This window comes from Lycium ferocissimum, chromosome 12 (genome assembly GCF_029784015.1).
Source record: "Lycium ferocissimum isolate CSIRO_LF1 chromosome 12, AGI_CSIRO_Lferr_CH_V1, whole genome shotgun sequence".
Taxonomy (NCBI): domain Eukaryota; kingdom Viridiplantae; phylum Streptophyta; class Magnoliopsida; order Solanales; family Solanaceae; genus Lycium; species Lycium ferocissimum.
Window position 1 is genome coordinate 7,635,109 of NC_081353.1, and position 72,089 is coordinate 7,707,197.

The window sequence follows — 72,089 nt, forward strand, 5'->3', positions numbered from 1 at the left end:
CGAGAATCATGAGTAACCAATTACGATTTAAAACATGTTCAAAGACTCGGTAGGTTAGTCAAAACGAGCTATCATTTATAAGTCAAAACAGTAGTCAAATCATATTTTCTTCCGAACGTCACTCGGGAACATACTTCAGAAACCATTGTTATGTATCAAAATCATATGCGTGAGATCATTATCATAGACTAAAAAGGTAAGTAAACTGATCGTACTTGAAATCGGGATCATACTCATATAATATTCTTTCAAAAGTAGTCAGAAGTACATAGGGAAAGTCGCGGGACCCACGAACGGGTGTCGACCCGAGCCGGGCCCGCCTATGGAAAACATAATAATCATACATCATGGAATCATTTTTGAGCATATCGAGGCGATCCGGTTACGTACGTGAAAGTTACGGACTTTCGTAGTTTTGGAATCATTTAGGAACAAAACTCCTTTAAAAACCAACTTTTTATGCAACTTTTGAAACTTCGTCATACAAAAGACATAGGGGCCAATATTTCATCATATCATGCATACGAAGACCAAGGAACAAATAATAATCACAGACATGGTCGGATCGCGAGAGTAGAATTTCCTCGAGGCTCGTGTCATAGCCTATTTACGACTAAGGCATGCCAAAAGAAGGAAGGGTTGTGCTTTACATACCTTGATCGCTCTCAACGCTAATCCAAACTCAAGCTAATTCCAACCTACGTCTCGGGCTGTCCAAGGTCTACAAATAAATCATAATATGCCAAACATTAGCTATAGACATTTGGGCATTTTAATTCCAAATTAGCCGTTAATTCTCTGAAATTTGGGCACATTTCCCCAATAAAATAGACCAACCCCGAGAATTTAACTCGGCCAAATCAACAACAACAGCAACAACAACCAACCTAGCAACATTAATAATCAATCCGAAAGGCAATATAACATTTGTAACCCTCTTTTACATCATTCAACAACATTCATAATATCCAATTCTGCGGCTTACATTCAAGCCAACATCAACGCTTATACATTCAAATACTAACCCGAACCCATACCAACAATATTCAAAGACATTTTAAACAATTCATACAACATTTCAAACATCCCAACAATTGCTCCAATTTACAAAAACAGTCCCCAAACCCGAGAACAATATCCATAACACATTTTTAATTTCCGAATCATGATTTGCACCAACAATCCACACTCTAACAATGTCATTTCCATAAATACACAAATTACATCAAATGCACAATAGTCTCCAATTCAACCCACAACACTTACGATATCAATTTGAGTCATTAAACTCTTATCGCCAATATAGAATTTATAACGACGACAACTAAAATATTAAGCGATATTAATCCATTCATTGCCATATAATATGACCCATTTTCGGCCAACACTACATATATACATATTGATGATTCTCATCCATCTCTTCACTCTACAACATTCAAAACATGCTAACTAAACTTCAATTCATTACTTCAACACAACACAACACACACACACCACATACACGCTATACACTACACACAACCTCAACTCCAACATGCCATATTTCATGAATTTCCTCCATTTTAACATACTACAACATACATACACCCTTCATAACACATAAAATATGATTAAATCTTACCTTTCTTCCTTCAACTTCACAACTAGCTAGGGTTAGCTAGGATGAAAACTAGCGGTTTGATCGCTCCAACAACACTTCCACGTTACTTAGGGACCTCCAATTAGTGGATTTGCATCAAAGAAATATTTTTGGGATGGCTAAAATTGGACTCCAATTTTTCCCCTCTTGGCCGAGAGCTCCTTCTTGCTCTTCAACTTCTTGTGTTTTTTTTTCTAAGTGTTGGATGAAAATGAATGACTTAGAAGTCATCTTTTGTGCTAATATAAGACTTGTACATGTGTCCCATGGCCCACACATGTGTTGGGCCAATTAAAATTGGCCACAAAATGTGTGGGACCATCCCAAACACCACACGGCCAAGGGCCACAATTTGCATGATTTCCAACTTTCAATTATACCACTTTTGGTCTCAAATTTTCCTAAATGTTCCATGCCAATAAATTCATGAACAACTTAAGTCCCAAAATAAAATCAAAGGTCAAAAGTCTCGACTTCGTATCCCGGAATGGTTTTGACCCTAACTTATCATAGTTAATCCGGACTGTCCCAATGCATAAAATACGGGATATAACATTGATATTATGGGTTGTTGTGACAGGGTGGTAGTGCCATATTATAGGGGAAACTCTGGCGAAATTTTTGTAGAATTCCCGAGTGCTTAACATTCGAGGACGAATGTTCTTAAGGGGGGGAGAATGTTACACCTCAGAAAATTTTCCGTTGATGCACAGTGTATAGGCTAATGAGGAATATGAAGTATACGATGTTTCAATAAGTAAGGAATAGAAATTGACGATTCTAAATGAGATTTGAAAGACATTCGATATTAGATGAGAAAGTTGCCAAGAGAAGGCCATGTACGCGATAAGTATCGGAAAGAATTTACGAGTAACGAGGTAATGGGGACTTAGAGATATTATGAAGAAGAGTTATAACGTCCCTTAGATTGGTATTGAGGTATTAGACAAGTGCCAAGAAGGTTCCATAAGGATTGGAGATCAAACGAGTCGACGAAAACAAGATCGGAACCTTTGGGCATTATACGGCCGGACATGCGGCCGTATAAAATACACGGACCGTATGTCCGGCCATAGGTTCGACCCGGAATGGCATGACTCCTTGGACCAAATATACGGTCCGGAGATACGGTCCGTGAAAATTATACGGACCGTATGTTGTCCGTATATCAAGTCGGGACGGTTGTGTATTTAATGAGGGTTCAAGTTTTATTTTATTTCATTTCATATCACTTCCCTTCTGTCTAAAACATCTCTCCATATTTATCCCACAAGTTTTCAAGAGAATTAGTGATCAACTTCATCAAACCAAGTGAATCAAGTATAAGAAACCCATTAAAGTTCATCCAAAGCAAGAATCCAAGTGAGGGAAAATCTAGGGTTTTGCTCAAGCGAGAAAATCGTACCCGAGGTTCAATCCTACGCCATCTAAGGTAAGTTTTATGATGTTTTCATATTGTTTAAAGTATTAGGAAGTTGAAACACTTGGATTGCATAAGGGAATAAGAAATGGGCCATGAATGTGTAAATAGTATCACTTTTGAATAGATGTTGGAATGAGTTATGATTCTTGATACATTATGAATATGATTATGTTATACATGCTATGGAGAGTGTGGGAAATGACATTGTATGTGAATGAACATATTGTCAAGTTATGACTATGGATATGGAAAGTTAAAGCGAATTGTGAAGCAAGAGTAATGTGGATAATAAAAGGCTATTGTGAGGACATTGTGAGCGTTATTATTGATGTTTGGGAGTTGATATGTAATACGAGGAAAGTCGTATAAATAGAGGAGATGCTGTCCGATTTTCTCTAGAATTAGTCATGAATGCTAAATGCTATCCATCATCTAATATGAGTACGCACTTCAATGAAGGTAGAACGTGAGCTTTGAAGAAGCACGTACAAGCGATAGAATAGTTGCACAGAAAGGTATGTAAGGCTAACCCTTCTTTCATAAGGCATGGTTCTTTGGCCGAATGTTCATCTTCTTGTGAGTTCATGATACTCTCTAATGATCCTAGCTCGAGAAGCTATTAAGCTAATGATACTCAAATGATATGATTGTGCTAAGTTCCTTATGTGACGAGTAATACCCCAAGGGTAGAAGGTAATGAATGGCGATAGTAGAAAGGCTAAAGTTAGATACGAGCTTATATGTATGTGTGCCCATGAGAAGCTATTGTGAACCCCGAGCTTATATGGCCGGGTAGAATATAGTAAGTATGTATACACGTATATCTATATGACGATGGGCGCACACCATCCACGGTTGGTGAATAACACCGAGCCTTGGTAGGGCCGGAGTACGAACAACCCTGAGCCTTGGTAGGGCCAGGCATTGAGCCTTGGTAGGGCCAGGTACGTGAAACACCGAACCTTCATGGTCGGGTACGCTATGTAAATGCTATGTATATGACATCTATATGAGTACGAATAAGCTATGTATATGACATCCATATGAGTACGAATAAGCTATGTATATGACATCTATATGAGTACGACTACGCTGTGTATATAACATCAATTAGAGTACGAATATGTTAGGACCAGGTAAGTGCCAAGTAAGGGCTATGCATATGATATGAGCATGAGCATGAAAGGAGTTACGAGTACGAATACGAAAATAGATACAAAAGGTAAATGAGCAAGAATATGAATGTATGTACGCGAATACGCAATAGAAATGGAACGTCCCTATGAAAGGCAGGTAAGTGCTATGATGACGATGCTATTATCTCCCATCTTGTGATATTTCATATGTTATCCATTATGCTTCTATATTGATATTGATTATGCTTTACATACTCAGTACATTCTTAAATGCGAAAGCGTCCTTTTGTTTGTGGATCTTTGCGTCATGCCCGCAGGTGGCCAGGGAGACAGATTTGATCTATTGCTGTATTATCCCAGGGACTACATAGCAGAGCTCCACTTCATCCGGAGCTATAGCTTTTGGTATAGATTCTTTTGTGTATATATTTATGGGCACGGCGGGGTCCTGTCCCGCCCATGTGTTACGATATGATGTACCCTTCTTAGAGGCTCGTAGACATTGTGTATATGGTTAGATTGTTCGGCCTTGTCGGCCTATATTTTGGGATGTTGTTTTGATCGCCTTGTCGGCGCATGTACATTTATGTGGGCAAAGATGCCATTGATGACATAGATATGTTGTTACCCAAGGAGAGTAGAACGATGAATTAAAAGCGTGATATAATTATGTGGCTCACCTAGAATGTGATGTATAAGTATGTTAAGGGATGCCCGGGTGGCTAGTACCGGGTGCCCGTCGCGGCCCTCAGGTTGGGTCGTGACAGTTTTAATCCCAACAGGTTCAATGATAACAGATTAGGCAAATCATAAGTTTCATTAAAACATTGATAGGGCCCCAAAGTAGTTCATGCTTAGTTCATTTTGCAAAATTTGCACAGAAAATACACAAGTATCAAGTAGGGGCTTCAAGAAGCATAGATGGGGGGAAGGGGTAAATGACAGAACCAGACTTAGGTTTCATAGATGGATTCCAAAAGGAAAAATGTAGACATCATAATTACCTTTTTAAATTGATCCTAAGCCCCTTTCTGGGTATTCCACTTTCTAAGTGAATAAAAATGCACAAATGAGTCTTTAACAGTAAAGTGAGTATCAAAGCACAAATGACACACAAAATAGTGTTCAAATCAACAGGTAAACACTAAGGAAGTAGCGAGATCTTAGAATAAGGAACACGACCGATTCTTGAAAGGCGGTTGGCCTTGTTTTTTTTTTTTTTTTTTTAATCTTTTGTACTGGTTTTAATAACTTATGGGAAGCAGGGGATCAACTACACTAAACCTTATACTAGTATAAAAGCATAGGTCAGAATAGAAAGTTTCATAGACAAAATAGTGAGTGAGATACAAGGAAACTTTAAAGATTCAGAGGTGAAATACATGCAAAACCACTTATAGATCTGTTTCCAGCTTGGCTGTTTCAAATTTTACACAAAAGAGGCTAAGTTTCTCATAAACTTCTTACCCTTATTCCTTTTGGCAGTTTCATGAAATGAAGACAAAAAATACACACAACATCCAAGACACTTAAACTCTTCTAGGATTAGAATTTTAACTACAAATCTTACAACTTTCATATTTTTTCTAACTTTCCATCTAGACAGTCTCAAATATATCAAATAGGTTTTAGGAAAGACCACTCTTATCTTCATATACCTACCAAAGTCTAGAAGTAGCAAGGCAAGATAAACATGCAAGCAAACAAATGACTAGTTCTAACCTCAATCAAAACAAGCAATGTCACATGATTTCTAGAAAATTCATCTTTTAATCATTTTTTAAACTGACAAAGTATCACAGAATCAAATAGCAGGTTTGAGGTTGTGTCTTCTAAAACTATTTTAGTTTAAGCAAACTTAGGGCCATATCACAGGTTTACTGCCATTTTTAGACTTTTAAGCTTTTGATTTTGGCCTATTTTAAGTCATAGGGGTCTCAACTATCCATTAAAATCATTTTAGATCAAAGTCAGCTTCATAAAGCATCAACAGGATTCTCAAATGATGATTTACACTTGGTTTTATTTAAGACTTACATACAAAATCCAAAACAAAGTATAGCAATCAGCACAGGACTGAGGGTGCTCAGAAACTACAGAACAGTAATCAAACAGTCTCAAAGATGAAGATATCACCCCAGCCCCTTAAAACTAACAAATGAAACAATAAACAAGAGACAAAACCATCACCTCCTTCATTTTAACTTCATTCTAACCTTAAATCATCCAGTTAGTACTTATGAAAAAAAAATCCTTTTAACCTCATCATAGTAACATTATAGCATAGCAGCTTTACCAAACCAACATACAAACTACTAAAGCAACCTTTAAGCAAATGTTAACCACATTAAATGCACAAATAGGTCAAACTCTATGAAACAACAACTAGAAAACTTTCATACTAGCATAAATGGGACTAGTACATGTATACAAGCTATGCTCTAAGAATAGTGACTTAAAACAATCTTTAAACAAGTCTAGTCAAGTTAATGCATAAAATGCACTAAAGTAGTTACAACAAAACTGAGGATACTTAGAAATCACAGAAACAATAATTGAACAGTCACTAAGAGGGAAGAATAGCTCCCCAATCCCTTAAGATCAACTAATGAAGCAGTAAACAAGAACTTAAGCTAACACTTGACTCATTTTACTTGTTTTAGCCTTAAAACCTTAACAACTTAACATTTAACAACTCCTAACTCCACTACAACTGTTATTATAAAATAGTAGACCAAAATTTCAATGAATCAGTAAACAACTAGAACCAACATTTACTTCTCTCAACTTGTTTTAAACTTGTTACCTAATAATTGACACTTAAAATCCTTTTAAGCCACATTATACTAGCATTATAACACAGCAGTCTTAAAGTTTCAATAAAACAGTAACCAATCAGCTCTTACATTAACATGAACAATACTATTCCAGGTGTACAAACTATACTCTAAAAACAACAACTTGAAAACAACTTTAAGATCAAATATGAACAAGACAAGGCATCAAATAGCTTGAAAAAACAGGAAGAAGATGAATTAGTATCGGGTATTGCCTTTTTGTAGGGCAGCTAAAAGATCAAAGAGAGGGGTTAGATCAACACACTTCAACACCAACACTTATCCTTTGAAAAAAACAGCCCTTGGTTTTCGATCTTTTGCTAGTATATTGATCGTATAATGTAGTATATTGGTATATTGTAGTATTTCTTGGTATAATGATAGTATATTGATCATATTTTGATAGTTGAAGGCTTAATTTTTCAGAGAACCCTTTTTAAATCCTCCAGAAAATTTCTAAAAAAAAAAAAAGCCCCTTAAATGGCAAATAGACTCTTCTATTTATAGCACTAGAATAGGGTTTAGGGATAGAAATGGAAAGAATTTCAGAAGTTTTCCCCCAATTCTTAAAACCTAATTCAAACAATTTCAAAAATCAGTAAAAGACAAACAAATTTTCCATCAAATTGTACTAATTCACCCATATCCAACAAAATAAGACAGCTATAATCTCACTAATTGTACCCTAAAATTTCAAATAAAATCAGAAAAATAGGATAGTATGCCTTGTCATTAATAAAACAAAAAATGCTACATTCTAACGGTACCACAGTACAAACAAGATAGAATCCCCTCAAAATCGTACCCAACCGCTAACCCACGTAGGAAATTCCCCCTTAGGTTCCTTCCTTAAGTGTTATGGGGCACAAGATGGCAAAGAGCTCGTGGCTCTGCCCAAGGCAACCATAGCACGAAGGAACCTGGAATAACTTCCTAAATTAGGATTCAATTAGGTATAAAAACACAGATTCGAGGAAAATGAACCTGGGAATCACGAAAACTCGTGATAAGGAACAAAAACCCTCAAAAGTCCTGCCAAAAATGGCCATAAATCGCCGTTAATGGACTGCCAAGGGCGGAACCCTAGTATCGCCTTTCAAATCGTCTGAGAAGAGGAGAGGGTAGTCTGGTGATGGGAAAAATAAAGATTGGGGGTGGAAGTTTATTTTAATCCATTATTTTTTATAAACTCCCCCCCCCCCCCGCCCCCTAGTTTTGAAGAGTTTTAAATTAGCCCTATTCCCAATTTAAATCAAACAATGACTAAGTAATATAAATGCATATATAACTAAATAAAAATAGTTATTTAGGCTAATAAAAATTTAAAACTCGCAAATTTAAAATATTATCTTCAAAATGAGCCTAATATTGATATAGTTCCGGAGGATATTCAAGAATGTGAAAAACGCGGTCAAAATGAGTCGTAACTTATACATCATTTTTAATTAACAATTTTCCAAGTTAGACGGAGCGGGATATGTCTCATCTTTTCAAATTACGTTTGCGAAAGCAAATAATTTGTAATTTCTTGTAATTGTTAATTTTTTATGGAAATAATAATTAAACGTCAATTTTTGCAATTTTCTCAGGATTTTTAGATTTTGATTTTTTAAGGGCATCCTTACCCCGTCTTGGACTCGAGAAATTTGAAAATTAAAATACGCGTTTTATGAGGTGGAAATTAGGTGTCAACAGTGGCCCAAATATTCAACGGATTTTTGGGCAAACGTATACTTAGAACGTTTAGCAAATAACTTGTTAAGTCTCAGAATGTCAAACAGAATTTCTAGGTGTACCACATGATCATCCAAGTTTGTACTATAAACAAGAATGTCATCGAAAAATACCAAGACGAATTTGCGCAAATGTGGGCCAAAAATCTGATGCATCAAGGCCTGAAACGTGGCTGGTGCATTAGTTAGCCCAAAGGGCATAACTTTGAATTCCCACAGCTCATGATGGGTTTTAAAAGCTATCAATTTTTCATCACCTTTTCTCATACGAATTTGGTGGTAACCGAAGCGTAAATCCAATTTAGATAAACAACTCGCCCTATTTAATTCGTTTAACAAGTCTTCCACCACCTGAATGGGATATTTGTTTTTAACCGTGATTTCATTAAGTCGTCGATAATCCACGCATGATCTCCACGTTGCATCTTTCTTTTTAACTAATAAAACCGGGGATGCAAATGTGATATACTCGTGGACACGGTCTGAGCCTTAAGCATTTCAGCCACAATTTCTTCAATCACATTCTATTGTTCAAATGAATAACGATAAGTTCTCAAATTAACTGGCTTTGACACGGTAATAATTCAATATGGTGATCACAGGCTATAGCAGGTGGAAATTCTGTTGGTTCTTTGAACAGATCATCATAATGGCCTAATAGATCCATTACCACTCTTGGAATTTCAGCCTCTGGGCTAGTGGTCACTGTTACCATTAACAGTTGAGCTATGTAGCTGCATTGGCCTTTTTCAATTACTTTCTTCATTTCCCTTTCTTTAATTGTTTCTAATTCAGAAGAATCAGTAAGGCCTTGCAACGTTATCAGCCTTGAATCTCTAAAAAATGAAATGCTTAGGGGCATTGTGTGGAGTATAATTGGAGCAACAGAATCTACCCAATCCATCCCTAGGACTACATCATAACCCCCAACCTTGAGCAATGTCATATCAAATTTAAATTCATTCCCTTGCATAGACCAAGAAAACCGTGTACAAACTTTATCACAAAACACAAATTAGCCATTAGCTACCTTGACTCGTAGTAAACGAGGTAAAGACTCAACTTGGGCCTGTATGTTCTTTACAATTTAGGGATCCACAAAACTATGGGTGGACCCGCTATCAATTAAAATGACTAGCTTTTGTTTCTTGGCCCAACCTTCAATTTTGATGGTCGAAGGGGCCTTGTCATGGCCCAATAGCGCCAACAGTGACATCTCCCCTTCCTCATGGGCTTGTTGATCCTCTTCCACGATTGGTTCTAGCACATCTAGAGCATCCAAGAATTCTTCTCCGTCCATTAAGTGTAAGGATTTGGGCTTACATTTTTTCATATGCTACCCAAAACTCTCCTCTCTCCTCCCAGCAAACCCTAATTTGAAAACCCTAAAATTTCTATGGCCACTCTGGGCACTGGCCAGCCACCGCATCTAGTGGTTGGTCAGCCTCTCTCTCATTAAGATTTCCCCCCTCTCTCCTGTCCAAAGAATCCTCAACATCCAATCACAGCAACCCCTACGAACACTGAACATAAATATCTCCATACCCTTATGCATGATTTTTAGAACCCGTATTTTTGTACATTGGAACAATCCGGATTAATTATGATAAGTTAAGGACAAAACTATTCTGGGATACAAAGTCGGGATTTTTGACCTTTGATTTTTTTTTTTAAGACATAAGTTGTTCATGAATTTGTTGGTATGGAATAATTAGGAGAATTTGGGACCAAAAGTGATAAAATTGGAAGTTGGAAAAGTCATCCAATTCCATGGTTGGCCGTGTGGCATTTAAAGTGGTGCCCACACCATTTTTGTGTCATCTTTTAATTGATCCAACACATTAATGTGGGCCAAGATTTTGTACAACTCAAGGGGGGATTAAAAGATGACCACTAGTCATCTTTAGTTCATTTTAACACTTAGAAAAAAAATTGAAGAGTGAAGAACTCCACAAGGGGGTTCTCGGCCAGCCAAGGAGAAAAATCACCTTCTATTCAAGTCACTCCAAAATTATTTTATTGATGCTAACCCACTATATTGAAGTCCCAAAGTAGCGTGGAGGTGTCGTTGGAGCGATCAACCCATTATTTTTCATCCATTGGAAACCCTAGCATATTGTGGAATTGAAGAGGATAGGTAAGATTTGATCTTGCTTTTGTGTTATAAAGGTTGTTTGTATCTTGTAATATGAAAAATTGGATGAATATCATGAAATATGTAATGTTGGAAGCGAGTTGTGTATGTGGAGCTTGAGTCGTGTAAATGGGTGTTTGTTGTGTTGTGTGGAAACTATGAATTAATGGCTAGTTAGTTTGTTATGATCATTGTAAGGTGAAGAACGATTGAGAATCATCCATATATGTATATGTGTAGTGTTGGTCGAAATGGGTCATATTATATGACAATGAACGAATGAATATCGCTTAATGTTTTGGTCGTCGTCATTATGGATTCTATGTTGGAAATGAATGTTTATTGACTCAAATTGATGTTGTGATTGTTGCGGACTGATTTGGAGATTTTTGTACATTTAATGTAATTTGTATGTTGGTGAAAATAGCATTGTTAGAATGTGAATTGTGGATACAATCATAATTTGAAAATTAGGAATAAGTTGAAGTGAGGTTCTCGGTTTAGGGGCTGTTTTCGGCCAAATTGGAGAAAAATTTGAATTATTGGAAATGTTGTATGAATTGCTTAGAAGGTCCTTAAATATTGTTGGTATGGGTTCGGGTTAGTATGTGAATGTATAAGCGTCGACGTTGGCTTGAATGCAAGTCGTCGAAGTGAATTTATGAAAGTTGTGGAATGATGGAAAAGAGAGTTATTATTGTTGTATTGTCTTTCGGATTGGTTGTTGATGTTGCTAGGTTGGTTATTGTTGTTGTTGTTGATTGTTTTGGCCGAGTTAAATTCTCGGGGTGTCCTATTTACAGGGGAAATGCTGCCCAAATTTCTGTAGAATTAAGGGCAAATTTGGAACTTAAGGCCAAAAAGTCATTAGCTAATGTTTGGCATTTTATGACTTGTTTGTAGACATTGGGCAGCCCGAATCGTAGGTTGGATTTAGCTTGAGTTCGGATTGTATTGGAGAGCGTTTGAGGTATGTAAAGTAACCTTTTCTTTTGGCATGCCTTAGTTAAAATAGGCTATGATACGAGCCTCTAGGAAACTCTATTCTCGCAATCCGAGCTTGTCTATGATTCGCATTTGTTTCCTTGGTATTCTTGTGCTAATATTCCATAACATTGATCCTTATATCCTTAGAATTCATAAGTTGCAAAAGTTACATGAAAGCTGCTTTTTTTTAAGAGGTTATTCTTTAACGATTCAAAAGCTACGAACGCCCATAACTTTCACGGAAAAGCTCGGATTGCCTTGAGATTTTCGTAGAAGGTCGTATGATGTTAGACGAGTATGTTTTCCATAGGCGGGCCCAGCTCGGGTCTACACTCGTCCGTGGGTCCCGCGACATTCCTTTATGTAATTTCGACAACTTTTGAAAGAGAATGTTGTAATTATTATTCCGATTTCAAATGTGACTATTTTTACCTATCTTTTGGAATTATGACAATGATATTATTCACATGATCTTGGTACGTAATTATGATTTATGAAATCTGGTGTGAGATGTTCCCGAGTGATATTCGAAAGAAAATCTAATTTGATTTTTGTTTTGGCTTATAAATGACGGTTCGTTGTGATTAACGTATTAAGTCTTTGAAATCGTTTTGAACTGTCTTTGGTTACTCACGATTCTGTTCGTATACTCTGTGGTTACATTTTTCGCCAAGTCCCGGGCCGGTTATGTTTTCGCACGCACTATGTTGTATTCTGAAATATGATGTGCATTCCGAATCATGATATGATGGTCTGAATTACCGATGCGCATATATTCTGGTGTTATGATATGACCGGTACGCCGAGCCCCTTTCGGTCGGGTACTGTGTATGTATGCTATGTTGTATGTGATGTATATGGATTCGGAAATATGATCGCGGTTTCAGATCCGGTGGTGGGGCAAACCCAATGGTGGGGCAAACCCAGTGGTGGGGCAAACCCAATGGTGGGGCAAACCCAATGATGACGCAAAATTCCACATTGGTTTAGGCAAATCCCACATTGGTTTAGGCAAATCCCACATTGGTCTAGGCAAATCCCACATTGGTTTAGGCGAATCCCACATCGGTTAATGTCAGCTCGGATGATAAGGTATGATGTTAAGATGTGCTTCGATATGTATATGTATGATCTGTAATTCAGGAGTAAGCGTATTGACATTCTGATCGTTATATTTGTTTTCTGTACTTCTGTTGCATGACTTGCGTGTCGGATGACAGCATTTTGAGATTCTGGTTATTATGTTTATTTTCTACATCTCTGTTTCGATCATGGCTTAGATTTGTTACTATATCTTCTGCTTTGCATACTCAGTACATATTTCGTACTGACCCCCTTCCTTCGGGGGCTGCGTTTCATGCCCGCAGGTACAGACACACAGCTTGGTGATCCGCCAGTTTAGGACACCCTCTTCTGCTATTTGGAGTGCTCCTCTCATTCCGGAGCTTATATTTCTGGTATATATTCGTTTGTGCATTTGTATATATATTCATTCAGGGGTACGGCGGGGCCCTGTCCCGTCATCTGATTCTGTCTGTCTGTTTAGAGGTCTGTGGACATGTTTGTGGGTTGTGCCTACTTCCGTGCAGTTGTGTTTGTATATGTTGTGTCTGGGCGATTCCATTCGCCGCGGCAGCCCCCGGCCCGCATATGTATATATATATTGCCTGTTATTGGCCCCGTGTGGCCTTTGTTGGTATTTTCTGCGTGCATGGTTATTTTGGATAGTCCGTAAAACAAAGGAAACTCTGCCGAAATTTTTTTGGAAATTATATAAATTTGAAACACAGCCTTGTCGGCTTCTGTTATATACCGGGATGTGTTTGATATAATCTGAGGCAGTGTTTGGTAATTGTGGCTGTATAAGCCATCTGTGTGTGGCCTCGTTTGATTGGTGTGTTTGGGTGCCCAGATCGGGCACTAGTCACGGCCTACGGGGTTGGGTCGTGACAATGATACTATTGAAAATCCCATGCAGACGTGTGAACCCATCCCTATGAAGAAGGTGGAGATTATAGATGGTAAACACGTTGTAAGATGGTCCTCCTCTGAAGTCTTACGAATGGAGATGATTGAAAACCTACAAAATGGCATAGTTGGTAAGTTTTCGTATGGATGGCCCGAGTTAGATAAACTGACAATTATTATACCTCAACAGTGTGGTGCAAAGGGTAACTGTCGTGTAGGCTTTTTGAGAGATAGGCATGTATTAATAAGATGTGATTTAAGAGAAGATTTTATTGCTATCTCGTCAAAAAGTGTTTTTTGGTTGAAATCAAAGGATGGTCATTCTTATCAAATGCGACCTTTGATATATGATTCTAAGTTTAGTATTGAAAAGGAGACTTCAATTGCTATGGCTTGGATATCATTTCCAAACCTTCTTCCTACTTTTTTTGTCAAGGAATCATTGTTTACATTAGCATCAGCTGTGGGCAAGCCAATTCAACTAGATGCTGCTACTATAAACAAAACTAGGCCAAATAGTGCAAGAGTGAAAGTGCAAGTACATTTGCTTGCAGATTTGCCTAAGTCTGTGTGGATGGAGATTGAAGTTGATGTTACAAAGGATATCAGGTCTATTCAAGTTAATATTCAGTATGACTACCTACCAAAGTATTGCACAAAGTGTTTTTTGCAAAGTCATTCCAATGAAGATTGTTGGGTGCTTCATCCAGAACTGCTAGAAAATGAGGTGGAAGACAAAGAAGAAGTGGTTCAGAACAATGGAAAGGCTATAGTTGTAGCAGAAGAACCTGGAACAAGTAAACAAGGGCCGAAGCCCAACAAAGAAGATATAGAGGATATAGGGGTGGAAAAAACCAATGCAACAATATCTACCAAAAGTTTTATCCAAGGTATCAGGTAACATATCCTGGAAACAAAGGGCAGCACAAGAACAAAATGATTCCAACTAGGAAGGATGATGGAAACAAAGAAGTTACTGTGTCAAACAAATTTGAGGCTTTGAACCAAGGAGTAGAGGATACTAAAGTTAGTAAGTTGAACAATGATAATAAAAGTAATGTGGAGGATGTGGTAGAAGATGATGTTTTTGTAGAGCAAAGGGTTGCAGTTGCATTTGTATATGACATGAAGGATCATAATTTAGTTAATAATATGCATAATGGTGTAGAAGCTGTAATTTTGTCTCAGGACAAAGATCAGGCTAAGAATAGGATCATTTCTCTGGAAGAGGGTGAATTTGATGAGAATAAAGCTGATAAGGTGCAAAATAGTGAAGCTGATAATCAAAGTGTAGTAGCTATTGACAAAACACAATAGATTAATAGTGATCATGTTAAAAAAGAGATTAATAATCAACAGGTGGACGGTAAAGCAGAAGCTCAGGAGGTTAATGTGGATTATGATTCAAAAGAGGCTTATGACTGTCAAGAATAGGAGAATAATGGAATATCTGATGAGGTACAAGAGTCTGTAATGGTGCATGGAAGAATTGATGAAGATCCTAATGTTGGATAAGGAGTGTCTGAACCCATTGATCAATATGGGGGCAAATATGAAGTTGATCAGATAAAGGTGTTTTGGAAGTTATGCATGATCCTGGGGATGGGGTGAATAATCTGATTAATAAGGATCAAGTACAAGTTAACAAAAGATACCAAAGACTTGCAGATACAAATGATCAACAACTAGGAGAGAAAGATAGGGGTGTTAGAGATGAAGATGAAGATTTTACTCAGATTTCTGATGTACTTAACAGGCATCATGATATAAAGGAGGTTTCTAAAGCTTCTTAGGAAAATCAGATGTCTGAATGTACTCAAGCAGGTAAGTTGAATATGAATTAAGTCTCTAATGAGGAAGTTCAAGGTGAGATTAGAAAGTATTCAATTAGCCTGGAGAATGAAGATGAAAGGGTTATTGGTTGCTTTCCAAGTAAAGATCGGATCCATGGATCGGAGGCTTCGCTCAAGATCTAATTTCGAAAGATAATTCTAATGTAGTATCTACACAGAAGAAACCTTCTCCTCATAAAGAATTACATGATCTGGTGTCATATAATTTGAAGGATTTGGAGAATAAATGTTGCTTTACTGAATGGCAAGATGTGATCAGTACAAATGGTAAGTAAGTTTGAGAGTAATCTAATATTGGAGGAGTGTTCTTCACATGAGACTAAAGGTAGTAAGAAAGGGAGGAAGGGTAATCCTAATATTGAATTGGTGGTTACTAGATCAGCTTCTAAAAGAAACACAAGTGTAAGTAAGAAAACTGGAGAATAACCATCCAGGATTCTGTCAAAGAGGGGTGCTAGTTCTAAATTAAGTTCCTAATGATGAAGGCATTCTTTTGGAACATAAGATCTGTGAATACTCGAAGCCATTTCATAGAGTTGTGTGTTGCATAGACATCATAAATTCTTTCTAATAGCATTCATGGAGCCTTTTAAGATTCTAGACACATTGACAAATATAAAAGGAGATTGGGTATGCGTTATGGTTTAACTGCAATGATAAAATCTGGTTTTTTGTTAATGATGGCATTGAGGTGGAAGTATTGATGAACTCTGATCAGCAGGTTACTCTCAAGCTTACTTTCCTAGACAGCGGCAAAATGTTAGTCACTACCTTAGTTTATGCAAAGTGTGATGCTGTGGATAGATTGGAACTGTGGGATAATATCTATTCTTTATCAAGCAGCATGAATTTTCCATGGTTGGTAGGTGGAGATTTCAATGTCATTTTACATGAAGAAGAGAAGATAGGTGGGTTGCCTGTTCACCAAACTGAGGTTGAGGATTTTGCATTTTACAAAAACTCTTGTGACCTGTAGGATATTGACTTTAGGGGCGGCCTTTCACTTGGTGGAATGGTAGAGTTTGGGGAAGATTGCATATTCAAAAGATTGACAGATCTTAGTCAATAATCAGTTGCAAGAATGGCTTGGTAATCTACAAATGGAGCATTTATCCAGTACTGGATCAGATCATGCACCTCTTTTGCTTACAGCAGGAGAACAAGTTCAACAATTCTCCAAGCCTTTTAGATTTCTAAAATTTTGGGTAGATCATGAGACTTTCTTGCATACAGTGGAACAACATTGGAGTACTGAGTTTGTTGGAGATGCTTTTATTACTTTCAAGTTGAAAATGAAGAAATTGAAAGCTGCTCTATCTGTATGGAGTAAAGAGACCTCTGGTGATATCTTTAAGCAATTAACTATTAGAGAGGATATTGTTAAGATCAAAGAGCAGTTGTTTGAAGAGGATCCTTCGGGTTAATAGAATGGTTTTGCAACAAGCTCAAGCCGAATTCAAAAGATATATGCATTTTGAAGAAGAGTTTTGAAACAAAAGGTCGGGGTGTTAAATGGCAATCGAAGGAGATAGAAATACAAGGTTTTTTCACAGCTTGGTAAATGGAAGAAGGAAGAGAATGCAACTTAATAGAATACAGAATGATGAAGGTGCATGGTTGGAAGATAGGGATCAGATTTCAGCAGCAGCTATAGACTTCTATCAACAACAATTCTCTTCTAAGCCAACATCATTAGACTATAGCATCTTAGAGCATGTGCAGAAAGCTACTACTCAAGATCAGAATGATTTATTATGCTCTATGCCATCTGTCACGACCCAATCCCGTAGGCCGTGACTAGTGCCCGAAATGGACACTCGTATACACCTGTTAACTATAATTGGCTCACAATTAGCATAATAAAGAACTTATATAAAAAGGCAAGACGTCGTCTCAAAATTGTCACATATGTATATATATCAAGACAACTCCGTCTCCGTGAGTCACAACTACCAACGTATAACATCGTACATAAGCCGGCAAGGCTATCACAAATGTGGGTACGCCCCAACTAAACATATACGCAAGCCGACAAGGCTGCCACTACATTCATCATTCCCAATATATATATATATATATATATATATATATATATATATATATATATATCGCGAGCCGACAAGGCCGCCACTACGAATGGGAACGTCCCAAAACATAAGTCATACGTACACAACCGAACAACAACTATATACAACCCACCCATATGTCTACAGACCTCTAAGAGTATCAACAAGAACATATGACGGGACGGGGCCCGTCGTACCCCTAGATAAACATATACAACAAAGGTTCTGTACCAAAAATATAAGCTCCCGGACAAGGGAGCACTCCAAGATAACGAGAATAGGTATCCTAAGTTCGCGAATCACCAAAATGAGCGTACGTACTGCGGGCATGAAACGCAACCCCGAAGAAAGGGGGGTCAGTACGAAATATGTACTGAGTATATAAAGCATGAAATACAGTAATCCAGATGATAGCCGAAATAAGAAGTACAGAAAACAAGTACAATGACCAGAATACCGAAATGCTTACTTTTGAAGTACAAATCATGCATAGTAATATCATATATATATCCGGCCCTTTATAGGACTCGGTGAACATGGTCGCCGCCGTCTTGGCGCCATAACACAAAGATACTCCGTAACACGGCATAACTCCGTATCACAAAGATACTCCATAACACAAGATACTCCATAACATATATATACCGTACCAGCCTCTAGTGAGGGACTCGGTGAAAGATGTAATAACGAATGCACAAACGAGTAGTCGGTAATCATATGCATATAAATCATCTTTTTGAGACTCAATAGATAAGTAGACTAATCAACGCTCGAGTATTAGGACGAAATTCATGTTCGGATTTTGAATATTATTATGAACTATATCAAAATAAGGCCTCGGGGATAATAGACATGTATTAAGTTATTAAGTCGGTTATGAAAGTTATGGACATTATTCATTATAGAATCCTTTAAGAATAGGAACCTTTATGCATCATTTACGATCTAGTAATACAAAAGACTCGAGGACAATAGCTCGACTATATTAAGAATTCTAATATCAAGAAGTGAATAAGGATCATAAACATGCTCGGAACTTATGAATAGAGTTACCCCGAAGCTCATATCGTATCATGCTTACGTCTAAGACATGCCAAAAGAAAGAAGGGATAGGCTTTACATACCTTTAACGTTTATTCGCAACACAACCCGTAATCGCCGCCCAATAGTACTTTATCCTATATTAAGATGTTAAGAACTACGATTAGGTTACGAGGGAATTCAAAACGTATTCTAACGTTAGTAACTCCTTCCTAACCAATTGACGACATTTCCTTTACATTCAAGTCAACCACATACAACCAAGCTAATACCAATGATTATGCGTTTAAGTGCTAACCCGAGACCATTCAAACAAGACTCGAGAACGCTTCGGACAACCCGCACAACATCTCAAACAACCCAACTAACATACCATACCACCCGCAATTCCAAACTCGACAAGAATAACAACAACACATTCTTTTCTTTCAATTTCATGAACTATACCAACAACCACACGTTGACAACATCATTTACATAATTACAACAAACTATATTAACATCATATTAACTCCCATAACAGCCCACAAACAACTACAACTTTAACTTGAATCGTTGAACCTTCATTTTCACCATACAATCCATAACAACAACAATCAAATACCAAATAAAATCAATTCGCCATTTTCCCCCTAAAACAGCCCCTACACGGCTTGGACAGCTTTTCCAACATCAACATACACAATATTTATACACATCTACACATCACAATACGTTCAAATCATCCACAACACATTTAAGAGAAGATTGAACCTTACCTTTAACACTTGGCTTTTCAACTTGGCTCCAACTTGTGCCTTGAATTTATACTTGTTCTTGTTACTCCAATGACTACTCCACGGTTTTATACACCTTCTCTAGAGTTGAATTGCTATCAAAATTTATTTTTTTGATCAAGAACCATGGACATCACTCTCGGCCAGCCATGGCCGAGAGTCTCTCTCTCTATCTCTTAAACTTTCTAAGTTGAGTGAAGATGAAAAATGGTTGCTTTGTCATCATATTAGTATTTATATGGCACACATGATGGTGACACATGTCCAACCTTGACATGTGTCCCATTATCCTCCATCAACCAATCCCATTTGGCCACATGTGTTGTGGGGCCCACTTTGTGGTCTAATTAAGCTAATTAATCATAATTAATCACTAATCTCCACTTAATAATTTAATCATGGTTAATTAATCCCCAATCTCTAATAATATTTCTATACCAAATAAAATTTATAAGCAACTTGTGCATTGAAACAAAATCGAAGGTTAAAATCTCTACCTCGTGTCCCAAATTAGTCTTGTCCTTAACTTGTCGCGATTAGCTTACGAATAATCCGTCTTATAAAAATATGGGGCATAACATCCTTCCCCCCTTTAGAACATTCGTCCTCGAATGTTAAACCAGTCCCATAAGGTCTTACAGAGATTTCAGGGGAGTCTCTTTTATTGCGATCACACATGGTCTCATCCACCAATTAATATAATCAAATGAGGAATTTAGATTACCAGTAGGCAAAGGAAACAAGTAAGGATACTTATTCTTCATCTCCTCCTTGGCTTTCCAGGTCATCTCTCCCCGATTATTATTTCGCCACAATGCTTTGACGGAAGCCACATTTTTAGTATGCAATCTCCTCACTTGATGATCCAGTAGCTATAGGGTCCTCCTCGTACGATAACTTCTTTGTCACTTGGATATCATCCACGGGGAATATCCTGGAAGGATCACCAATACATTTGCGAAGGATAAACACATGAAACACTGGATATACTGCTTCCAAATTAGATGGTAGGTCAATCCACAGTAACCTTGCCTCCCACTTTACAACCGATAAGGCTAATATATCTCGGGCTAAGCTTCCCCTTCTTGCCGAATCTTATTACACCCTTCATGGGACCTTCAAGAATACCCAATCGCTAATTTAGAACTCTAAGTGTCGACGTCGATTGTTTGCATATGACTTCTGTTGACTCTGAGCTGCTAATAACCTTCCTCGAATAAGTTTCACCTTATCAATAGCTTGCTGAATCATATCTGGGCCGATTAACTTAGTCTCTCCAACATCGAACTCACCCATAGGTGACCCGTACTTCTCGCCATACAAAACTTCGTACGGTGCTCTCAGAATGCTAGAATGGTAGCTATTATTATAGGAAAACTCAATAAGTGGCAGCTGATCGCTACCTTTGAAGTCAATCATACAGGCCCATAACATATCTTCTAGCGTCCGAATAGTATGCTCGGCCTGTCCGTCAGTCTGAAGGTGAATTGCTCTTCTAAGATTCACTTGTGACTCCAATCCTTTCTGGAATGATCTCAGAGTTAGTAAACCGAGCCCTCTCGTTTCGAGATCATAGATGTGGGAACCTCATAAAGTATCACTATCTCCTTGATATATAATCTTACATAGCCCTTAACTGGATAAATAGTCCTGACTGGAAGAAAGTGAGCTGATCTTGTCATCATATTTACATTAACCCATATAGAATCATACTTCCTTGGAGTGCAAGGTAAGCCTGTAATGGAATCCATATTCTGGGATCTTCAGTCTCATGTATTACTTCTCAATTTCTTTAAAAGGCTTAAGCTGTCACCCTACTCCTTAGCTCTTAATCTCAATCCTTAGAGTTGGCTATCAAGTAGTGCTAGAGTCCCTTCATATAATAACTTTACATAGCTTCTCTGTGCTTTAACTATCATTCACTAGTATAATTCTATTTTTTTTATTTGACATATAAATTCACTGTCGTCCAGTAACCAGCTTGTTCTGATCGTCTCGCGTAGATCATTTCACCATTTCCCTTAATCCAACTTGTAATACTTTAGGCACATTATCTCGTGTCATTTCTGTATCTTTAATTCAAACTTTTCTATTGCCCTTTTTACTCAGATTCTGCTCTTAGTTTTTTTGTCACACATTATATTGCAAACTTTACAAGAATATGTGAAGGTGCTTAAATTAGCCCGAGAAATACCTTAGCGTTGTTTCACTAATCTTTATGCTTTACCTTGCCTTCTCTTCTCTTATCTTACAATTGGTATCAGGATGAACCTTCGACTCAACCATGGCCATGTCCTATTGCCCTTAGTATTAATTCTATCTTGGTAACTTAACTTAAACCATGTTTACATCTTTTCTTAATGTATCCAAAATATCACAATCGATTGTTATTACCGAATCCTTACTTTCCTTATCAAGTACTACTTGGTCTCATTCTTAGCATACAAATATTCGCAACAGATAACTATTCTGTATAACTTGTATGAAATATACCCAATCTTTGTGCATAGTCTTTTCCTTCTCCCCGGTTCATTATGCTTTTCATAACTCATGCATACTAAAACTCGTTCGTAGCCTATCCTGGTCATACTCCTTTCCCTTTCTTTATTCACCCTTGATCTTCTCGCTTCCTACTATAGGAGATTTTCTATTCCTTCACCTTTGTTACTCATAAGTCGCAATATCATTAGCGAATAATTCTATTGCTAATATCTTAGCCTCGAACTCGCATAACATTGCATCCTTTATCATATCTCCTTAAGTTACTCGATACCATTCTCTTGTCGTACTCTTTCTTCTTATAAGCACCCACTTTTTAATGGCATATCATTCAAGGCCTTTACAATTAATTCTCAACACTGTCTCCATCACCATCCTGACTTCTATCCATTTATTGCTGGCTTTTAGATCTTACTAGCTTGTCTCAGCAAGAGATCTCGCTTAAAGTTTAAGCATCCATATCAAATATATTATCGTGACAATTGTCTCCATCTTTACACTTGCATTCCTCGCAGACCGCTTTCCCCTCTTAAGGTGTACTTATACCATTATCTATTTATATTCTGGGCTTATGTGTCACCGTTTTCCAATTTCAAATTCACCTAATCTCTTTTTTTCTTTCAATTCACTTGGTATACTGTACCTTATCCATGTCTTTTCCTTATGATGTATAACTTGATTATCCACGTACAAAACCTTAATTAATCACAAAGCGAAAAAACCTTTCGTATATAGTACAAAATCTCATCCGATAATCCCTACGAGTAATGCAACCAATGTAGCAACTCATTCAAAGCATATTCCACTTACTCCAAATAATAATTAATTAGTACTTGTAGTCGCTCCAACCTCAATTAGGGCAAGATTTTATATTCCGCGATAAGTGTCCAAAGTCTTCTTGTAACATTATCTTTATCCCAATTTATATCGTCTATTTCCTTTGATAAGTTTGTAATACACCATTTGTTCCTCAAGTCTACCGTCTTTGTCCTTTAAGGATTCCACTATTTTTGAGGTGAAGTCGTATACACACAGTACTCCTTTATGCCTTATGCCCTTTTTCCCTTGTTGTGTGCTTAGTATCGACTTCTAACTTACTCAAAGTCATATCAAGTTCATCTTAATAATAGTCTTATTTTATAACCTTGTCATTGTACTATACCTTTAAGTTCATAACTATATGCTTCCCTTTCATCCTATACTCGTACTCAATTAATTACGTCTATCTTGGGTGCTTCCGTTAGAATTCCCTTATCATTTCTCCCGTCTATGTCTATCTTTTATTCTGCACACGAGGAATCTTATGCTACCTCTGTATCATTTGGAACACATTACTTTCGCGTAATCCTTTTTCTCATTTTCAAAACGTATTCTGTTCACCCATTTTTATTCGTATCATACCAGTCGTTTTCTAGCATTCATTCTACCTCGTTTCTCATCTTTCTATAACTTGGTCGTTCATGGCCTCCGCTTTCTATAGTACTCATGTCCTCAACTACACATACGGACCTATCGCTACACTGTTATTTCGCTTTCTTCTCATTTCCTTCTTTTAATTAACTCCTCCTTCTCTGGTGCTCACTGTTATATCCCTTATTTTGTACGTTGGAATATTTTAAGTTGGTTGCGACAAGTTAAGAACAAGGCTACTTTTCGACTTTGTTTTAAGGCATAAGTTTCTTATGATTGTATTGGTATGGAATATCAAGGAATTTGGGGTTAAAAGTATTATGGAAGTTAAACATTTCATGAAAAATTAAGGGCTAGAAGTGAAATAAATATTTCATGAAAATGGCCAAAAGGGGCCAAGTGGCCGTGCATAGTGAAGTGGGCCATGGGCCACATGTGCTAATTGTATAAGTATATGAAAGGTGAGTAATTAGTCACATTTATCATCTTTACCTTAAGAGAATTCAAGAAGCTTGGAAAAAAAAAAAACATGGAGGACCATTCGGCCAAGCTATAGCCGAATTCCATGTCCAAATTTTTGATCAAGAAAAATTATTTCCTTCTAGCTTTTCTACCAATTGGAAGGTCCTTATTAACATGGGATGGTTGTTGGAGCAAGCAAACTCTTCTTTCTTGCAAAACACAACTCTAGCCGAGTGAAGAAGTTAAGTGGAAAAGGTATGGTTCAATCTTCTTTTTCATATGTTATGCGTGGTTTGTGTATGTTGTGGAGTGTGTAAATGAATGAAACTCATGAAATTATGTGTGTGGGGATTGAGCCGTGGGTGTGGGTTGGCCGTGTATGTGTTGTGTGGTATAGGAGTGAAGAATCAATTTCATTTAGTATATTTTGGTTGTTGTGTTGTGGATTATGTGACGAAAATGAAAGTATTAGATGATACAAGTTGAAGTTTGGACCGTTTGTGAGTCAATGTAGAAGTTAGTATATTGATAGTATAGTTTCTTGCATTTACATGAATGATATTGTAATATATGGTTGTTGAGATAGTATATGAATTTGGAAGAAAGAAATGTGTTGTTGTTGTTTTCTTGAACTTGGGAGGTTTCGGGTTGCATGGTATGTTGGATGGGTTGTTTTGGATATTGTGCGGATTGTTTGAAATGTTCTTGAATCTTGTATGAATGGTTTTGGATTAGTAATTGGACGTGTAGGCATTGATGTTGGTTTGAATGTATGTAGTTGAATTGAATGTAAGTAGAATGCGTTTTGAATTACTCGTCGATGTTGCTAGTATGCTTGTTGAAGATTTGGTAGGAGTTGAATTCTCGAGGATGAGTTTATAGGGGAAATGCAATTTATTAAATAAGCGATATAATTGAATTCTTAAGTACTTTATGGCTAATGTTAGTACTTGATGATGTTGTTGTAGATCTTGGGAAGCCCGAGACTTAGGTTTGGATTAGCTTAGGAAGCGGACGAGGTATGTAAAGCTTACTCCTTCCTTCTTTTGGCATGTCCTAGACGTAAGTAAGGTATGACGTGATATGTGCCTTGGGGGAAATTCCATTCTTAAGTTCCGAGCACGTTTATGATTCTTATTTACTTCTTGATGTTGACATTCTTCACATGGTCGGACTGTAGTCCTTAAGTCTTATGTATGATTGCATTTCAAATGTTGCAAAAAGGAATTTTTGTTCTCAAAAGCTTCTGTGTCTACTAATGGCCGTAACTTTCTTAGACGAAACCGGATTGCTTTGATATGTTCGTAAACGATTCTATGACGTATTATGACTTTAACTTTCATTGGCGGGCCCGGATTGGTTTGATGCATATCCGTGGGCCCCGAGATTTTCCTTTGCATAGTCCTAACGACCTTTTTTGAAAGAACTTGATAGATTTCCGTTTTAAGAACTTACTTATCCATTGAGTCTGTAATGATGATGTGTGTGCATATGGTTTCTCACTACTCTGCTCGTGCTAGCTGTTATTATATCTTTCACCGAGTCTCGGGCCGGGTATATATTCGTGCATAGTTCACTGCATTGTTCACCGAGTCCCTCATTAGAGGGCCGGGTACGGTATATGATGATATGATGATGGCGCCGGGGACAGGATCCCCTTATATATGTACATGATGGAGACATGATTTCCTCCACCGAGGTCCCGGAATCGTTATTCACCGAGTCCCCATCACTGTGGGGCGGTGTATTGCATATGATGACATGATGTTATGATGACATGATGACATGATGATTTTACTTACCGAGTCCCTCACTAGAGGGCCGGGACACGCTATGTATGTATATGTACAGATATGATATTGGCATGCATGATTTATGTTTCAGAGTCAAGCCTTATGATTTTCTGTACTCCTTATTCAGTATGACCCCGTTTATCGTATTTCATGCTTTACATGCTCAGTACATATTCCGTACTGACCTCCTTTCTTCGGGGGCTGCGTTTCATGCCACGCAGGTACACCCAGATGAGTAAAAGACGTTAGTAGAAGATGTCCAGCTGGATTGGCGAGCTCCATTTCCTCCCGGAGTGCTGCCGAGTCAGAGCGCTTTTGTTATGGCATGCAGGTTATGTTAGAGACTTTGCCGGACAGGTGTCGTGTATATAAGATGTCGGTTTGTAAGCGGCTACGTAAGCCGATTTATTATTATGCATTGTGTTACAAGTTCCATATGTTACAAATTTTATTTGATTTGAGAAAGATGAAAAGCGTATTGTTCCTCGAAAAGCTTTCCTTATGCATTCTGTCATGATTTAAGGGCCCAACATGATTATGAGTATAACGAGAGTCCGCGGGTTCGCTCGGCCCTAAATAAGGGTCGGGTGCCCATCACGCCTTACCGAAAATTAGGGTGTGACACTCGCTATCACTTCCGTTACCACATAATCTTTATTCTGAACTTCCCCTATAGAAGAACTTTATAAATCTTTCTTATTTGTTTTACAGCTCGCTTTTATACCTTAGTCACATAGATCACGTCATACCTTTTAGTCACTTCCTCACTAGGCTTTACTCATTTTCATGACAATTCTCATTATAATCGCATCATATCCTGTTCGTAATCAATCCTATAGTGTAACACCTCTTAACCCTTTACTCTTTCTGGTCAATTTTATCCTTAATATCTCACAAGCTGTCTTATCAATACATTCATATCCGTCACAATTCTTTTCCCTCTGTACTCTTGTCTCAATCATACTATTACTTCTTTTGACTATAAACTCGTCATAATTTATCCTTGCTAATCAACTCAGTTGATAACTCGATGTAACTCTCTATTAAAATTTACCAGCCCCTTTTTTTTTTAAAATAATCTCTTATTATCGCAAGCCCTTTTCAAATTCTTCTTTTTACCATATCGATATAGACCTCCTAATTGCTATTAATATCAATTCAGCAGTTAACTTATTTCTCGAGGTCAGCCGTACTCGCAACTTAGTCAAATCCTATCATTACTATAGGCACGACCTTTCAAGACATATTGCAAACCTATATCTCATTCTCTTTTTATTTCTAGAGAAATTTTGCGAGTTTCATCTATATTCTTACCATCTCGAAGCACACTTGCAGAAATACCAACGTTCACGGGCCAACATATATATATATATATATATATATATCATATCATATCACTGTCACGACCCGAGCTACGGGCCGTGACGGGTATCCGGGGCTAACCACCGAACACCACTCGTCCCATTACCCATAACCTTTCATACATAATACATGCTCAAATTCATGGAAACATATCATTATTGGAAACTTAATTATTTTTATAAACATAAACCCTTAGGCCATCAAAATAGTATATATATACATATACATATACATACATATACATGAACATCCTGGGACCATATCCCCCACACATGCGTATCTACGAGCCTCTGCTAGGAAGACATATGGACGGACAGGACCCCGCTATGCCCAAAATATGAATATCTATGTACCAAAAGAATAATCGGTAGCACCTCCGGATAATGGAGTGCTCACAATGGGCTCTAGGGATCGGACTGCCTCCCCGCCTACCCCAGACACGAACGTCCGAAGAAAAGGACGTCGCACGAACATTGTACTGAGTATGTAAGGCAGAAATGAAATAAACATAATATGGAAATCATAGGTTCGTATGAGGATATAACCTGTGTACTCCTTACATATTGTCACACCCCGATCTTGATCAGGGTGTGATGGGCACCCGACCCCGTGACCGGAGCCGAGCGAACCCGCTGATCCTTACTACGTAAAATTTTTTTTTTGAAAACCTTTAAGACAAATAAACATAAATAGATGACTGAAATACTCTTTTGTTGCCTTTAAATCAAGTAAAACATGTAACTGTACAGAACTTGCGTCGTAGTACAAGGCCGACTCCGAACCCCACGACTCGTCTCCGCAAAGTCTCTAACCGTGAACCGAAACCCCGGCACGTGTGCTATGACTCGGCTACACTCCGGCCAAATGGAGCTTGCCAACTTCGCCGGAACATCTTCTATCCCGGCTTCTATCCGTCCGGGTACCGCGTGGCATGAACGCGACCCCGAAGAAGAGGTCGATTTACAATGTGCCGAGTATGTAAGACATGAATAATAATACGAATAGGAACATAAGTATGAACAACAATATCACGGGATTATGAAATCGTGGTGAGATCGTGATAACTACACATGGACGGTAGAATCGCATAGAAATATAAAGCATACCACAAAAGGTTGACGTAACCGGTACACGTGCGTGCCGCTGAGGGCGGATGCCATGCATGCCTAGCTTCCTTTTTTTTGAACACGGTATTTCTTAGTTTTGTACATAGAAAACAGTTACTTTTCGGAAAACGGTGCTTTTTGCTTGCAGATACAGACGCCGAATTCATCGGCTCTCCCACCCCCCCCAACAGTGTCCCAACTATATCATAGTATATTTATATATATCACAGAACAGACGCCGCGTACGGCTCTCCCATAAATCCCGCGTCCGGGCATCCCGCGTCCGGGATGATTAGCCAGCTGAATCAGGTGGACACAGTTGCCCTCCCCATTCCCCACACATATACAGTCAACAATATTATGTATCATAAACATTCATCAATATCAAATATTATATACATTATCATAAAAACAATTAAATCGCATGCATGGGAGCCCAAGGAAAGTCATGTGCCTATCGGAGTGACGTAAGGTCGGTGACCTCCGATTGTATTATAGAATAATTAAGGGCGCTTATCTCACCTTGAAGGGATGATTAATATAAGGCGAGACTATTAGTGGAGAGCAATATCATGAGAAAGTATGACATAGGATCATAGGGTATCGTTTGTGTACTTAGAATATTTAAAGGAAAACACTATTCATGAGTAGAGCCGAGGATTCAAGAAATAGTTTAACGTTCTCGTCTCAAGACCGGAATCATAGACTTGGAACCCTTCATCATAGAATCATTAAGGCTTGCAATATTATAAAACTTAGTTTTTGGAGAAGAAGAGTATTTTGGAAAACACTTGTAAACTTTTAGTGAGGAAAAATCATGTTTTGGGGTTAGGGGTTTAGTTAAAATAATTCTTATTTAGTAGTCGGAAATAATATCCAAAAGTTTCCTTAGCTATAGAATGAAAATAGGTCAAATGGGTCAGTAAGAGAGAATTCGGAAATAGTGGACCCACCTCGAGTCTAATGAGGCGGCATATCAGTTTTACGTATATTACAATTCATGACGTCACTTGTGAGGTTCTTAGGGTATTCGGGTCCTATTTGTATAGGTTCAGGATGCTTAGGAAGTTTTTCCAACATTTCGCGCAAGTTCTAATTCAATTTCACTGAATGAATAGTAGTTATTTTCAATCTCGGATTTCTGGGAAAGGAATTGTCCCCGAGGCCCGTGTTCAAGCCTACTATATCTAGGACATGCCAAAGAAGGAAAGTGAAGTCTTGCATACCTCTTGCCACTCCTTCAGCCTCTCCAAATTCGCGTTGCAAATCCACCAAAATCTACAAATTGGTCACATTTACCCAAATTTGATTAGAGTCTTTTAGAAGTTCAATCTTGAATTCACATTTGTCTACAGAAATTTTGGCAAACATTTCCCCTGTAAATGTGCCATCCCGAGAATATGGCTCGGCCCAATTTAACAACAACAACCCGAGAATGGAACTCGGCCACAATATCAACAACAATACCAACCATCTTACATACAACATTCCATTTACACACAAGTAAACTACATACGATCGTTTCAATACCAACGCCCTCAAGTTCAAATACCAATCTAAGGTCATTCAAACACAATTTAAGAACATTCCAAACAATACGCCATAAAACCCGAAACCACCCGTTTTCATAAGAACAACGACAATATCTTTCTTTATTCCAAATTCACATACTTTGTCAACAATTCCGTACGTTTATATTATTATTTCCATCAATACAAGAAAGCATATTCAAATCATGTTATGTTCCAAATCAGCCCATAACCACTACAACTCCCATTTTAATCACCAAACTTTCATTTTTATCACCTAGAATCCATCATAACAACAACTAGAATACTAACTAACATTAATTCATTTTTTCTACACCATGGCAGCCCACTCACGACCACCTTCAACATGCATACATTTCATGAATTTCATCCCTTTTTTTTTTTTTTACACTACAACAACAACTAACATGCTACATACACTTAATCCATTTTTCTACACAATATAACACATACACCAACCACTATGCATGCACGGCTACACTTCAATTAACAAGATTCCATGTTTTTCATTCATTTCTCCATACTACAATATATACCAAGCATTCACAACACATAAGAAAGGATTAAACCTTACCCTTTTTCCTTCAACTTCTTCACCTAACCAAGGTACGGAAACGATGAAACGAATGCCCTATCTTCCGAAACAACTATACCACGTTGTAGAGGGCCCTTGAATTAGTAGGAATACATGAAGAAACTAATTTTTGGAACAAGATTTCAAGGGGGCAAAATTGCTCCCCTTGGCCGAATACTCTTGCCCTTCCTCTTCTTTCTCTTCTTTTTTTTTTTGTTCTTATTTCTCTTGAATGAAATGCTACCTCTCCTATATTTATATATATATCCCATAAGCATGTGAGGGGCACATGCCCCTCTCTAGAAATTTCTTTAAATTTCCATGGAAAGATGACTTATTTTGTCATCTTTTTTTTTTTCATTCTTTCCTTTTTCTTTTTAATCACATGGCCAATATGGCCCTCTTGGAGCATTCAAGAAACTTATGTGAAATTCCCGTTTTACCCCTCGACTTTTCTCAATATTACCATTTTGTCCCTGACCTTCCGCATTATTTCCACGGCCCATTTTGCGAATTTCTCTTCTTGCCCCTAGCCTTTCTCAATATTTCCGTCCAACAATATTCATAAATAATATTCGTAACCAACTTATGCACTAACATCACTTGGAAAATAGTCTTTTCTTCCCAACATTCTACGACCGCCTCGAAATATCCGAACGTGCGAAGTACGGGCTATAACATCCTCCCCCCCTTTAGAACATTCGTCCTCGAATGTTCAATTGACCTTATGGGTGTCATAATACTCCGGGAGGGTTCCTTTTATAGCTGCTCCTTCCCTTATGCCCGTTCCTTATCCTTTACCTTATTTTCCTCTTAATCAAACTCCTCAGCCTCCCCCCCTTTAAGGGGCTCCTTATATGCCGATAGTCCTTTTATGAAGTCTTTGTTGATACCTTATTCCTCGCCTTCCTTCCAATCCTATGCCTCACATATCGGGTACTCTTTACTTTCCACCCTTTTTCCGGCATCCTGATCTCCTTATTTTCCAGCTGCTCACTCTCTTTCTTTTCCAAATACGGTACACATTTTTTATCTCTTGGCATACATATATATATACATTTACCATCAACTAACCCACAAGGTACTTTCCAACGCTATTCAAGCCTATCCTAATCCCCGAGCTGTGACACACTTCCTGTCTCTTTTCCGAACTAATTCACCTCGGCTTTCGCGTCCTCTTAAGGTCTCTATCCATCCATATATCCTAGTTTTCCTTAGGTTACTCTTAATTGTTCATTTGTCCCTTATATCTCAATTTGTAGGACTTTTGGTTTATTTCCCAGGGGGTCACCCATCCTGAAATTGTTCTCACCTGAGCACGCTTAACCTCGAGACTTTGGTGGAATTTGGTACCTTAACACTGATATTTTTGCGTCCACTTTCTCACATGGCCTTTACTACTCGATCTGAAGCCAATCAAAACTTTACAACTTCCGAGATATTTTCGTAATACGTCCTTTCTTCTACAATGACCGTTTTGCCCTTTTTAATTCCCCGATGTTCACCTTCCGCCCGCATGTATAACTATTTTTGTCCGGCGCCCGTACCTCCACATAACAGAACAAATATATCAGTCCGGTCTTACCTCTCTCGACTTCCATAACGTCGTTCGCCTTTTTCCGTCGATACCGGGCGCCTGCGGAAATCAACGATGAGTACAAGGGATCTTGTTTCCTATGACTTGGCTCTATCGCACGATCTAATGACAGAAGGAGGGTCAATAATTCCTAGATGCCCCGCAGCCTCCTGTTTATAAATGTGGCCGGCTTCACACTCATAAACAGGACTCTACCGGACACGACTTTGCAGACAACCCTTGGACCGACCTCGCTCGATACCACTTTGTCACACCCCGATCTTGATCAGGGTGTGATGGGCACCCGACCCCGTGACCGGAGCCGAGCGAACCCGCTGATCCTTACTACGTAAAATTTTTTTTCTTTTTTTTTTGAAAACCTTTAAGACAAATAAACATAAATAGATGACTGAAATACTCTTTTGTTGCCTTTAAATCAAGTAAAACATGTAACTGTACAGAACTTGCGTCGTAGTACAACCGACTCCCCGAACCCCACGACTCGTTCGCAAAGTCTCTAACCGTGAACCGAAACCCCGGCACGTGTTATGACTCGCTTACACTCCAGCCAAATGGAGCTTGCCAACTTCGCCGGAACATCTTCTATCCCGGCTTCTATCCGTCCGGGGTGTACCGCGTGGTACGAACGCACCCCGAAGAAGAGGGGTCGCACGAGCAATGTACCGAGTATGTAAGACATGAATAATAATACGAATAGAACATAAGTATGAACAACAATATCACGGGATTATGAAATCTGGGTGAGATCGTGATAACTCACGTTAATACGGGATTCGTGAATCGCATAGAAATATAAAGCATACCACAGGTTGACAGATCTGTACACGTGCGTGCCGCTGAGGGCGGATGCCATGCATGCCTAGCTTCCTTTTTTTGAACACGGTATTTCTTAGTTTTGTACATAGAAAACGTTTACTTTTCGAAAACGGTGCTTTTTGCTTGCGGATACGTACGCCGAATTCATCGGCTCTCCCACCCCCCCCCAACAAGGTCCCAACTATATCATAGTATATTTATATATATCACGTAACGTACGCCGCGTACGGCTCTCCCATAAATCCCGCGTCCGGCATCCCGCGTCCGGATGATTAGCCACCAATCCACACGCTTGCCCTCCCCATTCCCCACACATATACAAATAACAATATTATGTATCATAAACATTCATCAATATCAAATATTATATACATTATCATAAAAACAATTAAATCGCATGCATGGGAGCCCAAGGAAAGTCATGTGCCTATCGGAGTGACGTAAGGTCGGTGACCTCCGATTGTATTATAGAATAATTATGGCGCTTATCTCACCTTGAAGGGATGATTAATATAAGGCGAGACTATTAGTGGAGAGCAATATCATGAGAAAGTATGACATAGGATCATAGGGTATCGTTTGTGTACTTAGAATATTTAAAGGAAAACACTATTCATGAGTAGAGCCGAGGATTCAAGAAATAGTTTAACGTTCTCGTCTCGGCACTGGAATCATAGACTTGGAACCCTTCATCATAGAATCATTAAGGCTTGCAATATTATAAAACTTAGTTTTTGGAGAAGAAGAGTATTTTGGAAAACACTTGTAAACTTTTAGTGAGGAAAAATCATGCATTGGGGTTAGGGGTTTAGTTAAAATAATTCTTATTTAGTAGTCGGAAATAATATCCAAAAGTTTCCTTAGCTATAGAATGAAAATAGGTCAAATGGGTCAAGAAGAGAGAATTCGAAATAGTGGACCCACCTCGAGTCTAATGAGGCGGCATATCGCTTTACGTATATTACAATTCATGACGTCACTTGTGAGGTTCTTAGGGTATTCGGGTCCTATTTGTATAGGTTCTCGATGCTTAGGAAGTTTTTCCAACATTTCGCGCAAGTTCTAATTCAATTTCATATAGTAGTTATTTTCAATCTCGGATAAAGGAATTGTCCCCGAGGCCCGTGTTCAAGCCTACTATATCTAGGACATGCCAAAGAAGGAAAGTGAAGTCTTACATACCTCTTGCCACTCCTTCAAATTTCTCCAAATTCAAGTTGCAAATCCACCAAAATCTACAAATTGGTCACATTTACCCAAATTTGATTAGAGTCTTTTAAGTTCAATCTTGAATTCACATTTGTCTACAGAAATTTTGGCGATTTCCCCCGTAAATGTGCCATCCCGAGAATATGGCTCGGCCCAATTTAACAAAGAACAACCCGAGAATGGAACTCGGCCACAATATCAACAACAATACCAACCATCTTACATACAACATTCCATTTACACACAAGTAAACTACATACGATCGTTTCAATACCAACGCCCTCAAGTTCAAATACCAATCTAAGGTCATTCAAACACAATTTAAGAACATTCCAAACAATACGCCATAAAACCCGAAACCACCCGTTTTCATAAGAACAACGACAATATCTTTCTTTATTCCAAATTCCCATACTTTGTCAACAATTCCGTACGTTTATATTATTATTTCCATCAATACAAGAAAGCATATTCAAATCATGTTATGTTCCAAATCAGCCCATAACCACTACAACTCCCATTTTAATCACCAAACTTTCATTTTTATCACCTAGAATCCATCATAACAACAACTAGAATACTAACTAACATTAATTCATTTTTTTCTACACCATGGCAGCCCACTCACGACCACCTTCAACATGCATACATTTCATGAATTTCATCCCTTTTTTTTTTTTTTACACTACAACAACAACTAACATGCTACATACACTTAATCCATTTTTCTACATACACGACCAACCACTATGCATGCACGGCTACACTTCAATTAACAAGATTCCATGTTTTTCATTCATTTCTCCATACTACAATATATACCAAGCATTCACAACACATAAGAAAGGATTAAACCTTACCCTTTTTCCTTCAACTTCTTCACCTAACCAAGGTAATGAAACGATGAAACGAATGCCCTATCTTCCGAAACAACTATACCACGTTGTAGAGGGCCCTTGAATTAGTAGGAATACATGAAGAAACTAATTTTTGGAACAAGATTCCAAGGGGGCAAAATTGCTCCCCTTGGCCGAATACTCTTGCCCTTCCTCTTCTTTCTCTTCTTTTTTTTTTTGGTTCTTATTTCTCTTGAATGAAATGCTACCTCTCCTATATTTATATATATATCCCATAAGCATGTGAGGGGCACATGCCCCTCTCTAGAAATTTCTTTAAATTTCCATGGAAAGATGACTTATTTTGTCATCTTTTTTTTTTCATTCTTTCCTTTTTCTTTTTAATCACATGGCCAATATGGCCCTCTTGGAGCATTCAAGAAACTTATGTGAAATTCCCGTTTTACCCCTCGACTTTTCTCAATATTACCATTTTGTCCCTGACCTTCCGCATTATTTCCACGCCCATTTTGCGAATTTCTCTTCTTGCCCCTAGCCTTTCTCAATATTTCCGTCCAACAATATTCATAAATAATATTCGTAACCAACTTATGCACTAACATCACTTGGAAAATAGTCTTTCTTCCCAACATTCTACGACCGCCTCGAAATATCCGAACGTGCGAAGTACGGGCTATAACACATATGAACCAGTTTCATGTACATACATCATGCATAAGTATATCATATACATCATCATAACATGCAAGCATCATCACATCAATCATACATCAATCATACATCATCACATCAGTCATACATCATCACATCGTTCATACATCATCACATCGTTACCCGCGTCCGGGTAACCATCCCATGCAGCCCACTAGTGGTGATCATGTCCCGCCCTTTCGTGCGGTGGAATCATAGCAGCCCGCCGTAATGGACGTGACATGCCCGGCCAATTAGGCGCGGTGGAATCACATCATCATGTATATCATACATTTCATACATTTATTGTCATGGACTTGTTATCGTTCTATCCTACTTTAGCATCCTTAGTTACATATGCATATACATATCATCAACACATTCACTTGAACGTAAGGGCAACTATACCTATGTTTCCAAGGGTGACATAAGGTCGTGAACCCCGATCATATTATAGAATAAGCATAAGCGTCATATCTCACCTTGAAGGGAATTACAATTTAAGCTAATCCAACCTATGATTCGGGCTGCCCACGATCTACAAACATGCCATAAAATGCCAAACATTAGCTAATGACTTTTAGGCCTCAATTTCCAAATTCGCCCTTAATTCTACAGAAATTTGGGCAAAGATTTCCCCCGTAAATAAAGCCACCCCGAGAATTTGACTCGGCCATATCAATCAACAACAACAACAATAACCAACCTAGCAACATCAACAACCAATCCTAAAGCAATACAACAACAATAGCTTTCTTTTCCATTATTCAACAACTTACATAAATTCAATTCGACGACTTACCTTCAAGCCAAAATCGACGCTTATACATTCACATACTAACCCAAACCCCTACCAACAATATTTCAAGACATTCTAAGCAATTCATACAACATTTCCAACAATCCATAAATTTTCCCAAGCTACCCGAAACAGCCCCTAACCGAGACAAATTTCCTCTAACGTTTTCTTCATTTCCAAATCATGGTTTGATCCACAATTTACATTCTAACAATGCTATCTCATCAATATACCAAATACATTAAACATAAAATAACCTCCAAAAACAGTCCGCAACATTAACAACATCATTTTGAGTCAATAACCATTCATTTCCAACCTAGAATTCATAGCGACGACGACTAAAGCATTAAGCGACATTCATTCGTTCATTGTCATATAATGTGACCCATTTCAATCAACACTACACATACACATATATGGATGATTCCCAATTGTTCTTCACCTTACAATGATCATAATAAACTAACTAAGCATTAATTCATCAATTCAATATCACACCACACACACACACACACACATGCTCAAGCACCACAAACCCAACTCATCTCCAACATTCCATATTTCATGATTTTCCTCCATTATAAGATACTACAACATGAATATAACCTTCATAACACAAAAACAAGATCAAAACTTACCTTTCTTCTTCAACTTTTCAATAGCCTAGGGTTTCCAAAAGATAAAAAATAATAGGTTGATCGCTCCAACGATGCTTCCACACTACTTAGGGACCCCAATATAGTGGGTTTACATCAATGGAATAATTTTGGAAGAGCTAAAAATGGGGGTTGATAATTGGAGCTGCTGGCCGAGAGCTTCAATGGAGGGAGTCTTCAACTTTATTTTTTTCTCTAAGTGTTAAGTGTGTGGTGAATGAATGGAAGACTAAGTGGTCATCTTTTATCCCGTAAATGGAGTATACAGTTACCTTGGCCCACATTAATGAGTTGGATCACTTAAAAGATGACACAAAATTGTGTGGGGTCCCTCTCCCACTATACACGGCCAACATGGAATTGTGGATGATTTTCATATTCCAATTTTTATCACTTTTGGTCCCAAATTTTCCTAATTGTTCCATACCAATAAATTCATGCACAACTTATATCTCAAAATAAAATCAAAGGTCAAAAATCCCGACTTTGTATCCCGAAATAGTTTTGTCCTTAATTTATCATAATTAAATCCGGATTGTTCCCATGTACAAAAATACGGGTTCTAACAAAAAGACTCGAGGGCAATAGCTCGACTGTCCTGAGAGTTCTAACATCAAGAAGTGAATAAGAATCATAAAACATGCTCAGAACTTATGAATAGAGTTACCCCAAGGTTCATATCGTATCATACTTACATCTAGGACATGCCGAAAGAAAGAAAGGGTAAGCTTTACATACCTGTTGACGACTAATCGCAAAACCATTCGCTTTGTCGCTCTTTTTAGCCTATTTAACATAAGAGTAACGTTATCGTTAGTAACTATACTTTCTAGTTCGTAATTCCGTAACCAATCGCCTATAGAACTTATTCTTTAAGTTATACATCCTCGTTTAGGACTATCCATTAGTTAGGCTTAACGAAAATCGGCAAGATTTCCCCTATATATTCGTCTAACCCGAGTTTCCATTCTCCCCGTTAACACGGAAATACCAACAATGACCATAATAGAAATATTCATACCAGATCTTTACAATCCAACTCATAAACATCTCAAACAATCCAATAACCTTTCTTAATCCTTTTCCAATCCAAATCACTAACATTTAAGATCTTACGCCAAACGGACGAACATACGCTTTATATACAACACATTATGCGCTTCTTTCCTTCGAATTTAGAAGCCATATCAACGATGACACGACAAAAACACGAACAACAACATGTGAACATAAACCATACTTTGAATCTTTTCAACTCAACAATTCTATATAACAACTACAACTCCTAATATCAACGATTTCATGCAATTTCTTACTTCCAATTTCATCCAATCCAATTTTAATCCTTCCGTTATAACACCATTAATACAATTATACCATAAAATGAGAAAATCTTACCTTAATTTAATCGGAGGAAATTCTACTCTTAATTCCTCCAATTTCGCAATTTCTTCTTCTCCAACTTAAAATCCAATGTTGCTACCACCTCCTTGAATTTGTACTACACTTGAAAATTAATCAAAACAAGGAACCCAATATTTTTTTCCCAACAGCCATGGCAAGTCATGGACTAGCAGGTGTACCTATGGCCGCTCTCTTTTTTTTTTTTTTTTTTTTTTTTTGTTCTTTGAATTGATCAATTTGCAAATGAATTGTGACAATTCAACTTCGTCATTTCCATATATATTTATATGGTGCCCCTTCCTTGGACACGTGTCCCTCCCCCATGACTCATCAATTGTGTTTGTTTGTTATTTTTTTTTTAAACCAAAAACGGGTGGGGCCCACTTTAATAATTAACTAGTTACTTAATTAATCTTAATTAGCAACTAATCCCCACTTAATAATTTAATCATGGTTAACTAATTTCCTATTCTCCAATGACATTTCTACTCTAATTAAAATTTATAAACCATTATGTTCTAATTAAAATTGAAATTTAAAGATTTCTATTTCGTGTCCGAAAATGATTCTCGCTTTAACTCGAGTCGATTTGCTTGCTAATACACCGACGTATAAATATATGGGGTATAACACCTACTAAGTCGGACCACCTATCCGTTTTCCCGTACCGCGGCATGAACGCAATTTCCCGAGCAATCGGGAGTCAAGATGATAATGTATCGAGTATGTAAGGCATAAGAACAACATATATACATAAGAATCATGGATAAGATCTGAACTCATAAACTGAAATGACTAACTGCATGTACTTGTATGAACTAGTATCTGCCTAAATCTGTATAACTGACAATGCCTCTGTGGGCACATAATATGCATACTCATACCTATCAATGATGGTCGTGCATCTATATATGTCTGTGTACATAACGCCTGATATATGTGCGTATATAACGCCTGTAAAGCCTCTTTGGCATCTCATCATATCATATCGGCTCTTCTGCGGTCATAATCAATATAATCATCATAGTGGTAGTGCGTATATAACGCCTATATCTCTTCTCATACTTTACATATATCTAATATTTGCGTATATAATGCCTTCGGTCACAAGGTCAATGTACATAAATATATAATGAATGTAATGCATGAAATAATCATGCACAGCCGACTACAAAAGACTAGACCCATGAACGTAAAGGATCACTCGTAAACGGGGTACATGAACATCAAAGACTGAAGTACTTCTAATACTTCTAAGAGTAGAGTAATATGGAAGCTCGCTTACTCATTTGTTGGATCATATCATAGGATCATGCCAAAAGAAGGAAAGAATGGCCTTAACATATCTTGAAGTATACTCAATCGTCCAACTTCTACCACTCGAACTTGCAAGTCTACAATCAAGATAACATAGGGCTTAATTAGGCTATTTACCTCACTTACTAACCTCCTTTAGATGCATATAGAGCTTAACGATTTGTAGACAATATTTTCCTTATAAGCTTAAAACACTTCAACTTCCCATTTAATCCAACATTAACCACAACAACAATAACAACACTTATATATATAATTATATACTCAATTTTATCCCCAATCAACTCTTAGAATAACCCCAAGTCACCATCTTATCCTTCATCAGCTTACCATTCCTACAAATACCTTCTCTTTACTTAGATCACTAAAACTCTTGATAAAAACTCAAATACTGGGGTAGAAATACAGGGGTAGAAATCATTTACATACCTTGAGGGGTCAAAATTCCAAGAATCACTTCAACTTTAACTCCGTAAGCTTCACAACCTTGAAGAAACCCTAAAAACAACCTTCTTCTTCACAAGCTCGGGTTTACGGGGTTCGGGTCTTGTCAAATCTTCACTAATATGATGAAAAATATTGGGAGATAATATATTAGCGTTTTTCTGATTTGGAAAGGAGGAAAATATGAAATAGGGTCGTGAACCACCTATTTATACTTGGAAGCCAAAAAGGCTATAACGGTACGGTTCGATAAGCGGGTCGACGGCTTGCTCCATTGACCTGCACCTGCAGATGCAAGGCTGCGGGATCCTGTCGATGCCACACATCGACGGTCCGTCGACATGTTGACGGTCTGTCGACTTGCTCCGTCGACCTGCGCCTGCAGATGCAAGGCTGCGGGATCCTATCGACACTGTACATCAACGGTCTGCCGACCATGTTGACGACCCATCGACGATGACTGGTGTTCTGCAAATTTTTCTGATTCAGTTTAGATCGCGTCGATTCGATTCATTCAACTTCTAACTCTATAAATTGCTAGGAATATCTGTTGGTACCCTCGTACACGGGGTAAGGCACTTTCTACTCTAAACTCAGTCTCAAGTCTCTATTCCAAGGGCATACCCGACTGGGAAACCATGGGTTCTGCCACTACGAAAATGAGGGGTGTAACATTCTCCCCCCCTCCCTAGGAATATTCGTCCTCGAATGTTCAAACAATCCAGGGTTATAAAAATTTCGACAGAGTTTCCCCTATACTTATACTAATCCATCCTGTACGCAACAACTCAAAATAATGCCACACAGGTCCATATACTATTACACACAATACCATGGCCTGACTAGACCAATAACGATAACTGAAATGAAATAATACCTGGGGGCGATGATGCCTCAGATTGAACCTCCTGTATTGTTGGGAACAAATGCGGGTACTCAGTCTTCATTGCCTATTCCGCTTCCCAAGTCACTTCCTCAACATTCTTATTCCTCTACAAGACTTTAACTGAAGCTACATCCTTAGTCCGCAGCCGACGGACCTAGCGGTCCAATATAGCCACTGGAACTTCCTCGTATGATAACTGCTCGGTCACCTGGATATCATCCACTGGTACCACTCTTGAAGTACCTCCGATACACTTACGAAGCATAGATACATGGAATACTAGATATACCGACTCTAACTCAGAAGGCAACTCTAGCTCATATGCAACTGTCCGTATGATCTTATGTGGCCCAATATATCGAGGGCTCAACTTACCCTTCTTGCCAAACCTCATCACTCCCTTCATAAGCGAAACTTTCAGGAACACCCAGTCGCCTATCTCAAACTCTAGCTTACGTCATCGATTATCCACATAGGATTTCTGTCGACTCTGAGCTGTTAGAAAGCTCTCTCTAATCACTTTCACCTTATCAACTGCTTGCTGAATTAAGTGTCACACCCTAACATGATAGGGTATGATGGGCACCCGACCCTTACTAAGGGCCGAGCGAACCCACTGATCCTCGTGATACACATAATCTCACTGGGCCCTTAAATCATGAAAGGAATGCATAAAGAAAGTTTTTCAAGAACAACATACTATTCATCTTTCTCAAATCGGGTAAAATCAGAACACATGAAATACGTAACAAAATGCATAATGACACAACGACTTACGAGCCGCTTACAAAGCCGACATATCATACACTCGACTGCGTACGCCGCAAAGTCTCTAACATAACCCAAGATACCACAACACGGATATTCGACTCGGAAGACTCGGAGGAAATGGAGCTCGCCAATCCCGCCGGAACATCTTCTACTCATCTGTATACACACACGTGGCTTGAAACGCGACCCACGAAGAGCGGGTCGATGCGGAATATGTGCGAGCATGTAAAGCATGAAATACGATGTGGGTCATGCGAAATAGGAGTATAAAGAATCATAAGGCTTGCCTCTGAAACATAAATCATGCATGTCAATATCATGTAGTTCATATGCATATAAATAATGTGTCCCGGCCCTCCAGTGAGGGACTCGGTAGATAAAATCATCATATCATGTATATATAACGTGCCCGGCCCTCTAGTGAGGGCGCGGTAAATAAAATCATCATGTCATCATATCATCGTATCATCATGCATATATATATATATATATATATATATATATATATATATATATATACCGTACACGGCCCCTAGTGAGGGATTCGGTGAATAGCGTGTCCCGGCCCTCTAACGAGGGACTCGGTAAAGAGATCCCCTCCATCATGTATACCATACTCGGCCCATCACCGTGGGCCGGAGCCATCATCATATCATATAACGTGCCCCGGCCCTCTAGTGAGGGACGCGGTGAATAACGTGCCCCGGCCCTCTAGTGAGGGACGGGTGAATAATGCAGTGGAGTTGCACGAATACGTGTCCTGGCCCGGGACTCAGTGAAAGAAGTGATAACAGCTCGCACGAGCAGAGTAGTGAGAAATCATATGCACATAAATCATCATGACAGACTCAATGGATAAGTAAGTAGTCGACGCTCGAGAGTTAAAACGGTAATCATGTTAAGTTCTTTAAAAAAAAGTCGTTAGGACTATACAAAGGAAAATCTCGGGGACCACGGATATGCATCAAACTAATCCGGGCCCGCCCATGAAAGTTAGAGTCATTATTCGTTATAGAATCTTCTACGAACGTTTCAAAGCAATCCGGTTCCGTGTCTATGAAAGTTGCGGACCTTTTCAACATAGAACCCTTTAGAAACAAAACTTTTATGCAACCTTTGAAATCCAATCATCCAAAAAGACATAAAACCATAGTTCGACTATGTTAAGAATGCTAACATCAAGAGGTGAATAAGAATCGTAGACATGCTCGGATCTTAAGAATAGAGTTACCTCGAGGCTCGTATCATAGCTTACTTACAACTAAGACATGCCAAAAGAAAGAAAGGTAAGCTTTACATACCTCGTCCGCTTCCTAAGCTAATCCAAACCTAAGTCTCGGGCTTCCCAAGATCTACAACAGCATCATTGATACCAAACATTAGCTATAGGCACGTAGGAATTCAATTCCAGGCTAGCACTTTATCTACAGAAATTTGGGCAGCATTTCCCCTATAAATTCAACAACCCCGAGAATTCAACTCGGCCAAATCATCAACAACAACACCAACAATCAATTAACAACGCATTCTAATGTTAGCAACTCTTTTCTACATACTTTGGCAACATTCCATTTATATTCAATTCAACTACATACATTCAAACCAACATCAACGCTCACATGTTCAAGTAATAATCCAAAACCATTCAAACAAGATTCAAGAACATTTCAAACAATCCGTACAATATTCAAATCAACCCAACCATTACACCACTCCACCCGAAACTTCCAAATGCAATAAGAACAACAACAACGCATTTCTTTCTTCCAAATTCATGAACTACACCAACAATCCACACGTTAACAACATTATTCACGTAAATACAAGAAATTATATTAAGATCACATTAGCTCCTAAAACAACCCACAAACTACTACAACTTCAATTTGAACCATTAACCTTCATTTTCATCATAGAATCCATAACAACAACAACCAAGAATACCAAATAAACTTAGTTCATTACTCCTACACCACACATACCTACACGGCTACCACCCAACCACACGGCTCAACATCAACACCCATAATTTCATAAATTTCATTCATTTTCACATACTACAACATACACAAACCATCCACAACACATGAAAGAGGAGATTAATCCTTACCTTTTCCACTTCACTCCTCCCTCGGCTAGAATTTATGAATTGCAAAGATGAATGGATTGCTTTCTCCAATTACTACTCCATGTTAATAAGGGCCTTCCAAATGGTAGAAAAGCTAGAAGAAGTTATTTTTTTTTGGCTAACTTTTCAAGGACCAAATTCGGCCAAGCCATGGCCGAATGGTTCCTTCTTTCTCGCACCCGCTTCCCCCTTTAAAGGGGTGTACTTATACTATTACCCGATTATACTTTGCCCTATGTCCATATTTCCAATCTCAATTAGACGGCACTTTTATTCCAACATTCTGGTCTCCTTGCCGTTCATCTACTCACTTCCTTCCTTTTCCAAATATCATTGTATTAGAACTTTCCAAGCTTAACCTGTAGTGAAAACAGCATTAGCTTGCCTTGTAACATTCGTGCCATTTATATATATTTTTTTTCTTCCTCACTTGAGCTTCGTTACCCTGTCCGATTAATGCCTCCAATATGCCGCAACGTTGGTTGCCGGAATATGCATATCCTCTGATATAGCCATGTACGGGGTATCACATGCACACCTCTATATACACATAGTTACTAGCATCTCGTTCACAAAATATTCCCAAACACTACGCAAACTCACCCTAATTCTAGAGCTGTGATGCACCTTCTTTCTCTTTACCGGTCTAATCCGCCCCGTTCTACGCGACCCCTTAAGGTTTCTGCCCACTCTGCACACTCTAACTTCCCCTTAGGCTACTCTGGCGCTCATTTGCTTCTTATGTACCGAATTTATAAAAAAACTTTCGAACATTTCCCGGGGTCACCCATCCTAATATTTCTCTCACTCCAGCAAAGACGCTTAACCTTGGAGCTCTGATGAAATACGAAGCTTTAATGCTAGTATGATGGCGTCCACCTCACCGCATGACCTTCGTCACATAATCTGGAGTAAGTTGAAGTCTTAACAGATTTCGAAATGTTCTCATAACACATCTCCTTCCGAATTAGAAGGGTCTCTTACTCTTCTGACTCCACAATTACTATTCTAGCCCTTTTTCAATTCTCGATATTCACTTTTCACCCGTGGGTACGACGATTTCCCGTCTTAAACTTCCAGGTTCCCAATGATGATGGACACACCTTGATCGCCGTTACTTATAAATACTTGGTTATCGGCCTTTGGGTTTCTGCCCTCATTTTATCTCGTTCCTCATCTTTTCTATAGCCGGGTCTTTCACATTTCCTTCTTCCAATCACCCTTTCTTTTCCTACACTCGCTATCATTTCTGTTATTATATAACCCTTATTCCAAACTTCCCCTACAAAACTCGATAAGCCTTCCTTATTCATTCTATAGCTCGCTTTTCCGTTTCACACTTGCCTTCATATTCTAGCTACATAGATCACATCATAACTTTGGCCACTTTCTCACTAGGCTTTACTTATTGTCATAACAATCCTCATTATATTCCCATTATATCTTATTCGTAATCAATCCCATAGTATAACACTTCTTAACCCTTTACCCTTTCTAATCAACTTTATCCTTAATATTTCACAAGCTGTCTTGTCAATACATTCATATCCATCACAACTCTTTTCCTCTGTACTCTTGTCTTAATCATACTATTACTTCTTTTAACTATAAGCTCGTCATAATTCATCCCTTCTTATCAATTCAGTCGGTACCATAAATAACACTCCATCAAGATTTACCAGCCCTTTTCTGAATTATCTCTTAGGATTACAAGCCCTCTCCAAATTCTTTTTACCATATCGATATTGACCTTCTAATTATTATTCTTCTCAATTCAGCAATTAACTTCTTTCTCGATGTCGGTCGTACTCGTAGCTTAGTCAAATCTTATCATTACTATTGGCACGATCTTGAAAGACATATTACAAACCTATATCTCATTCTCTCTTTATTTCTAGGAAAATTTTGGCGAGTTTCCTCTTGAATTGTTACTATCTCTCAAAACTGCACGCGAAATACCAACAATGCCTCACGGGGCCAACATATGTATATATATATATATCATATCATATCATATCACGACGCGCGGCTCCCGGCCACGATATCAACAACGATAGCATTTAAAAGGATAAACATACCTCGTATGCCCAACTCAAACTGCACCTGTTACACTTTCTTGTTTACTTTCCCTTTTAATCTTTAACTTGTATTTCAATCTTACTTCAATATCTTACCCGACATATATCTTTCATACCTTTGCTTACCTGCGTGCTTTGTAACTTCCAATATCGCTCGTCACTTCCTTCTGCCGATACCATTCTTCTGCTGAAATCAAAGGTTAGTAGAAGAAATCTCATTCCCTATGACTTGGCTCTATGGCACGATCTCAGATGTGAAAGAAGAGTAACCACCCTAGATGCCCCGTAGCCTCCACTGTGTTTATAAATGTGGCGCGCTTCACGCATAAACGGGGACTCTCTTGACACGACTTTGCGGAACAACCCCTAGGACGAGCGCTGCGATACCAATTTGTCACACCCAACGATAGGGTATGATGGGCGCCCGACCCTTACTTGGGGCCGAGTGAACCCGCCGATCCTCGTGATACACATAATCTCACTGGGTCCTTAAATCATGAAAGGAATGTATAAAGAAAGTTTTTCAAGAACAACATACTATTCGTCTTTCTCAAATCAGGTAAAATCTGTAAACATATGAAATCTGTAACAAAATGCATAATGACACAACGGCTTACAGAGACGCTTACAAAGCCGACATATCATACACTCGACTCTGTCTGTAAAGTCTCTAACATAACCCAAGATAGCACAACACAGATATTCTGACTCGGCAGCACTCTAGGAGAAAATGGAGCTCGCCAATCCCGCTGGAACATCTTCTACTCATCTGTATACACACACGTGGTATGAAACGCGACTCGAAGAAAGGGGGTCGTACGAAATATGTACTGAGCATGTAAAGCATGAAATACAGTAAACAGGGTCATACTGAAATAGGGAGTATAGAGAATAATAAGGCTTGCCTCTGAAACATAAATCATGCATGTCAATATCATGTTATACATATGCATATACATAACGTGTCCCGGCCCTCTAGTGAGGGACTCGGTAGATAAAATCATCATATCATGTATATATAACGTGCCCCGGCCCTCTAGTGAGGGGCGCGATAAATAAAATCATCATATCATCATGTCATCATATCATCATGCCATCATATATATATATACATATACCGTACCTGGCCCTCTAGTGAGGGACTCGGTGAATAGCGTGTCCCGGCCCTCTAATGAGGGACTCGGTAAAGGAGATCCTGTCTCTCCATCATGTATACCATACTCGGCCCATCCACGTGGGGCAGAGCCATCATCATATCATATAACGTGCCCCGGCCCTCTAGTGAGGGACGCGGTGGTGCGTGCCCCGCCCTCTAGTGAGGGGACGGGTGAATAATGCGGTGGAGTTGCACGAATACGTGTCCCCGGCCGGGACTCGGTGAAAGAAGTAATAGCCGCTAGCGAGGCGGTAGTGAGAAACCATATGCACATAAATCATCATTACAGACTCAATGGATAAGTAAGTAGTCGACGCTCGAGAGTTAAAACGGTAATCATGTTAAGTTCTTTCAAAAAAAAGTCGTTAGGACTATACAAAGGAAAATCTCGGGGACCACGGATATGCATCAAACTAATCCGGGCCCGCCCATGAAAATTAAAGTCATTATTCATTATAGAATCTTCTACGAACGTTTCAAAGCAATCCGGTTCCGTCTATGAAAGTTGCGGACCTTTTTCAACATAGAACCCTTTAGAAACAAAACTTTTTATGCAACCTTTGAAATCCAATCATCCAAAAGACATAAAAACCATAGTTCGACTATATTAAGAATGCTAACATCAAGAGGTGAATAAGAATCGTAGACATGCTCGGATCTTAAGAATAGAGTTACCTCGAGGCTCGTATCATAGCTTACTTACAACTAAAACATGCCAAAAGAAAGAAAGGTAAGCTTTACATACCTCGTCCGCTTCCTAAGCTAATCCAAACCTAAGTCTCGGGCTTCCCAAGATCTACAAAAACATCATTGATACCAAACATTAGCTATAGGCATGTAGGAATTCAATTCCAGGCTAGCACTTTATCTACAGATATTTGGGCAGCATTTTCCCTATAAATTCAACAACCCCGAGAATTCAACTCGGCCAAATCATCAACAACAATACCAACAATCATATTAGCAACACCAACAATCAATTAACAACGCATTCTAACGTTAGCAACTCTTTTCTACATACTTTGGCAACATTCCATTTATATTCAATTCAACTACATACATTCAAACCAACATCAACGCTCACATGTTCAAGTAATAATCCGAAACCGTTCAAACAAGATTCAAAAACATTTCAAACAATCCGCACAATATTCAAATCAACCCAACCATTAAACCACTCCACCCGAAACTTCCAAATGTAATAAGAACAACAACAACACATTTCTTTCTTCCAAATTCATGAACTACACCAACAATCCACACGTTAACAACATTATTCACGTAAGTCTAAGAAATTATATTAAGATCACATTAGCTCCTACAACAACCCACAAACTACTACAACTTCAATTTGAACCATTAACCTTCATTTTCATCATAGAATCCATGCAATCACAACCAAGAATACCAAATAAACTTAGTTCATTCCTCCACACCACATATATACCTACACGGCTACCACCCAACCACACGGCTCAACATCAACACCCATAATTTCATAAACACATTCACACACATACTACAACATACACAAACCATCCACAACACATGAAAGAGGAGATTAATCCTTACCTTTTACACTTCACTCCTCCCTCGGCTAGAATTTGTGAATTGCAAAGATGAATGGATTGCTTGCTCCAATCACTACTCCATGTTAATAAGGGCCTTCCAAATGGTAGAAAAGCTAGAAGAAGTTATTTTTTTTTGGCTAACTTTTCAAGGACCAAATTCAGCCAAGCCATGGCCGAATGGTTCCTTCTTTCTTTCTCCAAGTTTCTTGAATTTTCTTAAGTTGTGGAAAGATGAATATGTCTCACTTGGTCATCCTTTGTATATATATATATACTTAGTCCCTACAAATACATGGTGCACACATGTACCACTCATAGTTTTAAACTAATCAAATTTGGCCAACCAAGGGGGGGGGGGGGAGGGGGGGACGGGCCCCACATCTCACGGCCACATGGCCATTTCATGAAATTTTTTTTTCCAACTTCTAGCCCCAAGTTTCCTTAATAATTTCACACCAATAAAATTCATAAACAACTTATGCATTACACCAAATCGATGTCCTTAACTTGTCGCAACTAACTTAAAATATTCCAACGTACAAAATACGGGATATAACATTAAGTCTGGGCCTACTAACTAATTTTCCCCGACATCGAACCATCCTATGAGCGATCTGCATCTCTGCCCATCCCTCATAAAGAGCCATCTGAATACTGGCATGATAACTGTTGTTGTACGCAAACTCAATAAGAGGCAAATGATCATCCGAACTACCTTGAAAGTCAAGTACACAAGCTCTAAGAATATCCTCAAGTGTCTATATAGTACGCTCTGCTCTTCCATTTGTCTGTGGATGAAATGCAGTACTAAGACTCACCTGAGTCCCCAATCCCTGTTGAAAAGACTTCCAGAATTTAGTTGTGAACTGTGCTCCCCTATCTGAAATAATGGTTGAAGGAACACCATGAAGTCGTACAGTCTCTTTAAGGAAAAGCTTTGTATAATCCTCGGCTGCATAAGTAGTTCGACGACGGCGAAAAGTGGTGACTTTGTAAGCCTATCAACTATGACCCATATCGAATCACACTTCCGCTGAGTATGGGGCAACCCTGTAATAAAGTCCATATTAATTACTTCCCACTTCCATGTCGGAATCTCCATATCTACGCAATAGACCTCCAGGCTTCTGGTGCTCCATTTTGACCTACTGACAGTTTAGACACTAAGAGACAAATTCTGCTATATCTCTCTTCATACCATCCCACTAATAAACTTCTTTGATATCATGGTACATCTTTGTTGAGCCTGGATGAATAGAATAGCAGGAGTAATGTGCCTCCCCCATAACCTGTTGATGGAGCCCTGCAATATTAGGGACACATAATCTGTCTCGATACCTGAGTACTCCATCACTTGTGATCACAAAGGGTATCTTTTCTTTCTGGGTGATTTATCTCGGTAATGAACTAGAACAGGATCCTCATACTGACGCTACTTTATCTCTTTCTACCAAGGATGATGCCAACGGTCTTGAACGGTAACTCCTGCATCACCTGAATCTACCAATCAAACTCCTAGGCTAGCCAATCGATGAACCTTACGGACCATTTCTCTTCTCTCTAGTGACACGTGCGACAAGCTACCCATAGATTTATGACTGAGGGCATCGGCTACCACATTAGCCTTCCTGGGATGGTACAGAATATCCACATCATAGTCTTTTAACCTCTCCAACTATCGCCTCTTGCGCAAGTTCAAGTCCTTCTGCTTAAAGATATACTAGAGACTCTTATGATCAGTATAGATATCAACATGGACACCGTATAAGTAGTGCCTCCATATCATCAAGGCATGAATCACTGCCGCAAACTCAAGATCATGGGTTGGATAATTCTTCTCGTGCTTCTTCAACTGTCTTGAAGCATAAGTGATAACTTTACCGTGCTGCATCAACACACATCCCAATCCAACACCTGAAGCATCACAATATACTACATAGCCATCTGCTCATTCCGGAAGAGTCAAAACTGGTGCTGAAGTTAACTTATCTTTCAACATCTGAAAACTCTGCTCACAAGCATCTGTCCATTAGAACTTAACTGATTTCTGAGTTAATTTAGTCAATGGAGCTGAAAGAGAGGAAAATTTCTCTACAAACCTTCTATAATAACCTGCCAATCCCAAGAAACTACGTATCTCTGTTGGTGTCGTGGGCCTTGGCCAATTCTTCGCAGCCTTAATCTTCTGGGCATCCACTCTAATGCCTTTCTCGGAAATAATATGACTCAGAAAAGCCAGAGAGTTTAACCAGAAGTCACACTTAGAAAACTTGGCATACCACTCTTTATCTCGAAGAATTCCTAGCACTGTCCGCAGATGTTCTGCATGATCAGCCTCTGACGGCGAATAAACCAGAATATCATCTATGAACACGATCACGAACAAATCTAGAAAGGGCCTGAATACACGATTCATCAAATCCATGAATACAGCTGGGGCATTAGTTAGCCCGAACGACATAACACGAAACTCATAGTGGCCATATCTAGTCTAGAATGTTGTCTTCGGAATGTCCTCTTCCTTGACCCCGACCTAGTGATATCCTGATCTCAAGTTTATCTTCGAGAAATATTTAGCGCCTTGTAACTGATTGAATAAATCATCGATCCTCGGGAGCCGATACTTATTCTTTACAGTCACCCTATTCAATTGCCTATAATCAATATACATTCGCAAAGAGTCATCCTTCTTTCTTACAAATAGCACAGGCACTCCCCACAGCGATGTACTAGGCCTAATAAAGCCCTTCTCGAGTAAATCTTTCAACTGTTCCTTCAACTTTTTCAACTCCGCAGGTGCCATCCTTTAAGGAGGGATAGATATTGGCTGAGCGTCTGGTAATAGTTCAATAGTAAAATCAATCTCCCTCTGCGAAATGCCTCGTAGCTCGTCACCGGAAACAACCCGAACTCATTAACCACGGAACCAGCAAGAGTCGGCGACTCTGCTTGCACATCTTGAACTCGAACTAGGTGAAAAATATACCCTTTTCGGATCATTCTTGTTGCCTTAAGGTAGGAAATAAACCTACCCCTAGGCGAAGCAAAGATTACCCTTCCACTCTAGGACCGGCTCGCCTGGAAACTGGAATCGAGCCATCTTTGCTCTACAATCATCATTAGCATAACAAGAAGCCAGCCATTCCATACCCATAATAGCATCAAAATCAATCATATCTAACTCAATCAGATCTGCCACGATATGGCAGTCACAAACTATAACAACACAGTCTCGGTATACTCGCCTAGCTATAACCTTATCACCAACTGGCGTAGACACCTCAAAAGGTATAATCAACTCGGGCTCTATCCTAAACTTGCCGGCAACAAAGGGCGTAACATACGATAAAGTGGAACCTAGATCAATCAGCGTGTAAACATCATAAGAGGAAACTGATAATATACCTGTAATAACATCAGGAGACGTCTGCAGTCCTGTCTACCTGCTAATGCATACACGCGGTGTTGAGGACCGCTCGAGCTGGATGCTCCACTCGTTCCCCTACCTCGCCTGGCGTCTGAAAAACTTGAGTAGAAGGAGCCTTGCGGAAGAAAGCCGACCACGGACCTGTGGGACGAACCATACCGCACCAACGGCCCCCAGAGCGGGCCACTCCGCCCCATCCTATGGCGGCGCAAAAGTATAGCAACCATCGAACCCAACCGACACCGACTGCCGTGTAACTTGCCACCTTTGCTTAACATCGCGGAAAGGGGGTCTCATCTGACCTAACTCTGGTCGGTACTGAGAGCTTGACACTCTAGAACTCAGGCCCGCTCCAGAATAAGAAGACCAGTCAAACCTCGGACCTGGAAATCGCGGAGGTGCACTCCCTGCCGGCTGATAAGAATACCTGGGATGCTACTGTCTCTGTCCTCCCCTGAACTCACTAACCATATTACAAGATCTAGCCCTCTTACCACGGCCCCGGTCACGCTCACGCTCACGCTCACGCTCTATCCTCCGCTGGCGTTTACAATCCTCCAAATTCTGTGCATACGCACGGCGTATACGGGAGATGTCCATGCCTGGCTATAGTACAGCAGTCGTGCACTCATCTATCAAGTGTGGCCCTAGTCCAGCCACAAAGCGATGAACTCTATCCTCCATCTTAGCCACCATGGCTGGGGCATATCTAGCCAAGGAATCGAAATGCACACAATACTCTTGCACATTCATACCGCCCTGCTCAATACGTAGGAACCTATCTGCTCGGGCCCGTCGGATCTCTGGAGGTAAATAATGGCAAAGAAGAGCATTTGAGAACTTCCGCCACACGACTGGAGGGACATTCTCTCCCCTAGATAACTCCCATACCTGATACCACTGTATCGAAATATCCCGGAGTCTATATGAAGCCAACTCTACCGACTCAACCTCATCCGCGTGCATAACCCTCAAGGTCCTCTGCATACCATCAATGAAATCCTGGGGGTCCATATTTTGCTTTACCACAGAAAACTCAGGAGGACCTAACCCAAGGAAGGTCTTAACCCTCGAACTAGTGGCCCTGTCTGCTGGGTCAATACCAACTCCCTGCCGCTGTGCCTGGGCAGCTACTAATCTAGCCAACAAATGTAAAACATCCTGTACATCTTGGCCCTCTACATCCGGCTGAGGAACTGGGGCAGGTGTTGGAGGCGGGGTATGCGACGTCTCAGACGGCCTCTCACTCTGAATCTCATCCTGGGCCCTCGTGGCCTGTCGAGTACGGCTAGTGGCCTCACCGGCCACTGTCTTACCCTTCTGGGCAGCTGTAGCTTTCTTGCGGGGCATCACTGAAATCAGAACAATTTATCAGAAAGCGAACACTTAACACAAGGCTCTATCGCACAATCTAAGAGAGAAAGAATGACATCATCCTAAATGTCCTGTAGCCTCCTTTTTATAAGTGTGGTGCACAACACGCCCATAAATAATACTCCACTAGACATGGTCTGTAGACAACCCTAGGACTAAACCGCTCTCATACCACTTCTGTCACGACCCAAACTGATGAGTCGTGACGAAGCGTCTGACCTCTAGCGACCAAACACCCCTAAACACGTATCTGGAACATACTGAACATCAAAGGCCCATGAATGGCATAAACTGATCTCAAAAAAAGAAGAAAACATTAACACTCTGTACAATATATATATATATACACAACATGCGGAAAAACGATTGCAAACTTGACTAAGTACATCTTTTACATATACCTGCGTACACAAAAAGAATAGAAGCCGACCAAGGCTACATCATCCGACTACTACATACAACCTGTCTCTGGACCTCTCTTGGAATAAAAGGCGTAGAAAGGATAGGACGGGGCCCCGTCATACCCATATGTATACTCATCTCAAAGGGTATACTAAAGGCGGCTTACCAGAATCGGATCGAATGGAGCGTGCGACCGACCTTGCTAGATCTAGAGGTCCCTGCGAGCTAGACCACTGTCTGTCTCCCGTGCTTGCGGGCATGAACGCGGCCCCGAACGCGGGGAGTCGGTACGGATAATGTACCGAGTATGTAAGGCATAAGAACAACATATATACATAAGAATCATGGATAAGATACGAACTCATAAGCCGAAATGGCCCATTGCATGTACTTGTATGAGCTAGTATCTGCCTAAATCTATATAAATCTGTATAACTGACAATGCCTATATGGGCACATAATATGCATGCTCATTGTCACACCCCATCCTCGGTAAGGCGTGATTGGCACCCGGCACCTTACGGAAATCGAGCGAACCGACTTATAACTTGTGTTCTCTATGTCTCGAATGACAAAATAAGGCTAAGGCTAGATATGAACGTAATATCATGTATGAATATATGTCTGATGGACCCACGATGCTAATACAACGACCGACAGAACATAACTACACTATACCCAGGAACTGTCTGCAAAGCCTGTATGAACATGACTAAAGTATACAAGTCGGGACAGGGCCCCGACATGCCCTGAACAAAAATCATGCAAATATATATACATCCAGACTCGGCAGCGCTCCGGGAAAAAGTGGAGCTCACCAATCAGAACTGGTACCTGAAGGCAGTCTACGATGAAAGATCCTCGTCTTGTCTGTCTACACCTGCGGGCATGAATGCAGCGTCCACAAGAAGGGACGTCAGTAGGAACGATGTACTGAGTATGTAAGGCATGAGATCAACATGTACATAAAATCATGGAAGACGTCTAAGACATGTCAATGAATGTGCAAGGATAAATAAATCAGTATGGCTATATCAAGAAAGCACACATATCTATAATAATGCACATGAACGCCCCCGCATAGTCCACATCGTCACCCCTAAAAACATCACAACATAGGCCACAGCGTCACCCCCTATCAACTGTGTCTTATATATATATACACACATCACATCCTAGGCCATAGTGTCACCCCCTGTCAACTGTGTCTTATTTATATAAACATCACATCATAGGCCACAGCATCACCCCCTGTCAGCTGTGCCTTATATATATAAACATCACATCATAGGCCACAACGTCATCCCCTGTCAACTGTGCCTTATATATATAAACATCACATCATGAGCCACGAGCGTCATCCCTGTCAATTGTACCTATATATATATATATATATATATATATATATATATATATATATATATATATATATATATATATATACGGCAAAGGTCACGACCCCATCCAATCGTGCCTATATATATACACATCACAACAAAGGTCACGAGCGTCGTCCCACTCAATCGTGCCTTATATATATAAACATCACATAATAAGAATGAGTGCAGTGCAATAACAAAATGAAATAGTAGAACTTGGTAATGTCACAAAATAGCTTTACACACATATTATACTCATAGCATGCATGAGGGTTCAAACGTAAGCTATCACTTTAGCGGAGTGACGTAAGGTCGGTAATCTCTGATTTATATTATGGAACGACCATCGTCTCTATGTCTCACCTTAAAGGAACAAGTAACATAAGGTGAGATCAACAATCATGAATAAAATCGAGGAAATCATGAAATAAGCTCAATAATCTTATAATAGCATTAAATCATAAGCTTTGGAATTTCTAGGATTAAAATCATCATCCTCATGTTCATCATAGAAAACATCTCATCTTTGGCATCATAAGAGGCTTTCAACAATAATGAACTTCTAACTTTTGGAAGTAAGAGGTTATGGAAACATATATGGAATCCTAACATAGGAATCATGCGTTTAGAAAGAAAGGGTTTAGCCTTACATACCTTTCCGGTTGCCTTACTCTAATTACTGCATGCTTGTCTTTCTAAGATCATCGATCTATATTTAAGAGGATTCAACTATCGTTAGACTCATTGTTGTATACTTGCGCTAAGTTTTCAAATCAAACTATTTTATATCCTGCCGAAAATCGGGCAACATCTCCCTTGTTTATGTGCCTAGCCCGAAATCTCAATTTAGCAATCAACAACAAAAAAAATAATATCAACATCAATAACATCATTTCTAACACTAATATGTACCATAAAACAGCCCACACGCTGTTTTTCAACTTCCATGACTAACCAACTTGCTACACCATTATTTATCGACTTTACCTCTGTAAATAAATCAAAATTAACATTAATGATAAGATATCCATACCTTACTCCCAATATTATTGCTATATCTTCACTTTCCTTCTTGGACATAAGCCAAAGCGCCCGCTGTACGATTTTATAATCACAACTATACGCTGTCTGGATTGGAATTCAGAAATTATACTTTGATTTGCGTGAAAATTGATGAGTGGAAGTTTCCAGAGGTTTAGGGAGGCTTATAGGGTGTTTGGTTGCTATTTAAGGGGTTAGAGCCCCTTTTTTAAGTTTTTAGGCTCGGGTTGCACCGACCTAAAAAATGGTCAGCGCGTTTGCGCAGCTTCCTGGCGCGTTCGCGCTGGCTTATTCCACTGCGTGCGCGTTCGTTTAATAAAAAGGGTCATAACTCTTGATATCGATATTGTGTGAGGTCCCACCACCTATGGTTGGAAAGATAATTCAATTATCTACAACTTTCATTTATGGTGTGATTCCAAATCCCAAACTTATAATAGCGTTTTGGCCCCTCCAAGTAAGATCATCCGAAAACGTATCCTTAAATCATCCTTTTGGAGGGCTTATGCCCACATTTGGCTTAAGGGTCCTTCTTAAGACTTGCTCAACTTCCCATGTACTATTCTTATAATTTTTCATATGTTCTTTATAAAACCCCGACATGTGGGCCCCACCTTAGCTTACGGTTACGAGGGCTTCTCATCAAGTAACGTATGAACTAATTTACACCATACGGTCTCCAAATGTCATATATATATATATATATATATATACATATACTCAGATCATATAATCTTCATCCTTGACCCAAGCCTAAGATTTGCTCAGCGCGTTCGCGCCCTGTGGTGGCGCGTTCTCGCTGAGTTGGCCCTTGGCCTCCTGCGCGTTCGCGCCACTCCCTGGCACGTTCGTGTAGGCTATTTTCTTGGCCTGCCATCCCAACTTGTAACATCCATAGCTCCATACCCTATTGTCCTATTGAGGAGCGATTTGTTACGTTGGAACTAGACTCGACGAACTTCATTTTAGGCTTTTGAAACACCTTAAAACACTTTATATGCTGAGAGATATTCTTTCCTCAAATTGGACCAAAATTTTCACACGGAACTTTAACCATCCTTTCTCCAAAGTCGTACCACTCCATTTCTTCCCCTCATTTCCTTATAAAACCTTCCGGTATACCTTATATACATCCTTCACTTATTAAATATACTTAATAATGCTTGCCCCTTATATTCCAAAGTGGTTTTACTTAACCCTAACTCAACGTACTTATATTTCAAATTTGATAAATGCTCTTCGAAGATACGGGGTGTAACACTCATACCTATTAATGATGGTCGTGCATCTATATATGTGTGCATATATAACGCCTGATATATGCGTATATAACGCCTGATGTATGTGTGTATACAACGCCTGTAAAGCCTCTATGGCATCTCATTATATCATATTGGCTCTTCTGCGGCCATAATCAATATAATCATCATAGTGGTAGTGCGTATATAACGCCTATATTTCTTCTCATACTTTACATATATCTAATATTCGCATATATAATGCCTTCTGGTCACGGGTCAATGTACATAAATATATAATGAATGTAATGCATGAAATAACTGTATGCACGGAGCTGACTACAAAAGACTAGACCCATGAACAGAAGGATCACTCGTAAACGGGGTACATGAACATCAAAGACTGAAGTACTTCTAATGCTTCTAAGAGAAGAGCAATATGGAAGCTCGCTTACTCGCTTGTTGGATCATATCATAGGATTATGCTAAAAGAAGGAAAGCATGGCCTTAACATACCTTGAAGTATACTCAATCGCCCAACTTCTACCTCTCGAACTTGCAAGTCTACAATCAAGATAACATAGGGCTTAATTAGGCTATTTACCTCACTTACTAACCTCCTTTAGATGCATATAGAGCTTAACGATTTGTAGACAATATTTTCCTTATAAGCTTACAACTCTTCAACTTCCCATTTAATCCAACATTAACCACAACAATAATAATTATATACTCAATTTTATCCCCAATCAACTCTTAGAATAACCCCAAGTCACCATCTTATCCTTCATCAACCTACCATTCCCACAAATACCTTATCTTTACTTAGATCACTAAAACTCTTGATAATAAACTCAAATACAAGGGTAGAAATCATTTACATACCTTGAGGGGTCAAAATTCTAAGAATCACTTCAACTTTAACTCCCTAAGCTTCACAACCTTAAAGAAACCCTAGAAGCAACCTTCTTCTTCACAAACTCGGGTTTACGGGGTCCGAGTCTTGTCAAATCTTCACTAATATGATGGAAAATATTGGGAGAGAATATATTAGGGTTTTTCTGATTTGGAAAGGAGGAAAATATGAAATAGGGTCGTGAACCACCTATTTATACTTGGAAGCCAAAAAGGCTACAGCAGTCCGGTTCGACGAGCGGGTCGACGGCCCCTCGACATGTCGACAGTCCGTCGACTTGCTCTGTTGACCTACACCTGTAGATGCATGGCTGCGGGATCCTGTCGACGCTGCACATCGATGGTCCGTCGACCATGTCGACGACCCATCGACAGTGACTGGTGTTCTGCAAAATTTTTTGATCCAGTTCAGATCGCGTCAATTCGATTCGTTCAACTTCTAACTCTATAAATTGCCAGGAATATCTGCTGGTACCCTCGTACATGGGGTAAGGCACTTTCTACTCCAAACTCGGGCTCGGGTCTCTATTGCAAGGGCATACCCGACTAGGAAACCATAGGTTCTATCTCTACGAGATCGAGGGGTGTAACAGTACCATCCTGTCACAGCAACCCAAAAGATATCACCTCACAGGGCTACAACAACAACATCAACAACCATGGCCACACACGACCAAGAAAGCATCAAGGAAAGCATTACATACCTGAGGGCAATGGTGTCTCTGCCTGAGTCTCCTCTGGAGGTGGAAATAAATGTGGGTACCTAAACTTCATGTCTTCTTCCACTTCCCAGGTCATTTCCTCTCTATTATTATTATTCCTCCATAAGACTTTAACTGAAGCTACATCTTTGGTTCTGAGTCTTCGTACTTGCCTATCTAGAATGGCAATGGGAACTTCTTCATAGGATAATTGCTCAGTGACTTGAACATCATCTACCGGTGCAATTCTAGAAGGATCTTCAATGCACTTACGACATCGATACATGAAAAATCTGATGGACTTGCTACACCCCGTATCTTCGAAGAACACTTATCAAATTTGAAACATAAGTTCGTTGAGTTAGGGTAAAGTAAAACCACTTTGGACTATAAGGAGCAAGCATTATTAAGTATATTTAATAAGTGCAGGATGTATATAAGGTGTACCGGAAGGTTTTATAAGGAAATGAGTGGAAGAAATGAAGTAGTACGACTTTGGAGAAAGGATGGGTAATGTTTTGTGTGAAAATTTTGGTCCAACTTGGGGGATGAATATCATTTAGAATATGAAGTGTTTTAAGGTGAAACAAAAGCCTAGAATGAAGTTCGTCTAGTCTAGTTTCCAAAGCAACAAACCGTACGTCAATAGGACATCAGAATAGAGAATTATGTATGTTACAAGTTCAGCTGACAGAGCAGAAACGCATGCTACAGTGCTGCTACAGTAATCGACAGCTACAGTGCTACTACAAGAAATGCTACAATGAACCCGACCCGAATTTGACGCTATATAAAGGGTAAAAACCCCTTTTTTTCACCAGATTTTCCCAGAAAATTCAAGAAAATTTGAAGAGGGAATGAGGGAAATCAAAAATTAAGCAATTTTCAAGTGATGGAGTATTAATCGAAGCTCGGATAAACGTATAGATGTGATTCTAGTATGGTTTTGCGGTGGATTCAAGGTAGATATTGAAGATATCACTATTTTAACAAAAATAAGGTATGAATATCTCCTTATTAATATTACTTTTGGTTTATTTACGAAGATAGAGTGACGAAATGGTTGCATAATAAAGTTGTTGGTTGAGAAATTGGACAAACATCGCGTGGGATGTTTTATGAAATATTTTGGTATTGATGTTGATGTTGGTGCTGTTGTAGTTATTGTTTTGTTGGTATTGTGATTTCAGGCTAGGCATATAAACAGGGGAGGTGCTGCCCAAATTTCGGCAGATTATAAATGGATTTATTTGAAGGACTAAGATAATCGTATAACGATGAGACTAACGATTGTGTGAATCCTCTTAAATGTAGACTTGTGAGCTCGGACGAACAAGTGTAGATAATTGGAGGCTGAATAGGTATGTTAAGGCTAGTCCTTTTCTTTACAAGGCATGATTCCCTTCTTGATAACCCGTAATTGTTTTCCGAAATGTCCGTATTTTTCCAAAACAAAGGTTTATGATTTTGTAAGCTTTTATGTCTACAACGACGGACATGTTTTTGTAACGACAACGATGATGTCAAAGATGAGAATATGTCTATGATGATTATGATGAGAATGGTTTCATGTTTGAAAGTCTCAAGTTGTGGATTCAATATGAATATGAGAATATTCAGCTATTTCTTGATCCTCAATTTTATTCCTTGATAATGACTCTATTTGCTAAAGACTTCAAAGTAAATGAATTGACGCCTTATGAGATTTATGACCTTATTTTATGTTTCCTCTTGATGTTATTCTTCATTGATAGTCTCACATTATAATAATTGTTCCTTCAAGGTGAGACATGTCGATCATGATTATTCTATAATGTAATCGGAGATTACCGACCTTACGTTACTCCGATAGAGTTATAGCTTTTCTTTGGGCTCTCTGCATGCTTGTTTATATGATATATGAACATGATATATGTATATGTATATGTACATGATATATATATATGTATATGTATATGTACATGATATATATATATGTATATGTATATGTATATGTATATGGGGAATATGGGAAAAACGGCGAGGCGCTATAGACGCATGGCCACCTGATCAGTTGATATTATATGACATGATACCATTCCAGACGCGGGATGCCCTGACGCGGGACATATGTGGTTAAATGGATCGGAGCCGACGCCTCGGCAACATGATATGTTCTATTTTATGTATGCACGAACAAGAAATGTTTTTCAAAAGAAAGCTGCATGGCATCCGCCCTAAGAGGCACTCATATGTACAGGATGCTCTTTTATCTTAGGATACGCTCTATATTTCCATTCTGTTATTATTCATACTTTACATCCCTTACTATGTTATTATTCATACCTTACATACTCGGTACATTACTCGTAGTAACGTCCCTTCCTGTGGACGCTGCGTTCATGCTCGCAAGATCAGGTAGCCAGTCGGACTATCCATCGCAGTAGGACCTCCCCTCAGCAGCAGTCAGTACGCTCCATTGATTCGGAGCTACAACCCTTTGGGTATTCTATTCGGTTACGTACATATATGGGTACGGTAGGACCTTGTCCTGTCATTTCTACAGTTTGTACTCCATAGAGGTCTGTAGACAAAGGATATGTAGTCGTGATGTTATGCAGCCTCGACAGCGTTTATTTTATTGTGCAGTATATATGTGGCGGCCAAATCGGCTCGCGCTGTTACTCTCAGTGCTTATGTGTATATGTATGTGTAGGTCGTGAGTTCCCGGTGCAGTGTCTCTTATGTTGATTGTTTGGGAGACGATGTGACTCGATTCTGATTATGTATGGGCCCAGGATAGTCAGTGAGCAATAAATGCAAACATAGGAGTGCTTGGCCAGTAGTGGTCGGGCACTTGTTACGGCCCATCAGTTTGGGTCGTGAAAAAAGTGGTATCAGAGCTGGTCGTCCTAGGGATTGTCTACAGACCGTGTCCGGTAGAGTCCTGTTTATGGGTGTGAAGCCGGCCACACTTATAAACAGGAATGTTATATCCCGTATTTTATACATTGGGACATTCCGAGCTAACCATGAAAAGTTAAGGACAAGACTATTCCGGGATGCGAGGTTGAGACTTTTGATATCCGATTTTGTTTTAAGGCATAAGTTGCTTATGATTTTATTGGTATGGAATATTAAGGAAAATTTGGGGTCAAAAGTGAATTATTGAAAAGTATTTATTTCATGAAAAATAGCCATACTGGCCGTGTGAGGTGGTGTGGTTCCCACACATGGTTTGGCCAAATTTGATTCATCCAAGCCATGTGTGGGCCATGGTACACATGGATGAATTGTGTATGCATATATTAGGTGAGGAGCAAGACAAAATCATCATCTTTTTAACTCTAGAAATATGAAGAAGCATGGAGAAAAAAAAAGGAAGCACATTCGGCCAAGGGCTGGCCGAATGGATGCCAAGAAAAATTGAAGAAAAAAATAATTTCTTCTAGCTTTTCAACTCATTGGAAGGTCCTTAACAACATGAAGTAGTTGTTGGAGCAAGCAAAGCCTTTGTTCTTGCAATTCTCAACCCTAGCCAAGTTGAAGAACTAAGTGAAAAAGGTAAGTTTTAATCCTCTTTTCATGTGTTATGGATGGTTCATGTGTGTTGTAGTGTGTGGAAATGAATGAAATTCATGAAATATGGTATGTTGAAGTTGGGCCGTGTAGGTGTTGGTTGTGTTGGAGTGATGAACTAATTTTTATTTAGTATTTTTGGTTGTTGTTGTATGGATTCTATGATGAAAATGAAGGTTTAATGACCTAATTGGAAGTTGGAGTCGTTTGTAGGTTGTTAGGGAAGATAACGTGATTTTAATGTGGTTTCTTGAATTTATGAAAATGATGTTGTTAATGTGTGGAATGTTGGTGTAGTTTATGAATTGGGAAGAAAGAATTGTGTTGTTGTTGTTCTTATTGAATTTGGAAGGTTTCGGGTAATGTTGTAAGTGGTTGTGTCACACCCTAATTTCTGTTAGGGCGTGATGGGCACCCGACCCTTATTTAGGGCCGAGCGAACCCGCTGACTCACATAATACTCATAATCACGCTGGCTCTCAAATCATGACACAAATACATAACGAAAGTTTTCGAAGAATAATATGCTTTTTACCTTTCTCGAATCAAGAAGATCTGTAACATATAGAAACATATACAACTTATAATACAATGCGTAATAACACATCGGCTTACATAGCCGCCTACATAACCGACATCTTATACCCACGACACTGTCTGCAAAGTCTCTAACAAAGCTCCAGATACCATAATATGATGCCCTGACTCGGCAAAGACTCCGGAGAAAATTGAGCTCGCCAATCCCGCTGGAACGTCTTCTACTAACATCTTGGACTCACACAGGTGTACTGCGAGGCATGAAAACGCGGCCCCCAAAGAGGTCGGTTTTGGAATATGTACTGAGTATGTAAAGCATGGAATACAGAAAACAGGGTCATAATCGAAGTAGGAATTACCGGAACAAGTGCAATGACCAGAAAAATCATAAAACTTGCCTTTTAAAACATTTATCATGCATATACATGTATCGGTAAGTAAAATCATATCATAATCATGTCATCATATCATCATACATATATACCGTACCCGGCCCTCTAGTGAGGGACACGGTGAGTAAAATCATATCATAATCATGTATGCATGCATATATACATATATATATACCGTACCCGGCCCTCTAGTGAGGGACTCGGCGGATTATGCTTTGATCCCGGCCCCGCTAGCCCGGTAAGGGACTCGGTATGCCATCTGGCCGCCATCCCCATCTCATCACATCATCATATATATATATACATATACGAGTTACCCGATGCTCTAGTGAGGGACTCGGTGAACAATGCGATGGAATGTGCACGAATACGTACCCCCGGACTCGGTGAAAGACATATTGAGCTTGCACGAGCGGTAGTGAGAAACCATATGCATCTAAAATCGTACTCACTAGAGACTCAATAACTCAGTAGTCTAAACGGAATGTCATTTGAAAATCGGACAATAGTTATATCCAGTATCTTTCGGACGTTATTCGGAAACATAGCATATATCAGAAACGTATTAACAAACCATAGGGATCATAGTCATATGCCAAACCAATCCGAGTCCGCCTCGGAAGGTCACGAACATTATTCACTTTAGAACTTTCTACGAACAAATCGAAGCGATCCGAGCCTTTCTGTGAAAGTTACGGACGTTCGTAGTTTCGAAATCGTTTAGGAACAAAACTCTTTTGAAAACAAAACTTTTATGCAACCTTTGAAATTTAATTATACAAATGACATAAGGACCATGATTTGACCATATTAAGAATACGAGTATCAAGAAACCAATAAGAAATCATAAACATGCTCGGATCACCAGAATATAGTTACCTCGAGATTCGTGTCATAACTTACTTTCAACTAAGACATGCCAAAAGAAAGAAAGGTTGAGCTTTACATACGTTGTTCGCTTCCTAAGCTAATCCGAACTTACGTCTCGGCTGCTCAAAGTCTACAACAACATCATTAGACATCGAACATTAGTCATAAGCATCGAAGAATCCAATTCTAAGTTAGCACTTGATCTACAGAAATTTGGGCAGCATTTCCCCTATAAATACGACATCCCCGAGAATTCAACTCGGCCAAATCTTCAACAACAATACCAACAACCATATAAACAACATCAATAATTAATTCAAAACGCATTCTAGCATTAATAACCCCTTTCTACATAATTCGACGACATTCTTTTATATTCATTTCAACTACATACTTTCAAGCTAACATCAACGCTCTTAAGTTCAAGTACCAATCTAAGATCATTCAATTAAGATTCAAGAACATTTCAAACGATCCACTCAATGATCAAACAAGCCAATCCAATACACGCTTCTCACCCGAAATCATTCCAATTCAACAAGAACATTACCAACCCCTTTCCTTCTTCCACATTCATAAATTATGTCAACAATACATACATTTACAATTTCATTTTCATAAATTCAAGAAACCTTATCAAGATCACATTATCTTCCAATTCAGCCCACACAATTATAACCTTAACTTGGATCATTAAAACTTCATTTTACATCATAGAATTCACAACGACGACAACCAAAATACTACATCACATTAGTCCCACATGCCTACACCAAATCAGCCCATTTTCGGCTACAACAACAACATACAAATTCCATGGTTTTCATCCATTTCTACACATTACAACAACACCCAAACATGCTAAATACAATTAGTTCATCACTCCTACACAACAACACATACACGGCCACAACACAATACATACGGCCACAACACAATACCCTTAGTTTCATGAATTTCACTCATCTCCACATACTACGACATGCACAAACCATGCATAACATATGAAAAAGGAGATTAAACCTTACCTTCTTCATTCAATTCTTCCACTCGGCTAGGAGTCCTTATAGCAAAACGAATGGTTTTCTCTCTCCAACAACTACTCCACGTTGTAGAGGGCCTTCCAATTGGTAGAAAAACTAGAAGAAAAGAATTTTCCATGATCAAAATTGAGGGGCAAGTTTCGGCCGTATTGGCCGTTTCCTCCTTCTTCTTCATTTTTCTTCATGTTTCTTGAAATTTCTAGGAGATGAAATGGTGAAGATGACTTAATAAGTCATCTAATATTACATATATACCTCATACATGTGGCCTATGTCCCACAAGTCATGTGCATGGGCACATGGTCACGACCCAACCCCGTAGGCCGTGACTAGTGCCCGAATTGGGCACCCAAACACATTCATAAATCCGAGTCGCAAACAGATGGCTTATACAGACACAAATATCAACGCTGCCTCAGATTATATCAAACTGACGCAAAAATATCTCAAACACAGCCATATATATATCAGAAGCCGACAAGGCTATCAAATGGCGCAACGGCCCAAAACATGTACAAATGCAAGCCGACGAGGCTGCCACGGCGAATGGGATCGCCCAGAACAAATAACATACAAACACAACTGTACAGAATGGGCATAACCCACATACATGTCCACAGACCTCTAAACAGACAAACGGAATCATAAGACGGGACAGGGCCCCGCCGTACCCCCTGAACAAATATATACAAATGCAACGAACGAATATATACCAAAATATGGCTCCGGAATAAGGGAGCACTCCAATCAGTAGAAGAGGGTGTCCTAAACAGGTGGATCACCAAAGCGTGCGCGTCCGTACCGCGGCATGAAACGCGACCCCCCGAAAGGGGGTCAGTACGAAATATGTACTGAGTATGCAAAGCAGAAGATATAGTATACAAATCTGAGTCATACTCGAACAGAAGTACAGAAAGTAAATGCATTTCCAAAATATCAAAAGGTTTATTTAAAAAAAGATATACGAATCATGCATAGGGCACAGAAAATATGGTCGCCCGCCTGTCGATGGCGCCATAACACAGCATAACACCAGAAAGTTTCAAATCTCCGTATCCCCGTCACATATCATACACAGCATAACGCCATACACAGCATAACACCAAATATAAGTGGAACCCGGCCCTCTAGCGAGGAGATCGGCGAACCATAAACACAGCATAACACCGGAGTATCTTATAGTGCGCACGACAACAAAACCGGCCCGAGACTCGGCGAAAGATATAACAGAATGCACGAACGGAGTCGTGAGTAACCATATGCATAAAATCATTATCATAGACTCAAATGATAAGTAAAATGACCATACTTAGAAATCGGAATAATAACCAAATCAAATTCTTTCAAACGTCGTCAGGATACAAAAAGAAGAGTCGCGGGACCCACGGACGGGTGTTGACCCGAGACGGGCCCGCCTATGAAAAACATACTCATCATACGTCATACAATCACCTACGAGCATATCGAGGCAATCCGAGCCTTCCCATGAAAGATACGGGCGTTCGTAGTTACGGAACTCTTTAAAAGCCAAACTTTTTATGCAAAAGTTGAAAATCAAATATTTCAAAGACATAAAGGCCAATATTTCAACATATCAACATACGAATTCCGAGGAATGAATAAGAGTCATAAACGTGCTCGGATTGCGGGAATAGAATTTCCTCGAGGCTCGTGTCATAGCCTATTTGCAACTAAGGCATGCCAAGAGAAGGAAGGTGAAGCTTTACATACCTCGTACGCACACAACGCTAGCTCGAACTCAAGATAAATCCAACCTACGTCTCGGGCTGCCCAAGGTCTACAAACAAGTCATAATATGCCAAACATTAGCTAGAGACATTTGGGCATTTAATTCCAATTTAGCCCTTAATTCTACAGAAATTTGGGCAGCATTTCCCCTGTAAATAGGCCACCCCGAGAATTTAACTCGGCCAAAATCAACAACAACAACAACAACAACAACCAACCTAGCAACATCAATAATCAATCCGAAAGGCAATATAACATTAATAAGCCTCTTTTTCCTCATTCAACAACTTTCAATATATTTGATTCAACGACTTACCTTCAAGCCAACATCGACGCTTATACATTCAAATACTAACCCGAACCCATACCAACAATATTTAAAGACATTCTAAGCAATTCATACAACATTTCCAACAATCCAACAATTGTTCCAACCTACCCGAAATCAGTCCCCAACCCGAGAACACAACTATACTCCATCCCTCACTTCCAAATCATGATTTGCACCAACAATTCACATTCTAACAATGTCATACTCATAATTATACAAGTTACATTAAAGGTACAATAACCTTCAAATCAGCCCATACAATTACAACATCAATTTGAGTCACTAAACATTCATTTCCAACATAGAATTCATAACGACGACGACTAAAACGTTAAGCGATATTAATTCATTTCTTGTCACATAAATGGCCTACATTCGGCCAACACCTCCCACCAACATATATAGATGATTCTCATTCATTTCTCCACTCTACAACAATCACAACATGCTAACTAAGATCAATTCATCACCTCAACACAACACAACATACACACACCTCACACGGCTAACACACCATGCACACAACTCACTTCCAACATACTATTTTTCATGATATTCATCCATTTTAACATACTACAACATGCATACAACCTTTATAACATATAAAACATGATCAAATCTTACCTTTCTTCCTTCAACTTCACAATAGGCTAGGGTTTGCAATTGACACAACGAATGGTTGGATGACCCGAACAACGCTTCCACGCTACTTAGGGACCTCAAATTAGTGGGTTTGTATCAAGGAATTAATTTTTGGATGGCTAGAAATGATCTTGGTTTTTCTCCCTTCTTGGCCGAGAGCCTCTATTTTGTGCTCTTCAACTTCTTATTTTTTTCTAAGTGTAGTAATGAATAAAGATGACTTAGAAGTCATCTTTTAAGCCTCCACTAGAGTTGCACATGTTCTTGGCCCACACTAATGTGTTGGAGCAATTAAAATTGGACACAAAAATGGGTGGGAGCCACCTCCCATTCACACGGCCAACATGGCTATTTTTGCATGATTTGCAAGTTCCAACTATATCAATTTTGGTCCCAAATTTTCCTAATTGATCCGTGCCAACAAATTCACGCACAACTTATGTCTCAAAATAAAATCGGAGGTCAAAAGTCTCGACTTTGCATCCCGGAATGGTTTTGGCCCTGACTTATCATAGTTAAACCAAATTGTCCCGAGGTACAAAATACGGGATATAACATCCTCCCCCCCTTTAGAACATTCGTCCTCGAATGTTAGATTAACCTTACGGGATCTTATAAGTATTCGGGGGAGTTCCTTTTTCAACTATCACAACAATTCATTCATTGATCAACAACTCATTTATCAAACAACATAGTCAAGTAGGAAATTTGGATTGCCTGTAGGCACTGGAAACAAGTGAGGATACTTCTTCTTCATCTGCTCCTCAGCTTCCCAGGTCATTTCCTCTCGGTTATTATTCCGCCACAGCACTTTAACAGAAGCCACATCTTTGTTCCGCAACTTTCTTACCTGACGATCCAATATGGCCATAGGCTGCTCCTCATAAGATAGCTCCTCTGTGACCTGAATATCATCTACAGGAAATATTCTGGAGGGGTCACCAATACATTTACGAAGCATAGAAACATGGAATACCGGATGTACTGCTCCCAAATCAGCTGGCAGATCTAACTCGTAGGCAACCTTGCCTATTTTACGAATGATTTGATATGGCCCAATATATCTCGGACTGAGCTTTCCTTTCTTGCCGAATCTCATAACACCTTTCATAGGCGACACTTTAAGGAATACCCAATCACCAGTCTGAAACTCTAAATGTCGACGGCGATTATCTGCATATGATTTCTGTCGACTCTGAGCCGCTAACAACCGCTCCCGAATGAGTTTCACCTTATCCACTGCCTGCTGGATCACGTCTGGGCCAATCAACTCAGTCTCCCCAACATCGAACCAACCGATCGGTGACCTACACTTTCTGCCATACAATGCCTCGTACGATGCCATCGTCGAATACTTGGAGTGGTAGGCGTTATTATAAGCAAATTCAACAAGCGGCAAATGATCATCCCAACTACCTACGAAATCAATAACACGGGCCCGTAACATATCTTCCAGCGTCTGAATAGTGCGCTCGGCCTGTCCGTCAGACTGGGGATGAAATGCTGTACTGAGACTCACCTGGGTCCCCAATCCCTCCTGAAATGATCTCCAGAAATTAGCTGTGAACTGGGCACCTCTGTCGGAGATAATAGATATGGGAACTCCGTGAAGTCGCACAATCTCCTTAATATAAAGCCTGGCATAATCCTCAGCTGAGTAGGTAGTCCGGACCGGAAGAAAATGGGCTGATTTCGTCGGCCGTCAACAATAACCCAAATGGAGTCATACCTCCGTGGAGTGCGAGGTAAACCTGTAATAAAATCCATATTAATGATCTCCCACTTCCACGACGGTATCTCCATCTCCTGCAATAGCCCTCCGGGCTTCTGGTGCTCGATCTTAACCTGCTGACAATTCGGGCACTGAGCGACGAACTCTGCTATATCTCTTTTCATACCATCCCACCAATATAAGCATCTGAGATCATGATACATCTTCGTCGACCCTGGGTGAACAGAATAACGGGCATAATGTGCCTCGCCCATAACCTGTCGCCGCAACCCTGCAACGTCAGGTACACATAATCGAACGGAGCCTCCCCGTGCGAGTATTGGTTTGGGGTGTGTGTTGATACAACACGGCGAAGCCCAAACGAACTCCAAGATAGCTTATCTCGCTTCCTCTCCGATGGCACGTCTGCTAGGTCGCCCATAGACTTACGAGTGCATTTGCCAAAACATGAAAAGAATTATCCTAACTCCTCTCGCGATTGGGAAAGATGCGAGGCTGATTCATAAATAAGATGTGGAGACATTATTTACATTTGGTGTTCACGTTGATATTTATACGGATAAGCTATAAGAGCCTCAACACACACCCCAAACCAATACTTTAAACGACCCCTGGGAAGAGGAGGCCGAACTTGCGGCGAGCATCGAGGGAGGTGGTTGTTAAAGAAATCGAAGCAAATTCTACGAATTTGAAAGATTATGATGTTGATATTCTCTATCCATCCGGGAAAGCTAATGTTGTGCGAAGTGCACACTTAGAAAATTTAGCATAAGTCTATGGGCGCCAAGTACCGTCCTAGCGATCTACGTGCCATCGAGAGATGTCATCAATGGAACAATCACGAAATGGTTCGCGAAATCCATCGGCATTAGTGGCTAGTCTTGGAGTTCGTTTGGCTGATTAGCCCGAGAAGTTGGGAAACACCGTTTCATCAATCGAGGTATTTATTCTTGATGGTTACCTTATCCTCAATGCACATTGTCCATCCTTCTTTTCTCAAAATAATACCAGAGATTAAGCCGAATGAAACCCTTCGGTCCTTTAATTCCTTCAATTCCGAATAAAAGATCTATTCCCGCTCGAATAGGGGGAACTCTATCTCCCGCTCGGAAGCTCATCGAAAATACATCTAAGACATTAACCACAACCCCGAGCACGGAGAAGACTCCGATGATAAATATTATCATTTTTCTTGCTTGAGTATTACTAGGCGATCTAGCCCCCCCGGAAATTGAAACGACTATCTTCTTTTACAATCAACATTAGCATAACAAGAAGCTAGCCAATCCATACCCATAATCACGTCGAACTGTCTATCTACCCCGCCTTAGTACAACGGGGCGGCCGGCGCCGGCCGGCTATACCGTAATCCCCTACCGGTGTGGCTACCTCAAAGGGCTCTATCGGCTCGCATTCTATCCCAATTTTATTAGCAACAAGTGGGAGAAATATATGGTAGAACCAGGATCACGTGCATACACATCTCGAGAGAAGACAATATCCCGTGACAACATGCCGGCGACGCCTCCCGGTCCCGTCGGGCCGGCCAATGCATATATGCGGTTCGAAGGACAACCGGAAACTCCGCCACGACCCTTGCCTCGGCCGGCGGCGCGGTGTACCCCGCCCCGCGGTTGTCACGATCCGCAGTAGCCGCACCGCCCGCACCGCCCCGCTCCTCATCAGATGGCCCGACGGCCACAAGTATATATCGGTGCATCCGGTGGTCATGTCGGAACTACAGGTCCGGGCGGTCTCATTCGACTACCGGAGCCCTCGTCCGCGTATCCGGCTCCCCCGAATATCCTCGCACCCTCCGGCGAATCGAACTCTAAGGACACGTCCGCCGTACTCCCGCCACCTTGAAATCCCCGTCCTTCCTCTCGCGGCCCCCGTCATCACCCCATCGCGGCGCCCTCTCGCTTCGTCCTCCATGCCTACGGGCCCGTATACGGCAATATCCATGCCGGGCGGGCCCTAACCTCCAACGGAGCGGGAAATATATCGGGCCGGGGCATGTCGCC